Source organism: Papio anubis, chromosome 4 (assembly GCF_008728515.1).
Source record: "Papio anubis isolate 15944 chromosome 4, Panubis1.0, whole genome shotgun sequence".
Classification (NCBI taxonomy): domain Eukaryota; kingdom Metazoa; phylum Chordata; class Mammalia; order Primates; family Cercopithecidae; genus Papio; species Papio anubis.
This window is the reverse complement of record NC_044979.1, coordinates 121,668,208-121,740,296: the sequence shown is the minus strand read 5'-3', so window position 1 is coordinate 121,740,296 and position 72,089 is coordinate 121,668,208. Positions and strand designations below refer to the sequence as shown.

The following is a 72,089-nucleotide window of genomic DNA, read 5'->3' as shown; positions in this document are numbered from 1 at the left end:
TTAAATATAGTATTGATTGTTCTCTACTTTGTAAAATACTTGTACAGTCTGTGCAAACAAATCTCTGAACTGTGGTTAGGGAGTGCTCTGGAGGGGCTTATTAAACAATGTTCACCTCTTTTTTCTGTCTAATATTGTTTCAGATGGTGAAAATGCCTATCATGTTCCTCTTTGCCTTCTCCCACATTCTATGTTTATTTCTCTTTGACCTGCCTTGAAAATCTCTCACTTTACTAGTTGTTCATCTTTAAGCCCACATTTTTGTCAGAATGAAAAATGAAGTTCATATGTTAGTGAAAGATTGGGAGAAATAAGAAAATCAAGTGTTTGAAGTTCTTCGGAAGCTGAAGAAAAGAGCCAGGAATGAGAGTGGGAGAAGAAAAAGGACAGTGGATTGGGTGAAGTGAGTTAAATAAGGGTGGGAAAGAGTTTTGCTCTGGGCCAGTTCCCACCACACATCCAGCTGTGACGTCATCCAGTCCTGGAGAGCTGTTAGACTGCAGTCTGATGAGTTAAGGATTCCGAAATGGGGGATTAAGCAGCTGTGAGTTGAGGTTTCTAGATGCTATCACCTTGGACACCAAAGTAACAAGTGGTGATACAAGATCCAGCGTGGGTAAAAATGGGACTTTAGGTTACAACATTGTCAACATATGGGGGAACCACTTATTAGCACAGTGCTTTGTGGGGATGACATGAACCACACAACACATACATTTCACCCCTTAACTGAAATAATAATTGGTAGGGAAAAGTGGAAGTAGAAGAATGATCATCTCATAAAAGCGTTTTATAGTCATTGGGCCTTAGGAGAACAAGAAGCCTACCATCTTGGGAACTACGGGAATTATTTGGTTGGGTCGGGGGAAGGATTATACTTTCATTAAGAAAAAGAAGTAAAATGAGCCATGTTTGAAGGTTTAAAGAGGTAGAGTGAAATAGCTCTCTGCCATCTTTCTATGCCCACTACAGTCACAGCAGCAACATACAGTGCATAGTGTTAATGTTGGCTTTGCAGGAAAGGTGGGAGGAGAAGAGACACCATGTGGGGTTAATTACACACCACGTGGGGTTAATTGCACCACATATATAATTGCAAATCCAGACCCTCTCTGTTTCCGCAGGCTGAATTGCTCCCTGAAAGGGATGCTTTTAAGAGTCAGCAATGTTGGACAATTTATTTACAGTAATATAGGGATTCCAGATGGTGCAATGCAAAGGAATAGGAAGAAAACGAGCCATCGAAGACAGCCAGGTGCAGTGATGCATGCCTGTAATCCCAGGCTTTTGGGAAGCCAAGGCAAAGAGATCACTTGAGCCCAAGAGTTCAAGACTAGCCTGGGAGTGATAGTGAGGCCCTGTCTCTACAATTTTTTTTTAATTAACCAGCATAGTGGCACATGCTTTTGGTACCAGCTACTTGAGATGCTGAGGTGGGAAGATCGTTTGAGCCCAGGGGGTTGAGGCTGCAATGAGCTGTGATCCTGCCACTGCACCATAGCCTGGGCAACAGAGCAAGACCCTGTCTCAAATTAAATTAAATTAAATTAAATTAAATTAATAAATAAAAACAATGTGGGCAGAAATGGATAATGTCAAGAAATGAAGTGTGGAGAGACTGACAGGTCTCTGTAGGTATAAGTTCAACTTCAATGTGAATTTCATACAAAATCCCAGTTGTTGACACAGCATCAGAGGGCAGTATCCATTTGATGAAAAAAAGTTTGCAGCAGCAATATTTGTGTGAACAGTTTTAACTGTAGACAGCATAAGATACATTATTTATAGTTTAACTTTTAGCACCTTCCAAAATTAAATAGAATTTGTTTAGTCTCATCCAATTAACCCCCATCCCAAGAATCAAGAGCTTAATGTAGGGCTTTTATTTCCCCTGAGTGTAAAACCAAAGTGTCTGAGCTCATCTAAAGTGAGTTCGCTCTTGCTATGGGGACTAGAAATCCAGAACCTTGGAGTCATCCTCTGAAATCACTTACAATTTTGTTCTGTGTTTCTTGTTTCCTGTTGTTTGCTTAGGTTGACTTCTAGTAGCTACCTCCACCAGGACCAAGCTAGTGATAATTTACTAATAATCCAGTGTTGTTAGTTGCTAACAGATTGTGCATTGTAGGCCTCTAAGATATTGAGCTAAAAAACCATCAGAAAAGCAACTGAAACCAATTCTCCACTGACATATTCTTGCCCATAGCTATAAAAACTGGCAATCTTTATGGTTTTAACAGTCACTCTACCCACTCATTTTCACCTTTTCCACATCCATTATTAGTTCTGAAGACAGAATAATCCTAATGTCTAGATCATCTCCATTTAACCTTCTCACATGCTATTGGTGTCATGGTTATACCCCTGGTCTTCCCACTTTCTTCTGGAGCATGTCTGATGTGTCAGGACAAGGGAGACCGCACGATTTCACATCCTTCCTTTCAGCTCTCTGAACTCTGTGCTCTTTTCCTTGATGATAAAGCCAATCAACTTGCAGACTCACTTTCAGCTTCTGCTATTTGTCCCAAGATTACATCTTTCAAAAGTCTTTTTAATTTTAATGCATGTCTATCACTATGCTTTATTTCTCTCTCAGTTCCAGTTTCTTAATGCTTCTTTAAATATTCCAAATTCAACAGACATTTGTGTGATTGATTCGGGGTAATGGAAAAGTACGAAGATACGATTCTGAGAAATGTTTATTTTACAATGTGATCATATGTTATGATGGCCTTGGGCTTGCAAGTGGAAACTACAAGGGCATGGAACTTGACTACAGTACTAATAACAGCCCCAAGACCTCAGGTGTGGGGCAAAGCCTTTCAGGACTTAGTATCTTATCTGCAAAATGGGGGTAATGTTACTCAACTTCTTTTGGGGCTATGTGTGCCACACAGAGCATCTAGCATAAGCCAGTGCTCATGAGCCACATGCACATTAGAAATTATATTATCTTAATTCCTTCCATTGGTTATATATTTTATATTGGCAATTTTCTCAACTTTCTTCTTTGAGGTTAAACACTATAAACCTATACACTTTATCCTCTGCTCATGCTAATTGCATATCTTTGTGGAATGCCTTCTGCTTTTCTCTTACTACCTAAATGAGTCATCCATCAAGGTTGCCCATGGGATTCGTATTGCAAAACCATATGAAGGTTTCTTAGCCTTCATCTCATTCACCCCACCAGTGGCATTTGACAGTGGATCAACCTTTCCTACCTGAAATTTTTGTTTCACTTGACAACTGGGACACCACTCTTTTTATTTTCCTCCACCTACTTAACTGGGATTCTGCAATTAAGATTTTTCTCTAGTAAACTTTTACTTTTGCCTTCTTTTTTCGACAACTAAATTAATACTTTTGTTTATGTTAACCTCTTGAGTTTTTTGGTGTATATGAAATGTCAATAAATTTCATAAATTTAACAAATATATGTATTTATAACCACAATTATGGACAATTACTTCATACAGCTTTAATTAACAATGAGCCTATTGACTTTGTCCCTGGACTTATTTGCTAATAGTAGGATAAATTCAGCATGATTACCAAGACATATAAAAACTTAGCATCAAAGCTATGCCAAAAAAATAAAAAAGAAAGAAAATACTCCAATTATTAAATCATGTTAAACACATGTGATCTTAGTTTATCATGGAACAACTGCTTTGGCCAAAATGAAACCAAAAAATATTTAAAGATTAAAAAATGATAATAATTTCAGGCTAAGATTGTAAGGATGGCATCAGATAAAAAATGTTTTTATTCCCATATTTAAGGATATATTGGTTTAAGAAATGCTGGCTGAGTATAACAAAGAAACACCAAAATTTCAGTGGCCAAACCCCATTACATCATATCAGTTTTTTAATTCATTTATAAGTCCATTATAGGTCCTCTTGGTCAACAGTCAGCTTTCTGTAGAGTAACTACAGAATCCAGTTTGTTTCCATCATGTGGATCTGTCATCTCCCATATGTGACATCTAAGATTTCTGTGCTCAAGAGCATCAAGACAAAAAGAAAGAAAGAAAGAAAGAAAGAAAGAAAGAAAGAAAGAAAGAAAGAAAGAAAGAAAGAAAGAAAGAAAGAAAGAAAGAAAGAAAGAAAGAAAGAAAGAAAGAAAGAAACATGGAAGTGATAGCAGCATCAATTCTTGATAAACCCAGTCCAAATCCATACCTAACTGCAAGAGCGGTCAGGACATGACTGCAGATGACCAAGATAAAACAGTAGGCTGGGTATGGTGGCTCATGCCTGTCATCCCAGCACTTTGGGAGGCCAAGGCAGGTGGATCACCTGAGGTCAGGAGTTTGAGATCATCCTGGCCAATATATTGAAAACCCCAGCCCCAATTAAAAATACAAGAATAAATGCAGTGGCACCAGAATGCCTATAATCTCAGCTACTCAGTGTGTCATTTTGGGGGTCAAACACAGGAGGCTGAGGTAGGAGAATCGCTTGGGTAATAGAGCTAGACTCCGTCTCAAAAAAAAAAAAAAAGATAAAAGAGTATAGCCTTTGCAAACAGCTATGCAATATCCTAATCTACCTCATGCATCCGCAGTTACTTATGTTTACGTTCTTACCAGGTCCTCATGGTGTGATGACCTGTGAAGCAATGTACACCAAAACATTGGTGTAGCAGGGAGAGGAATCTGAATGAAGATTCCATCGTAAAAGGAAAATAAATCAGAGACAGCATTACGGTATTTACAGTTGGCAGAATTATAATTTCCTGTGGGGCAGTTATGAGAAAGGCACTGTCCTGCGAATGGGAAGGGTCCCTGACAAGACTCTGATCCTGCCTTCTGAAGGAACCCTCGTGTCCATTGTCCTCTTGACACCCATCCCTGGAAAGTTCTCCTTCAGCCAGCTATCCTACATGGTCTCATCTGAAGGGGCAGCAAGGAGGGCACCCTCACTTGGGGATGCAAGGTTTTCACAACCCACTTCCTGGTGGTGGAGAGAGGATGCAGAGTTGTTTTGAACCTCAAATAATAAATTATTTTGCTTGCCTTACTTGTGTAGAGGCTCCAGGATCTTATTATTATTATTATTATTTTTGTAAGTTCATGTCCACAGGAATGAGGATTCTTTAGCAACACAATTTTCTCAAACACTTTGTGAGTTTCTGATTCATTTGCTTGTAGTTGGTATTAATTTTATGTACCAGTAAACGTCATTACTATTTTTGCTTTGTTTTTTTCTAAACATAGCCTCAGATCTACTTTTTTCTGCCCTTCTCTCTCTCTCTGTCTGTTCACCTCTATCTCTGTCTCTCTTTATCCTAAATAGTATTCACCTTAAAGGCATCTAAAAAAATACTTGAAAGGAAATAACACACCCGTATTCTAATCTCTGCTATAAGATTCAGTTTTTTAAACTAAGATTTTCTTTTTTGTCACTCAAAGCCTTGTTTAGTCTTTATCTTATGAATAGGATTCCAGAAACAGTTAACCTTTCCAGTGTATAGCCCCTTGATCTTTGGACCCCTCATTTTCTTTGATCTCTGCTTGGCATGCCATCTATTTTTGTCTAAACTTTTTCTTTTTTACAATTCTATGCTAAGGGGACCTAACAATAGTCAAAGTGCATGCACTGGCTCTTTCCCACCCCTTCACTTAAGGCTGCAGGTTTATCAGGCATAGAGTCCACTTGCCAAGTTATTGCAGGCTACAGCTTAACCAAATATGCTTCCACTGCACCACATTGTTCATTGAGGTTCCAACCTATGAAGTCATTTGAGCTCAATGCTAAACATAGATTTGCTAGGACAATGCCAAAGACTTTAGTTCTATGCTAAAGCAGAAACACACTACAAAGTGTCATTTTCTAATTTAGTTAAAGTATTAAAATGACCCCCAAAATGTATTGGTGTATACAGAAATGGAGAGTAGATACAAAGTGTGTGGTTGTGTTAGATTCCTACGGCTGCTGTAGTAAATTATTGCATACTTACTAGCTTATAATGACACAGATTTGTTAGCTTATAGTTGTAGGAGTCAAAAGCCCAAAATAGGTCTCACTGGGCTAAAATCACTGTGTCAGCAGGGCTATATTCCCTCTGAAGTCTTCAGGGAAAATGGTCAATGCCTTTTTTAGCTTCCCAAGGCTGCCTACATTTCTTGACTTGTGGCCTCTGTTCCATCATCAAGGCCATCAGTAGCCAGTTGAGTCTTTCTTACTCACTCTGATTCGGTCACTTCTGTCTCCGTTTTCCGCTACAATAACTCTCATGATTAAATTGGATCTAATTAGATAATCCAGGACAATCTCCACACCACAGTATCAGCAAATTAGCAATCTTGAGTGCCTCTGCAACCTTTACTCTGCTTTCTCATGCAACCTGACATATTCACAGATTCTAAAAATTAGAATGTGAACGTCATTTAGAAGGGAGGGACATTATTCCATCTAGTGGCAAAAAGAAGTCTCTATCAACTTTTGTCCCCCTACCCCATTTTCTGTATGTGATTTTCCGTTTTACCATGAGTGTCACAGTAAGAAGAGAAATGCTGAGATTGAGCGGTTTCCATAAGCCATATCTGGAAGTGAAGCAAGTCATTTCTCGGCAGATTCATTGGCTAGAACTCAGTCACAAAAAGGCAATTAACAAACTCTTATAGAGGCTTGAATAGTTAATCTCACTATTTTCATTAATAGAATAGCACACATATGTAGTGAACAGCCAGTTAGACCGTGTCACATGAGTCAAGGTATTGATGTACAGAAGCTGAAGATAACAGAAGAGCACAATGTAGTATAAAATATTAATGTAATAAAATCAAGGCTTCTAAATATATTGCTATGCTTACCTCACATTGTAATATGATAGGAAAAGGTCATGAAGATATTTTTATTTCAACCATGCAAAGGTTCAAAGGTTTCTTCATTACAAATTACTGGGAAGAAGCATGAGACATAGAGATGAGTTAGTAATCTTCCTTTTACAGGATCCTGTCTTCTCTTTTGAAATTACATCACTTTTTCTGCTATAATATGCGGGCCATCAGTCACATATGTAGCAGACATTTTTAAATTTTAAAAACTTCTTTTAATATGTGTCTGTAAGTTATGTAAAATGTGAGAAATAAATGGCATTTTGTAAACAGTTATTTGGAAATATTTTCATTGTATGTGGCTTTGTTGCCAAATGACATGTGAAAACTACAAAAATACTAATATTTTCACACTAAATAACTTGAAAACAGTATTTTCTAACTTGTTTAAAATTCTCCCAAGTAGAAAAACTTTTATTCGAATTTTAACTTGCTTGTTAACCCCTCCCCCTGGACATATTATTGCCCAGATGCCACCTTATAAGAATCATCCTCCTCTTGTAAACCATCTAAATGCCCCCACTTTAAAGGCATAGAATAGCAAATTGGATTAAAAAAAAGGCCCTACCATATTTTTCTTCAAGCGACCCATTTCACATGTAATTACATGTAAAGGGATGGAGAAAGATTTATGGTAACAGAAAACAAAAAAAGAACAGGGGTCACTAATCTGATGTCAGATAAAACAGACTTTAAATCAACAACCGCAAACAAACAAAATACAAAGAAAGGCACTTTAAACAATGGTAAAATCTTCAACAAGAAGACTTAACTACCCTAAATATATATTTACCCAATATTGACACACCAAGATTCACAAAACAAGTACTTCTAGACCTATGAAAAAACTTGGACAGCCGCACAATAATAGTGGATGACTTTAACACTCCACTGACAGCACTAGACAAATCATCAAGGCAAAAATTTTATAAAGGCCAGGCATGGTGGCTCATACCTGTAATCCCAGCACTTTGAGAGGCCGAGGCAGGGGGACCATGAGGTCAGGAGATCGAGACCATCATAGCCAACATGGTGAAACCCTGTCTCTACTAAAAATACAAAAAATTAGCCAGGTGTGGTGGCAGGCACCTGTAGTCCCAGCTACTCCGGAGGCTGAAGCAGGAGAATGGCATGAACTTGGGAGGCGGAGCTTGAAGTGAGCCAAGATTGTGCCACGGCACTCCAGCCTGGGTGACAGAGCAAGACTCTGTCTCAAAAATAAATAAATAAATAAATAAATAATTCATAAAAATATTCTGGCTTTAAATTTGACGCTTGATCAACTAGACCTAATAGACATCTATAGAATGCTCCACCCAACAACCAGAGAATATTCATTCTTCTCATCTGCACTTGAAGCATACCCTAAGATTGACCATATGCTCGGCTATAAGGTGAAGTGTCAACAAATTCAAAAAAATCAAAACTATTCCAAGCATACTTTCATAATACAGTGAAATACAAATAGAAATCAATACTTAGAAGATATCTCAAAACAACAAAATTACATGGAAATCAAACAACCTATTTCCAAATGACTTTTGGGTAAACAGTAACGTTAAGGTAGAAATTTTTAAATTCCTTGAAATTAATGAAAACCGACACAGAACATTCCAAAACCCATGAAGTGGTGCAAAAGCAGTTGTTTAGAGAAAAGTTTATAGTGTTAAATGACTACATCAAGAAGTGAAAACAATCTCAAATTAACATCCAACATTACACCTAGAAGAACTAGAAAAACAAGAACCAACTAACCCCAAAGGCAGCAGAATAAAAGAAATAACTAAAATCAGAGCAGAACTGAATGAAATTGAGACCCAAAAATCCATACAAAAAATCAACAAAATAAAAAGCTGTTTCCTTGAAAGGATAAACAAGATCGATAGACTGCTAGGTATATTAGCAAAGAAAAAACGAGAAGAGATTCAAATAAGCACAAACAGAAATGACAAAGGCAATATTACAACTGACCCACAGACATACAAAAGATCCTCAGAGACTATTGTGAACACCTGTATGAACATCAGCTAGAAAATCTAGAGAAAGTGGATAAATTCCTGGAAACACACCAACTCTCAAATTGAACCAGGAAGAAATTGAAACCCTGAAAAGACCAATAATGAGTTCTACAGTTGAATCAGTAACATAAAAAACCTACCAACCAAAAAGGTCCTCGACCAGATAGATTCAAAGCTGAATTCCACCAGACATACAAAGATCCATCCTATTGAAACTATTTCAAACAATCAAGGAAGAGGAATTCCTCTCTAATTCATTTTATGAAGCTAATATCGTGCTGATGCCAAAACCTGGCAGACATAATGAAAAAAGAAAACTTCAGGCCGATAACCTTGATGAACATAGATGTGAAAATCCTCAAGAAAGCACTAGTAAACTGAATTCAGAAGCACATCAAAAATTTAATTCACCATTATCAAGTAGGCCTTATTCCTGGAGTGCAGAGATAGTTCAGCATACACAAGTCAATGAATGTGATGCATCACATAAACAGAATTTAAACGAACACCATACAATCATCTAAATAGATGTAAAAAAGCTTTCAATAAAATTCAGCATCCCTTCATGATAAAAACCCTCAACAAACTAGATGTCAAAAGAACATATCAAAATATTAAGAACCATCTATGACAAACCTACAGCCAACATCATACTGAACAGGAAAATGCTGAAGCCATTTCCCTTGAAAATTGGAATGAGACAAAGATACCCAATATTTTCCACTCTTATTCAACATAGTACTGGAAGTCCTAGTCAGAGCAACCGGCAAGAAAAAGTAAAAATCAAGCTAACTCTCTTCACTGATGATATAATTTTATACCAAAAAAAAAAAAAAAAAACCTAAAGACTCTCCAAAAATCTCCTGGAACTGATAAACGACTTCCATATGTTTCTGGATACAAAATCAATGTACAAAAATCAGTAGCATTTCTATACAACAATAACATTCAAGCTGAGAGCCAAATCGAGAATGCACTCTGATTTATAATAGTCACCAAAAAAAATGCTACCTAGGAATCATATAACCAAGAAGTGAAAGAGTTCTAAAAGGAGAATTATACAACAATGTTGAAAGAAATAATAGAGGATACAAACAGAAAAATATTCCATGCTCATGGATTAGAAGAATCAATATTGTTAAAATGTGCATACTATCCAAAGCAATGTACAGATTCAATGCTATTCCTATCAAACTACCAACATCATTTTTCACAGTATTAGAAAAGCTATTCTAAAATTCATATGGAATCAAAAAGAGCCCAAACAGCCAAAGCAAACCTAAGCAAAAAGAGCAAAACTGGAGACATGACATTACCTAACTTCAAAATATACTACAAAGCTACACTAGCCAAATTATCACGGTACTAGTACAAAAACAGACATGTAGACCAATGGAACCGAAGAGAGAACCCAGAAATAAAGCTACACACCTAAAAATATTGGATCTTCAACAAAGTCAACAAAAATAAACAGTGAGAAAAAAATTTTCTATTCAATAAATGTTGCTGGGATCCCTGGCTAGTCATGTGCAGAAGACTGAAACTGGACGCTTATCTATCATAATATACAAAAATTCATTCAAGATGAACTAAATAAAGACTTAAATATAAGACATCAAACTATAAAAATTCTAGAAAACCTAGGAAATACCCTTTTCTATATTGTCCTTGGCAAAGAATTTATGGCTAAGTCCTCAAAAGCAGCTGCATACAACAAAAACAGAACAAAAAAACAAGTGGGACCAAATTAAACTAAAGAACTTCTGCACAGCAACAGAAACTATCAACAGTGTAAACAGACAACCTATAGAATGAGAGAATATATTCGCAAACTATGTATTCAACATATATCTACTATTAAGGAGCTATAAGGAATATAAACAAATGAATAAGCAATAAACAAACCCGTCAAAAAGTGGGCAAGGAACACGAACAGACATTTCTCAAAAGAAGACATACATGTGGCCAACGAGCGTATGAAAAAAAATGCTTAACATCACTAATCATTAGAGAAATGAAATCAAAACCACAATGAGATACCATCTCACACCAATCAGAATTATTATTAGTAAAAAGTAAAAAAATAACAGATGTTGGTGTGGCTATGGAGAAAAGGGAACACTTATACACTCTTGGTGGGAACATAAACTAGTTCAGCTACTGTGGAAAGCGGCTTAGAGGTTTCTCAAAGAACTAAAAGTAGAACTACCACTGGACTCAACAATCCCATTACCATCAACAGTGGATAGGATAAAGAAAATGTGTGCATATATACCATGGAATACTATGCAGCCATGAAAAATAAAATCATGTTCTTTGCAGCAACATGGATGCAGCTGGAAGTCATTATTCTAAGCAAATTAGCATAGAAACAGAAAACCATGTAACCACATATTCTCACTTATAAGTGGGAGCTAAACGTTGGGTACTCATGGACAAAAAGATAATAACAATAGACACTGGGGGATACAAGGGGTCGGGAGGGAGGGAGACAGAGAACAAGGGTTGAAAAACTAGCGGTGGATTACTGTGCTCACTACCTGGGTGGCAGGTTCAATCATATCCCAAACCTCAGCATCGTGCAATATACCCTTGCATAAACCTTCACATGTACCCTCTGAATGTAAAGTAAAAGTTGACAAAACTATTAAAAAGTAAACCATTTTGCCTAGGTTGCAATGAAGTAGTGTCAGAATAGTGTTATAACTATTTACTATCACTAGTAAATTATTTTACTAGCTAAATTGTATCAAAAGTTTGTGTAATTGGTGAAAGAGATGGTATGTCTTTGGAATATCACACTTAATTGAATTAAATAGCAAAGGGAAAGGTATGTACCAATTTTATAGGTGTTAAAATATAGAACCAAATAATGATGTGCATCTTAAAGTATAAATATGGTAATACACAGAGTCAACCACATATGTCTTCCATTTATAGCTGCATATTACTGTGAGGTTTCTTCTTTAGATATGACAGCCACTAATTTTAATCAATGAAATAAAGCAAACTTAGAATAAAACCTTCAATTTGCTACATTACAAAGTGTTACAGCAAGATTTTAAAGTATAATGTGTTCAATCATGCTGTGACAGAATATAATAATAATAATGCTAATAATACTAATGGATTTTGTACAATTAGTAAGCATAATATATTCAAGAGTATATTGAAATATTGTTCACTTTGCCTTTTAAACAAATTCCATTTTGTTTTATTTCTATAAATCACACAATAGATTATTGTATGAATGTATAATTTTATGTAAAAACGGTCACTAAATAAAATGGTTTAAATTTTTAAATGAATAAATAAAAATATGCTGTGGAAAATATGTTTGAAAAGATTTCTATCAAAATGATTTCCTCAATAAAAAGTATTGTGAGTTCATGGGCCTGCTCTCTTGGGCTGGGTTTGCAGGTCTCCATGACTTGCCTGCACCTGTCTGTCCCTCCTCACCGTAGTTTGGGTTTGAGAAATCCACTGTACCGAACTGCTTGTATTCAAGTGTACCATGAGCTTCCTCTGACCTGTCCCTCTGGCATGGAACTTTTCCCTTTTTGTTCACAAGTTAAGTATTTTCTTCTTTAAAAAGAAAATTAGTGCAGATGTCACCACACTGTGTCCTGTTTACCTGTATGGCTTCCATCATCACACTTTTCTGTTGGCATGTCCACTTGTTGCCCTCAGACTCTGGACTCTCCCAGGATAGTGGACGTGGCTGAATTATCTTTAAACTCCTAAAGTGTGTAGCCTGCGGCTCTTAAAAAGTCATTCATGGCCGGGCGCGGTGGCTCAAACCTGTAAACCCAGCACTTTGGGAGGCCGAGACGGGCGGATCACGAGGTCAGGAGATCGAGACCATCCTGGCTAACACGGTGAAACCCCGTCTCTACTAAAAATACGAAAAAATAAGCCGGGCGAGGTGGCGGGCGCCTGTAGTCCCAGCTGCTCGGGAGGCTGAGGCAGGAGAATTGCGTGAACCCGGGAGGCGGAGCTTGCAGTGAGCGGAGATCTGGCCACTGCACTCCAGCCTGGGCGACAGAGCCAGACTCCGTCTCAAAAAAAAAAAAAAAAAAAAAAAGTGATTCATTAAATGAAAAGAAGAAAAATGAAAATAATAAACCAAAAATTCCATTTATTGACTTTCTGATATAATCCAGAAACTGGATTATGCTACTTATATATCCACTCATCAGGTTAATCCTCAATCTATCCTGGTGAGGAGATACACTCTGAGAAGTTGAACAAATGTTGTGTGATTAAAGGATTAGTGAATGTCAGAGACAGAAAAACAAAAGCATGCCAATGTTCTCTGTGTTTTTTGCCAATTCATAAGTGAATAGATATATAAATGGATGATATGTGCCTAATTCTGATATTTGGTCATGTATATTTTATTAAAAGATGAGATCGGGTGTCTAATTTCTGCATTTTTACCAATACTTTGATCTATGATAAAAAATATACAGGGTACTTAAGTTTTGACAGAAATTAATTAAAATTTTATCATCCAGTTTCAAACACACAAAGAAGTTTTTTTTTTGTTTGTTTGTTTGTTTTTGTTTTTTTTCTGAAAAAAGCACATACAACTATCTTTGGAGATATTTCTTTCTGGTCATATCTCCAAACTGCAGTGGAGCTATCTCTGTCCTGTCTGCTGAATGTTGACAATGTCTTGGAAGGGGTTCTCTTCATCTGAAAGTCTCCTGAGTATGGTAGCCCAAGAATTCACATTTATTTCCCAACAAATAATCCCCAAGGAACATGTCTAAAAGCAACATGCCCACCATTCTGTGGATGAAGACATTTTGGACATCCTACTATTATTCAGTTAATTAGACACACTGGGTCAATTAATAGTTTTTCTCCTCCGCATCTCTCCTGAGTTGCAAATGTCAAGCTGGACCCACCTGTCCCTCCCACAGAGCACGGCGGGTTTCCACACGCTGAGGAGGACGCCCACTGAACTGGGCATCCCCACTCCTTCCTTTCTCCCACGCAAGGTGCCTATGAAAGAGGTGACTCTCAGTGTGGCTACAGATCCTATTCCACTCACAAACCTAGCCAGAAACATAATCTTTACTCAAAGCTGCTTAAAGTATAGTAATCTATTCATCAACTTAATTGTCCAGTCCATTATTAAAGCCCCTTGATATATTAAATTCTGTACTAGGAGCTAGGGCTTGATATATGAGTGAGACATCCTCCCTCCTTTCAAAAAGCTTATAGACAAATAGAAAGATGGACACATAAACAAATAACATCTTATCAAGTGTGCTCGCAGTCATGGCAGCGCGATGGGGGTGTGAATGGACAGCCTGCTTTAAGCTGCCCAAGTTAGGGGAGAGTTCACAGAGGGTGAACGATGAGAAGAGCACACAAAACACAAAAGGAATGACCCTTTATCAAAGCACAGAGTGGGAAGGAGCATAGAATGTTTAGAAACAGACTATTTGCTTTAAGACAGAAGCTCCGCGCCATGCATGATGGTGAAGTGGCTACGTTGTCTGGGGTACAAACCTGGGGTTCATCTCCTGGCACCAGGCAGATTTAGGACAGGGACACACACGAGGAGTTTAGGAGTGGAGGTTTAATAGTCGAAAGAAAGAGAAAAAAAAGAGAAAGGAAAACAGCAGAGAGGAAAAAGTCTGGTCGGCTGTGAATGTGCTGGATTTTTTAGTCTGGCTTGGGGAGGCGGTGTCTGATTTACATATGGCTCACAGATTGATTCGATCAGGTATGACGTTTACATGATGCGCAGAAAAGGCTGGGGACCCCACCCTAATCTTATTATGCAAATGAGCTTTCCAGTTGACGGGGCCATCTTGTCTTCTCCTTATTATACACTTGGCTGACGAAGAGAAGGGAAGATGGAGCCGCCATCTTGAACATGATTGGCATAACTGTCAGCATGTACGTTCTGCAGCTCGATTTTACAGGGTGCTCTTTGTTAGAAGGAGAATAATTTGGGGCTGCTTTTCATTAAAAAGAAAACTTTACTGAGGACTTCCTACCCTCACTATCTGCCTGAGTAATTTCTTCTTAACTACAGTATCATTGGGACCTGGCAGTAGGTAAGGTAGGAAAGTAGAGGGCATTGAATGTCATTCTTAAAAATGTTGACTGTGTCTCTGGGAAATAGAGTCACTAAAGAATGCAAAGAATGAAAATAATGCAATCACCTTCTCATTTAGGAAGCTATTTTAGGCCAGGGGTGGTGGCTCATGCCTGTAATCCCAGCACTTTGGGAGGCCGAGGCAGGCAGATCTCCTGAGGTCAGGAGTTCAAGACCAACCTGGCTAACATGGTGAAACCCTGTCTCCACTAAAAATACGAAAAAAATTATCTGGGTGTGGTGGCAGGCACCTGTAATCCCAGCTACTCGGGAGACTGAGGCAGGAGAATGGCTTGAACCCGGGAGGTGGAGGTGGAGGTGAGCTGATATAGCGCTATTGCACTGCAGCCTGGGCAACAAGAGTGAAACTCCATCTCAAAAAAAGAAAAAGAAAGCTATCTTTTGAAGGTGGGAGGTAGAGTTGGAGACAATGTCATGGATCTGAACTGAGGCAACAGAAATGTTGATAGACAATGAGTGGAAAAACTGCAATGGCATTAACAGGGTTTATTTGCTTATGGGTTATAGAAGAATAAGCTTTAAAAAGAAGGGCTAGAAAATGATGCCTAGACCTCTTGCTTGGATGAAAGGTTTGAAAGGATCCGCCAATGGTAGAAAAAGAAGGAAGGTTTGCAGTGGAGTGGGCGAGGTGGGGAGAAAGAGACTGAAGAGCAATTTGGACATGGTAACATGCTTACGGAGCATTCAGGTGGAGATTTGTAATTGAAGATTGATTTATGGGACTGCACCTCAGTAAAGAGATCTGAGCTGGACATAAGTGGATTACTAATTTGTAATCATCCTCACTGAATTTTCTTTCAAGAATGATGATTGATTATGCTTAGTTTTTCATACAATTTAACACAACTTATTATGCGTATCTCATAGCGCCCCATCTGTGCCCTCTGCCACTGCAACAACTGGGCCATTCATTTCAAGGCTCTGTGTCAACTGCTTTGCCCATCTTCCCCAGAGCACTTCTCAGATAGGTCAGTCATGTAAATGTGTTTGCCTGATTATCTTTCAACTGCCTCTTTCCTTCTGCTTTCTTGGCCCATTGAGGTAGCTCCCATTGGTCAGGCATAAATCCATAGCTTATCCTGTTTCCTTTTTTTCATTCTGGAAAAGCCTCTTGGCATGTTTCAAAAATTGTGACTCATAGTGAAAAAGGGTTTTGTTTTGTTAGTTTTGTTTTGTTTTGAAGAGACACTGTCTTTTGAGTTTATCAAACTTGATTCTGTTTTCCATCCCTTAACATGTATGGGGCATGTAAAGAGTAAAAGAGAACAAGGAAACACTCATGAATCTTGACAGTACCTGTGATATGGTCTGTATATTTGGCCCTGACCAGCTCTCATGTTGAATTGTTATCCCCATTGCTGGAGGTGGGCCTGGTGGGAGGTGTTTGGATCATGGGGGTGGATCCCTCACAGAATCCCTTCCACTCTCTTTGTGATAGTGAGTTCTCAAGAGATCTGATCATGTAACAGTGTGTGGGACCTCCCCTCCACACTCACTCTCTTGCTCCTGCTTTCGCCATGTGGCACACCTGCTCCCCTTTTGCATTCTATGATGATTATAAACTTCCTGAGGCCTCCCCAGAAGCTGAGAGGATGCCGGCACCATGTTTCCTGTAAATCTTGTAGAAGTGTGAGCCAATTAAACCTATTTTCTTTATAAATTACCTAGTCTCAAGTATTTCTTTATAAAAATGCAAGAACAGTCTAATACATCCCGCAATAGCTGAAACCTATAAACACAGAGAGTCAAGTTTATGTAACTTGGATCCAGTTACTTTTACAGTGTAGAGCAGCCAATTTGAGAAGTGATTCCAGGAGCAGACAGTTGGATTCAGGCTGTCACTATTGAGCTTTCCTACACAGATACAAATGCCCCTGATGCTTACATCTTTCAGACTAAAAGGCTACTCAGTATGACTCATGAAAGGACATTAACTAGTACCTCTGCTTTACACTTGGTCTTTGGACCACTGCAATTCAAAATAATCATTTATTCTCCTCTTCAGCTCGTCAATAATTAGCACATCCCTTCAAGTTATGTATATAAAAAAGAGAATGATTATATAAAATCAAAGCAGAACTGTGCCCTTTAATGCCATTCTGATTAAACCTTTCTTTCTGGGAGAGCAGAGGAGAGGAATCAAAGAATATAAGTTTACTGTTGTGCTTAAAATGAAGAGGTACAGTTCAAATTCTATCTTAGGAAGCTGAAATTCAAAAGCTGAATTTAAAGAATTGATTTCAAAGCAGATAACTTTCCATTGAAATAATGGTCTTCACACTAGTTAAAAATATTTTCAAAGTCCCATTTATTTGTATTTGAAAATGTAAAAATATCAGAGGGAAAAGAACTTGAAAATTACTGATTGGCCAAACCACCTAGCCTATTATTGCTATCCATCCACTCCCACCAAAGGATTTGAGTACATCCCATGCTGGGAATTTTGTTGCTTATAAGATCAGAACATATTTGAAACTTTTGACTCCTAGAAATGTCTTTCTTCTATTTAACTAAAATCTATACTTGCACACTCCACATGTTTGTCTTATTTCTGTTTCTTTATGAACACAACACCTTTTTGTGAAATTCATATTTGGTATTATGTATCAAAACTGCTTAATAATCTTAGAAATGTGAAGGTGTTTCTTTTCAGTCAATTCTGTCACATTTTATTGTGTTAAGACACAAAATATTTTGACCTTTAAGAGTAACGTCCAGAAGATATCCAATTATTATTGCAATGCCTAGAAAAACACAGAGGTGTATTAGATATACATAAAATACATAGAAAAATGAGAAAATATGAAGCTGAGTCAGAAAAAGTATTGAATGTAAGAGAGAGAAAAATGAGTAGGTGGACCATTGATTGAACGTGCAGTGGAAAATCTGCAGCAAGTCAGTAACTATGTTTTATTGTAATTATGTTTTCATGATAATGTGAAGAAAAAGGAAAGATGCTGAAAGTCTGTCTCAATATGATAAGGCTAAGTAAGAGGATTTAATTTAAGGTAAGATCACTTAAATATTCTGCTTAATAGGCACCAATCTTTTTAAAGTGCTTTACATATGTTAATTCATTTAATCGTCACAGCAATCCCACAAGGCAGGTTCTGTTATTATTCCTTTTTAAAGATCAGGAAAATGAGATATATAATGTTAATAACTTGTCCAAGGTTATACAGCAGGTGAGTGACAAAATGAGGTTCTAAGTCCTGGCATTCCCCTTAAAAGGCCATGGTTTTTAATTACTGTGAGTCAGTGAGATCGACTCTGCCGGTGGCAGCTATTGCAGTTCCCGATAATGAGGAAGTATGGTGTCTTGAAGGTGGAGATAGATTGTTTATGCTCTTGAAGTCTAGAGGCAGCATTTTTGAAGAATCCTGGTCAGAACTTTTATAAGATTAGACCACGATGAGTTCATAGTTAGGGTAATGGTGTAATTAATTGTCCCAAATAGGGCATTTTTGAGGGTGAATAGGACATATTGAAAATTAAATTAGACTAAAGATACCAAGAACTTTTCCTGGCAAATCAGGATAAATAAATATAAAACATTTTCCCAGAATTCATATATTATAGAGCAAGACCCCATCAAATAAATTAAAGTTCCTGACGTTAAGAAGAATTAGGACTAAGAGGCAGATGTTTTTTCCATTGATGTGATTTTTTTTCCTCTGTCATTTATCTTCTGTAAAACAGTAACATTTACCTTACATCAGCTCATGCATTTGAAAAAGGGCATATCAACATTGAAATACAATAGGCTGGCATAAGCTCTGAAATGTGCTTGCCATCAGAGAAACTGGTGGTTTTTCCCCGAGGCAGATTTTGAGTTGTTTTTAAACATTACCATGGCTGTAACCTTGGGTCATTTATCTTCTTACATTCTACCTTGTCATTTGAACATCCATCCACCTATGCATTCACATCCAATTTGAGTTTTGTCTGCCTCTAGAGTCACAGGAATTGTGCTTTGCAAAGCACAGTTTTCATCATTATAAGCAAAGATCATCTCCCCTTTCTCCCCCTCCCCCCAACAATGGTCATCAGATAATAGGAATTTTGTTAAAGTCATCTGGTGGTGCATTTTAAGTCACTAGTTATATTTAACATAACAGAAAAAACAATACTCAGGATAAATTTCTACAGATTCATGAATGATTAACAAAAATAAACAATAAGGGAAATTTAGAATGATCAGGCTACAGGTCAAATGTTGAAAGGAAAACGTACCGCTGTCTCTTATTTCCCTTTTTAAGACTGCTGGAAATTGACTGGTAGGTGCTTCTTCTTTTGTGCCCTTACCAATTTTGCTTCATTTTATTCATGGTAATCCATTCTAAAAATTCCACGTTAGGGATGAATGCACCTCACTAAGCACCATATGCTATTGGAGGAAAAGGAGAGTCCACATAGCAACCTAGAATCCCCAGGGAGGAAAGGCATGCAGGGAGAATCCTTGTTAGATGATGGTGCTGTGTTTTTCTGCTTAGTATATGCAGATGATCAATATTAAAGACAAAATCATTACAGGAACAATGATGAATTTTAATTACACATTCTGGATACAAATACAGTACTTCATCAGATATGTGACTGGCAAATATTTCCTCCAACCCTATAGCTTGTCTTTTTATTCTAAACAGTGTCTTTAACAGAGAAAACATTTGTAATTTGATATAACTTGAGTAAATTTTGGTAATTCGTGGGGTTTTCTGTTTGTTTATTTTTTAGACAAAGTCTCACTCACTGTCACCCAGGCTAGAGTGCAGTGGTGTAATCTCAACTCACTGCAATCTCCAATTCCCGGGTTCAGGTGATTCCCTGGTCTCAGCCTCCTGAGTATCTGGGACTACAGGTGCACACCACCACGTCAGGCTAATTTTTGTATTTTTAGTAGAGATGGGGTTTCATCATATTGACCAGGCTGTTCTCCAACTCCTGGGCTCAAGTGATCCACCCATCTCTGCTCCCCACAGTGCCGGGATTACAGGTGTGAACCACCATGCCCTGCCAAGTTTGTGAAGTTTGTGTTTTTTTGAGAAACTGGTTCATTTTATCAAAGTTGTCAAATTTATATGTGCAGAGGCGCTCACAGTGTTCTTATTACTTGAAGCTGAGTCAGCAAAAGTAAACCATTAAATGTATGAAAGAGGAAAATGAGTAGGTGGCCCATAGATTGAGTGTGATGGGTCTTTCATTGTCTGCTTTGTCTGTAGTGACATTGTCCTTTCATTCCTGATATTAGTAATGTGCCTTCTCTTCTCAGTTAGAACAAAAAGACTTTATTTATTATTTCAAATAACCGTATTAATTTCACTGATTTTCAGCACTCCTTTGAGTGTTGAGTTGCCTCTGCCAATCCTGAGCCAAAACAGGAGGTCTTCTCTGAAACTCTGTGCCACAGTGCTCGCCTCTGAGTTTCAGGCTGTGTTGAGTTCAGGTGGGAGATATTAGAGACAGAAAGAGATAGAAAGAGAGGGGCAGAAAGAAGGAGAAAGAAAATGGTAAGCTCATTTACAGTTTAATGGCTTCAAAGTCTGATGTTCTTCTGCAATTTGCTTGCTGGTATTTACATTACAATCTTCAAAGAGTTTCTCCAGGCTGCATACGATCCAGGTTTTATGACTGCATTCACTGGGAGATCAAGTGTGAAGCACACTCATTCCATCTCACCCAGAATGGGAATATGGCAGTAGTTTTTTAGTACCTATTTTCTACTGTACACACTAAGCTTTGTACCCATTATTGAGCAATAAGAAGAATCTCACAAGAAGCCTTATGTCATTGGTTGTCTGTTGGGATAGGACTGTAATAACAAGAAAATAAAACCTTGTGAGAGGGACTTAGAGCCTTAAATGTCCATTTCTCAGTTTTGGTTGAAATGACCTCCATTGCTCTTGCATGCATGCTTTTCTATCCTCTGTGTATATCTTGTGAGATACTTTTTTAAAGAATTTTGTTTTAATAAAATATCAAACCTAAAGACAAGTTCTGAGAATAAGATAAAAAATTCTCAACTGCCATTTACTTCAACTTAGCAAATGTTAACTTTTTTTTCCTCTTTTTCTCATTGTATTCAATGGATTATACTCGTTACTCATGGCTTATTTCAATGTTCAAGTTTTTCTTAATCCAGAGTGAACCCCATCATCCTGAAACTTTTTTCATTTTTGACATATTATTATTTTTTATTACATTCTCACTTTCTGACGATCAGAATATCACATGTACCCTGTAAATAGGCAGAACTATCCTATATCGTTTTTTTAAAATGTCCCAGTTCCTAGAACTGAAATAAATCCTTTCTCCAGGGGGCTAAGACTTCTCTCAGAAGGAAATGTTATCTGGAAACCAAGATATGAGTGTACATATTGTTACTGGGGGATCCCATTCAATTTTTTTTTTTTTCTACATCAGATTAAACCTGGCTTGAAGCTTCCGTGACTAAATTTGAGAAAAACCAACTTTGGTTTATTTAGTGAACTTTGGTGACTTTCTCTTCTTCAATGGGCTTTTACCCTGGGGCTCATGCAGCCTGGGTCATAAAGGGAGAGCCCTGTGGCTCCTGTCATGATGGCCACTGCTGTTCTTCCTCATTGTGCAGATCCAAGTGGCCCAACACATCGGGCTGCCTTGCTAGCAGCCTCATCCCTCCTGGGCTGAGCTCAGCTCTGGAGACCTATGTTGACGTTTTAATGCTGGGGTCCCCCGGGCCCGGTGCTTACACACCCATGCTGCCGTCCCCACCCTGGGCTGCTGCAGGAAGGCAGGCTCCAAAGCCCTGGGACTTGCTAGACCTGTTCCTAAGGCTTTTTAGCAGGCAGAGCAAGGGGGAAAAATATACACACTCATATACACAAATATATATGTTTCTATGTGCACACATTTACCTATCAAAACCACGACTTCATTCTCAATCTCACCAAGGACAGTCAGTTCCACTCTAACACACTACCATTTATTCTCATCCTTTTCCTGTCCATACCTTTCCAGCTGTGAAAACTCTCAATAATCTACTTGCTCAATCCTAAGAATTACTCACCAGTAAAATTGTGAAAAACAACCTAGACACAGGAGTTCAAATTAAGTTAAAAGCTCTCTCTTCCTTTAATCTAGGAGATACACTTTGTTCAAAAATTATTTGGGTTAATTGTTCTTTCATCACTTGTGTGTGATTGCTACTCAATTGAAATACAATTATGCCCATTTGTTTCTCTTTGTATTACATTTTGGTTCTATTTTTTCCCATTATTCTTGCTTTGTTTTTGTTAATATTTTTGTGGTGCTGTTGTTTTGCTTTGTGTATCTAAAAATATTAATCTAACTCCAAATGTCAAAACTCTACAAAAAGGTGTATTCAGAGAGATATACTCCATCTCTATCACCTAGTCCCTCTAGGAAAAAAAATTTCAATAATTTCTGTATATATTCCCTGTTTTTCTTTTTTATAAAGATAAGCATGTGTGTGTGTACAAATATCTATATTTAATACATATGATATATATTAATTAAATATATTTAATAAATAAATATAATTATAATTCAAATAATAATTTAAATATAATTAAATATGTTTAACAAATACATTCTATAATATACATTACATTTAAATTGTTATTTTAATAGTAATTTCTTTTATGAAATAAATATTTTAAAGATTTATTAAATTATATTTAAATTATTATTGTATTTAATTATTATCAAATATATAAACATATATAGTAAATATATATTTAATGTGCATTTATTATATAATTAATATATGCATATATTTTGTAAATACTTTTTTTAATGTTTGCTTTTACCATTTAACAACCTATTGTGTATATCATTCCACTTGAGTTCATAGAGATATTCCTCAATCTTTATTACATCTGCATATTTCATTGACAGATATACCACAATTTATTCAAATACTTTCCTATGTATATGGACATTTACGTTGGTTCCAGTATTTGCCATACAAAAGTTTGATATTTTACTTTAATGCAACCAAATTTGTTGATTTCATTGCTCCTGGGTTTTGAATCCAAATTAGAGATATATTTTCTCTCAACCACAGTATTGATGGATACACACATATTTTCTTCTTGTACTTTTACTGGATCACTTTATTTCTCTTTCTAGCTATCTGATCCACTTAGAGCAGGGTTTCTTAACCTTGATGCTGCTAATATTTGAGGCAGGATGACCTTTGTTGTAGGGCTTATTCTGTGCATTATATTAATAGAATTTTATCAGTGTCTCCAGCCTTTACCCATAAGATGGTGGTAGCATCCCTCAGTTATAAAAATGTCTGCAGACATCACCATGTCCCTATGGAGGAAGACAGACAAAATGGCCCGTGTGAGAGCCACTGATTCGGAGTCTACATACTGTTTTAGTTGCAGACTGTTGTTCTATGTTTAAATACCTAGAAGGATTAGTAGTCCATTGTGATTTTTCCTTTCCAAAGGTTTTTTTTTTAAACTTTTTCTTTTCTGTTTTTGCTTATTTGTATAGTTCAACGCAAAGCTTTAGTAGTATTTTGTATTGAAGTTGTGTTAAATTTATAATTAACTAACTTAGAGACCACCAACAAGGAAGATTAAAATAGCTTACCTTAAAATGTAACTGCAAATAAACGCAATGAATACCAATAATATTAAGTTTAAATTTAAAAAATAAAACCAAATATATTATAAACCAATAAAACAAGTTATAGTGATTTAATTGAATAACAGAGATGCGTACCTGAGCATAAGTTCTTCAAGTAGAAGAATAAAATGGTTTTTATTGGTTGACAATAAAGTAACCTTAGATTTAAGGAAAAAACTTAACCCCCTCAGTGACATATTTTTGAGAATAAACAGTACTGTAAATTCCATATTTTGGGTACTTGTTCCTATAGAATATATATATTTTATATATAAATAGTGAGAGTCATATTATCTGGTAGAAAAGAAAAAATCCTAACCAAAATTGTGCGATTCTCATTATAGTTCAGTTTCCATAAGCCAGCTGAAGAATTTTCTGGAACCAATGCTACAGGGTCAAGTTATTTGATAAAGTCTATGAAATCATGGGGAAGGGATGAGGTTTTATATTCAGGTTGGCTTTTACTTACAGAGGTAAATGCTTATTATGATATTTATACCAAATCTTTCAATAGTCTCAAGTCCAAAATATATTCAGAAAGTTATATCAAAATATATTCAGTTTGTTCTAACAATAAAGAGGATGAAATTAATCAAAACCAATTGTTTGTTCTCTTAGGTTCAATTTTGCAGTTATCAGAATGATTATTTATTTATTTATTTATTTATTTATTTATTTTTTGAGACAGGGTCTCACTCTGTCACCCAGGCTGGAGTGCAGTGTTGCCATCTTGGCTTACTGCAAACTCCGCCTTCTAGGTTCTGGTGATCCTCCAAGTACCAGGGATCACAGGCATGTACCACCATGCCAGGTTAATTTTTATGTTTTAGTAGAGGCAGGGTTTCACCATGTTGGCAAGGCTGGTCTTGAACTCCTGGCCTCAAGTGATCCACCCTCTTTGGCCTCCCAAATTGTTGGGATTACAAGCATGAGTCATGGGGCCAGCCTCAGAATTATTTTAATTCCTGTAATATAGCCATATAAAAACAAATTTAAATCATTCAAATATTCTAACAAGATGTGCTGGGAATTGCCAATTTGCAAAAACCACCTCCCATAGTCAAGTTTATCTGCAACTTGTATCCCTTGAGAATGTTTCCATTAAGGAAGCAGTAACCCTCTACATAAGCCAGTTGTTTGTAGACAGGGTACTTCTTTTCAGAAAGCAGACACAAGACCTCGGTTAAAAAGTATCTTGTCTTTCTTCTTATTAATAGATGTGCATAGACTAGCAAAGACTTGTATGTGTCTCCACAATTGTCCCCAGAGAATTGTGGTTTTAAGTTCAGTTCATAAACATATTATGTTTATGGTGAGGTCAATACTAAGTTCAGAATTTTCTACATCAAGTATGTGATTTGTTTGCTACTAAATATCTTTATTGACTTTTTAAAATTTTTGATAACTGATTCGAAAAACAAAAGATTAAAGGAGTTCACAGTATCAGTGCATTTATCAATTTTTATTGAGACATACTGACTTTGTTATACTTATAATAAAAAATTGTTATTTTTCATTTGTGATGAGATTTATAACTCCACAACCAGCTGTGTCAAGGGGAGCAAAACCAATCATTTTGCATGCTTTGACCTTTATTATTTTGACCTTTAGGAGTAGGTAAAATAAATATCTCATAAATTATTTCACTAACTTCTTTATTATTCAATAAATGAAATTTCCAGGGCTTTCACGTTTTCATCCTCTGTCCATCTGCTGGTAAGTTTACAAGATCCACTTACTTTGCTTCAAACTTTGTGAGTTTTGAAATGTGTTCTTTCTACATTTCCAGTAACATTTGGGGATGGTCTATTTCCAGAAATTGTATTTCCAGAAATATTTAAACATAACTGGTAGATTTCATACCATTACTCATTTTTAAAATATTTCAAATAAGCCGCATCATATTACCTGAGGTTTTTTTTTTTTTTTTTCATTGTGCTGGAACTTTTACAACAATAGTAGATATTTAAGTAAGCATTCATCTGTGTTTCCACATATTTATATAAAGTTATAGGAATTAATTTGTTAGATTCAAGCAATGATTTTAAAAACCTTCTCTTTTGGTATTTTTAAAATGCAGCATTCAAACACTAATTTACATGGAGTTCAGCAGAAAAGGAAAGGCAGAAAGAGAAGTATGGAGGAAGGAAGAGAGCAAGGGAGGTAAGAGTGCACGACTGAGCCTGATGCACGATTTCTATATACACATACTTTAACCATTGAACAATTGCTGAATTCCACAGGCAAGTTGTTGGTATGTGGTGGAAAGGAATACAGCAAGGAATAAAAAATTATTATTTGTGGGCCGTGCACAGTGGCTCACACCTGTAATCCCAGCACTTTGGGAGGCCAAGGAGGGCAGATCACAATGTCAGGAGTTCGAGACCAGCCTGGCCGATATGGTGAAACCTAGTCTCTACTAAAAATACAAAAATTAGCTGGGCGTGGTGGTGGGCGCCTGTAGTTCCAGCTGCTCAGAGGTTGAGGTTGGAGAATTGTTTGAACCTGGGAGCAGAAGGTTGCGGTGAGCCGAGATCGCGCCACTGCACTTCAGCCTGGGCAACAGAGCGAGACTCCATCTCAAAATATATATATATATATATATTATTTGTGAATGCATACTACTGACCCATAGCATCCTTTCTAACTGTACTTCCTAAGAACTATGGCAGAAACTTTGATGATTGAAGGTGAGTAAGGTAAGATTCACATGTTAAATAATTTTGTTAAAATTCCTTCAGCTGAAGAAAACATGGGTTGTTTTGAATTCAAGCGTGACTTCACAGACATGCTTATGCCCTAATTCTCTTAAGGAACATTCCTTATTTCCAATTACATAAGGTGGTTAAGGAATAGTAATAAGTTTATGCATGTAGCAAAAAACTGTACAAACCCCAAGGTAAAAAGTAATTCTAATTTCTGCTGCTATATTTTTAAAAAGTGTCTTTGTAGGCCATTTAAAAAAAAAACTAATACCACGCCAACTCTTAGGACTAATTTGCGCAAATTGTAGTAATGTAAGCCCTTGTGTTTCAGAAAAACAAAGAAGAATGTGTACTAACTCTTCCTAGCAACAAAAGTATTTTGAAGCTTTTCCCTTGCTGCCCTTTTCTCATTTCCCCCTAAGAAATAGTTCGAACTACAAAATTCCCTTTACTATTACTGTAGGATGTTGAGAAAAGATAAACTTGTGGAGAATGTGCGGAGGGAGTACAATGTCTGCTGGAGGCTGCTGATAAGTCCGGGCTTCAGAGCGCTCACTAATTGGGTCCTTCCCGAGCTTCTTCCAGTCCGAAGACATTACACATTGCTCCTGCAGACAACTGCATCGTAATGAGTGTCCTCGGGGTAGTGGTAGCCTATGTTCCCCCTAATTTCCCATTTTATCTTTTGCTCCATTTCTTTGGCCTCTGACTCCTGTGGTGTTATAGGGACCTACCTCAGATACCTGTTTATTTTCAAGCTTTATATCTTTGTAAAAGAAATGCAATTGGATTATGTAGACCTGAGCAGAGGCCATCACAGTCTTAATGCAAGTGAAAAACCTGGCCCTGCGGTACAGGAATCCCAAAGCCAGACCCTGAAAAAGTTAGTCTGTTCCATCCAGTATCATGGGGAAATGTATTAATTTTATTAGGTGGAGGGCACAGGAGCATTCCGTATAATTTGATTAAAATAGTTATGACAATCTTGACCCATTTCCTCATCCATCAAAATTATTCTGGTCCTTCAAGTGCTGCTTCAAGGCGCAGCATTTCTAGTGTAATTCACATCAGTTTCCCCTTTAATGAATCAGGATGGCATTAGTATGTGCACACGCGTTCGCAGATAGTTGCCAATTCTATCAAGGAAAAAATGAACTGAAAATAACAAAATAAATGAAATAACAAAAACTACATCTAATTGTTAATAGGAGTTCCTTGTTCTTATACATAGCTTGTTATCGTTTGTCAGTTACAACCAGAGCAGCGTCCCTGACCAGGGCCTCTTGTTAATGAGGTGAATTTCACGCGGCCCTCATTTTTCGTGTTGTTATATAAACTGCACAGTCCTCATTTGTGTTTGCTTCATAAGCCTCTCTTTTTATGCTCATCACTTTAACCCCAGCACTGGCATAGTGCCTGGGTGCTCGCCCGTGGAGGGGGGTGGTGCAGAATAAATCCCTGGGGAATGAATCAATGCGTGACCTTCTAATGACTTCATAGTATTCTGTGAAATTTTTACAGCATAACTCATCTAACTATTCTACTGTGTTTAGTGAGTTTTCTCTATTGTAGGGACATTATGGCATGTGTACATTTTGTGGTACGATGTGATCACAGAGTATCTTTTCTGCAGAGGCTCTTGTCTCCACTGGGATATCTCTCCTGATACCACAACTTCCTGCCTCCCTTCCCTGGGTCAGGTTTAACCTGGAAGCTGGGGGAGGCGAAGGGACAGGGGCAAGAGCATCGTTGGCTTTCTCTCTCTTCCTCAACTTTTGGTCTAATCCTCCTTCCCCACCCATTGACCACTCTAGATCCTCCATGATGAAAGAGGGAAAGGATAAGAAGGACCGAGTCCAGATGTGCCTTTACAGGGTGAGCTGTAATTCTCATGAGTTTCTTATGGCCTTCCAGGGTGTTGGAGGCCCTTTAGCACACAAGCCCTTTCCAGGCATCTCTGGAGGTCCCTCATGTGCCCTCCAGCTGCAGTTCAGCCCACGGCCCCATTTTCAGGGCCACCGCTGACCTTCCCCTTCCAGCCTCTGGGATGACAGCATCTCCTGGCCCCTGTAGAAATCCTTCTTGGGCCCTACCACTTGTGAGATTTAGCAAACAAAAATAGGCTGCCCAGTTAAATGGGAATTTCCAATTAAGAGTGAATTGTCTTTAGTGGAAAGATGTGACAAAGGGTTGACTGAGCTTTAGTGAGTGTCTCCTGAATCCTCTCACCAAGGAGGTCTCAGCTTGTGAGGTTTCACATGTGTGTCTGTCTTTGCATTGACCAGTTGTAGCAAAAATCCTGCCAAATTGATTCAGTGAGAATCTCCCACTCTCAAAGTTCCAATCACCCTTGATATTAATTGGGTTCTGCATCCTCCACCATTCCACAGGTGATGTCAGATCACCTAGGCCTACCATCAACATGAATCCTGTGGCCTCAATCTATCTCTCCCTAGAATTTTCTTTCTTTCTTTTTTTTTTTTTTTTTTTTTTGCAGATACCTGCCAGTGTCTGCCAAACACAGAGCAAACCTACCAAGATTCCTAGTCTCCTGGAAGCCCCCAACACTGAGCTTCAGATGAGAGAAAATATATATTCTACATTCCCACTTACCCATTGTAAGGCAGACTGGAACTAACTGCATGCCTGCAATCCTTCTCCTAAGAAATCCTCTCCATTTTCCAAAAATCTTCAAGGTAACTGTTGAGTCCAGGGCCATGTGCTGTCCACATTTTTTCTAAATCATGCATAGCTGGTCCAGCATATCAGTGGGAAATTAGAGCACTTGCCAACTGTGGTCAGCTCTGTTTTCATAACTCCAGCACAGCTTAAAGACACAATGTTCTATTGTCCACATCCTGTTACATGCATAGAGTTGTTTCCCTCATTTTTATCATTTATTTGGGAAAGAATTTCAATGCCATGATTATATGAATATGCATGAACATTTTTGTGACTCATAAACTCCACTGTATCTCATTTGACTACTTCTGTTTTCCTCAACTCCTCACAGCTGGGCTTCTTGCTGCCTCCCACCAACAAACCAATGCTGTCTGAGGCAGCCTGGCACCTGTGAGCATCACGGGTTGGGATATTTGCAAGGACTTACAAGACTCCACTGAGCATGTCACAAGAGGCTCTTGAGTAAGAGCCCTGGATGCTGCCCAGGAGCCCCTGCCTTTAAATACAAGCCCTGTGTCCCTGGGTGAAGCCACCAAGACTTGTAAAAGGAATTTGGGCTCCTGAGGAGGTCAAGGCAGAAGTTCCAGTGAGGTTTAGCGCCCCTCTGTTCAAAGAGTCAAGTGAGGCAGGCTCACTGGTTTAGCAGATGAAAACAACACCCAAAAGCAAACGGGCCTTAAGGGCTTCCAGGGGAATTTTGAACTTCAAATAGTGTATCACGGATCCCACTACCCTTATCATGCCTTTAGTTTAAATAGACACAGAATTCAAGCCTTCATATTGTGCTAGAATAGAAATAGATGTTTGTTTTGTATCCCCCATTTTCAGGTTACAAACCTCTTTAAACCCTTGTAGTTTCCTGTGCAATGAGGGTAGTAGGAGTAGGGTGTCAAACAAGACACCCAACTGTCTCCAGAGATAAAGTTAGACTTTTCTGTCAAGCTATAAATCAACTTTTTTCCTACGCAGCACTTCCCAAATTTCAATTAGTATTGAGTTTGAATCTTCAGACAGGAATAGGAAAAATCAACTCTGTTTTTTCCTTCCTGCCACTCATACCACTCAATATTTCACTTCTGACACCAAACTGTATAGGAGGAAAAAACAAAACTATACTCTTCTACTAGTCTCACACAATACAGAACATTTCTGACGGCCAGAATGTGTATGTTTCCACGCCAACCAAGTCTCCAACATCAGCTGGGTGTCCTGGAATAGATGAAGAGGCACTTAGGGCAAGGTCTGGAAGTGTCCTCTGCAGTCCCCATTGAGTGGGGGTGCGACACCCTCTTGGCAGATGGATGTATTCACCTACCAAGAAACTCTCCATCCCCAAAGTTTGGTAATTTTTGTGGAGGCTTACTCATGTTGGCACAAGTAATTATTATTAACTCCATTTCCAGCCCTCTTCTCTTGCTAGAGGATGGGGGTTAGAGTTGAAAGCTCCAAGCTTCTAATCATGGTCTGGTCTTTCTGAGGACCAGCCTCCACCCACTAAAAGAAAAAGACACTCCTGTCACTCAAGAAATTCCAAGGATTCCAAGGTCCCAAGGAGCCCACCAAGAGTTGTCTTATTAAAAAATTTTTAAAAAGACATTCCATCACTCAGGAAATTACAAGGTTCTGTGTCAGGAACCAGGGTCAAAGACACAATATTAGAACAAAAGATGCTCCTACTACCCTCACTGCTCAGGAAACTACAAGAGTTTCAAGAGGTTTGTAACCTGAAAATGAGGATAAAGAACAAATATCTATTTCCTATTCTAGCACAGTATCAATCTTTGAATTCTGTGTCTGTTTAAAATAAAGTCTGGCTAGGTGCAGTGGCTCACACCTGTAATCTCAGCACTTTGGGAGGCCAAGGAAGGTGGATCATAAGGTCAGGGGTTTGAACCAGCCAGGCCAACATGGTTGAAACCCTGTCTCTACTAAAAATTCAAAAAATTAGCCGGGCGTGGTGGCGGGCGCCTGTAATCCCCAGCTGCTCGGAAGGCTAAGGCAGGAGAATCGCTTGAACCCAGGAGGCAGAGGTTGCAGTGACCTGAGACCACACCACTGCACTCCAGCCTGGGCAACAGAGTGAGACACCATCTCAAAAATAAATAAAATAAAAATAAAGACTTATGTACACCTTCCTAAGTATTCTCCCAGCAGGTATTCCCTGGGTAGGCATTACCCAGGGAGATCTAGAGTTACAACTTCCTCTTCTTATCTCTTCATCCATCCGCCCTCATTTTAATTACACAGCTGGAGCCTGGTGGGCTTCCTGGCCTAATATGTTATTCTTCCTCTTCCTCAGATCCCTGAAAAGGAATCAGATTCCAAAGCTGAGACCTCTCGTGACTCCTCCTTGATTTCCAAGGGTGTCTGCTTCAAGCCTCACAAGGTAATCCATTTTTGCCATGTTCTGTTTCTGGTTAAACGCCTTATAGGTAATAGCTCAACTTGTAAGCATTAGGAGAAACACCTAATGTAAATGATGAGTTAATGGGTGCAGCACACCAACATGGCACATGTAACAAACCTGCACGTTGTGCACGTGTACCCTAGAACTTAAAGTATAATTTAAAAAAGAAGTTTGAAGAAGTTGACCGTAGTTTCTTTTGAAGAATGTATATCATGAAAATTATTATGAACCATGTTTTAAATATTATTTTGAGAAGTTATACAACAATATCTTAAATATTGTTCAAGTAAGTTTAGCCTAAAGCTGCCCCCTACATATTTTAAGGTTGACCTTTAGGTTTCTTCATACATAGTAGACGGTAACCTAACTGGATGGGTAAACATACTGGAACCTACTCTTGTGTCAATCACAGAATTTTGACTAATCATGAACAATCAATTGTTCAAACTATGTTAAAATAAGGAAAACATCGAGCTGTAACCAATCTGGCTGTTTCTGTACCTCCCTTTCATTTTCTTATGTCATTTTCCTTTTCCTGGCCATACATTGTCTCTGACCATGTGGCAGTATCAGAGTCATTTTGAACCTATTCCGACTGAGTGGGGAGGCTGCTCCATCTGCAGACAGTTCTTTGTTCAGTTAAACTCTGTTACATTGAATTTGTATAAAGTTTTTCTTTCAACAATATGAGCATGGATGTAGATTTATGATGGAGGGAAAAAAAGAAAATATTGTGTTTCTGAGGGTTAACAAGATTGTCATAATTTACTACAGATTTGACTTTTACTTTTGTTTCAGCAAAAGAAAAACCTGACAGTTGACATGGTTACATTTCAGCTACAGAGTAACACATTAGTTCATCAGAAGTATAAAAGTCTTTCTGATACTGCTAAAATTGTCTGATATGAAAATTTGCACAGAAGGTACTAATAAAATGTCCTTCATGATATTATTTTGAAATCACATAGAAGCCAGTTTTTCTGGACCACGTTTTGAATGATTCTACGTGAATCTTCAAGGCATATCATTAAAGTGTAAACTCAGTAAGGGTGCTTCAATGGGGACTAAGATTACGTGGTCCGAGGTTATGACTTTCCAATAGTCTAACATAATCAAAGGATAAAATTTAGAAGATAGATTAGAAGATAGTTGGAACATTTATTAGACTATCTTTCCTAAATAGCAGTAATATCTGTTTGGTACATTTTAGATGCATTTTTAATATTCTCAACAGAAAACTACATGGCCTTTTCTGTACAATACAGTGACAGCATTCAAGAAATTTGTATTTACACTTCTGATGGTTACATAGACCTACATGTAAATATATACACACACACATACATACACTTGAATTGGATGACAAACTTTAAATCATTTACCTTTTACTCTTTTTCAAAATGCTATATCTAAAAATATAATAAAACAATGCAAGAGCTATTTTAGCAAATATTTATTATGGTTTAGCACACAAATGGCTCCAGCAAAACACCAGCTAGTGAAGTAGAATGTAAAATGTACCCTGGGAACATAGAGGAAAAAGCAACAAAATAAACGGGGTTAGGCACTATGTATTTATTGGGGAGGTGACGTTTGAATGAGAGCTTGAAGGGTAAGTAAACGTTGATTGAGGCAGAAGACAGTGTTCCATCAGAGAGAAGCACATGGGAGACGGTAGAAAGGCAGAAGACAGCACAACACGGATGGGGAGCAGCTTCCATCCTGGAAGCAGGAAGGCACGTGGCAGAGCACTGAGGAGTGGGCAAGGTGAACAGAGGCGAGCACAGGCTGAAGAGCTGATATTGTGCCCATTAGACTGATGGAAGTAGGTGGATGAGTTTTTGAAAAAGGAGAATAGGAAAGCTGTGATTAATCATGTGACCATGGATTTTAGACAAATAGCAGCAGTGAGGGCTGGGTAAAAGTTGGCAGACCATGGAAGAGGATGAGTTAGGCCAACTATGAGGCATCCCAGAGAGTGGAGACACACACCACTTCCATGACTGCACCCCCGTCCTTCCTGTCCTACTGCGTGCTTCTCTAGTCTTCCCATCATGCGTTGGCAGCTAGCTCTCTCATGGCTCCAGTCTCTGCCAATATTTTCTATCTCCTAGGCTAGCCCATGATTTTCCCTTGTGTGTATTTCTCCACCACTGGGTCATCTTTTTTCTCTGTCTTTTCCAGAACTCCTAAATTATGTGTCCAGCAGGCTTCAACTTTAACCACAATCTACAACCAATACTAAAATTAAATTAACATTGTAAACATAAGTAACCCAATCACATTCAAAATGTCTTAGTTATTTCATCCCAATGAAAACCAGTCATATTTACTTTCATCTTGATTTAACCCTAGTTGAAGCTACAAAATTTAAACACCAAACAGTAAGTGAGAACTCAAATGAACCCTCTCTAAGTTAGAACCCCTTTAGAAAATGAGGCCCAGAGAGTTTAAGCATTAATTTTCAAAGAAACATGAAAACTAAAATCTTTTGAACCTGCTCACCAAGCCCATTTCTATCTTCATCAAGTTTATTGAGTTTCCAGAGAGTTAAGGAGTTGACACATTTACAATTTGGATAACTGACTATGTTCCTGTAATCTGACTATCAAGAAATAGGTGAGCATTTCCTTTTACTTTAACATTTCTGGAAAACACCAACCATGGGTGACTCTGCATGTAAATGTTACTAAAAAGTGCCAGATATATTCTGTTTTTACAGCTATCTCTAAAAGTATGCTTAAATTGGTAAACTCTACATATTCAGCCTGATTTATTAACTTGTTACCCTTTATGTAGCAACTGGTAGATTGATTACTACCCAAATAACTAATTTCTACCCAGTAAACTTTTCTTTGTCTCTTCCAACATTCACAACATTTGGCAGTGGAGTTAATTGGAAGAGAAATCGTTATTTTATGCAATTTTTTTTGGAAACAATAAAAGGCCACTGAATGGTTTTACACAAAGGATCTTTGCGGCTGTAGATCGTGTTGTGAGAGTGATATTTACCCAGTGTTGCAGATGGTTTTAAATGATAGGCTTTTAGGTTTCCACTTGGAATAACGATGACAAGAAGACTACTGAAGTTATTTTTGTATTAAAGCACTTGCACACATCAGTAAGTGAAGAATTTGAACTTTAGAGCTTATTGATTTTAAAATGTATTATACAATGATCCATACATCAATGAATTAGACAATGAGACCAATCTGTTCATAACAAACACATTCACTTGGAAGAATATTAGTTGCACAAAGGATAAGAATCTCTTTAAAATTAAATAGAAATAAAAGTTTCATCTTCTTAAATTTTGGTTCAAAGAATCTCGATTGAAGCCATTTTTAAAGTTAAGCATCTCTGTTGAAGTTAGATTCATCTGGAACAATATTCACTAAAAAACTCTTATCTTTGTGATTCTGCCATTTACTGCATTTGCTGTATCCTCATGCTCCTAGCTTCAACTGTGCCAGTGATAAAATCTTTCTGCAAGACAAAACCCTGCAGAATGTGACCACAGACCTCCCTCACAGCTGACATCGATTTGCTTTTGGTGTTTATCTGACAATTATCAGATCTACTGTCTTAGCTAACAATGGAAATCCTTAAAGCTATAATTTACCCTTAATTTACCCTTTACCATGGATTTAAAACTAGAACAACCTGCATCGAATGCACTGGAAATTATCTTTCATGAGTCCAAAAGAAAAGAAAAGAAAAGAAAAAAAATGCACAGACACAGACACACATTCATACCAACTTAACTCCTTTTTTATAGTGTGGTTGCACTATTCTTAGACAGTCTTGCTACCAAATTCTGAAAAGAAACAGGCATTTTCACATGTAGCAATATGATTTATTCAAGAATGTTGAACTGGTTGACTATTTTCACTTAAAATTATTTTAATGAACTACACTCTGTTCTCAAAGATCAATATAGGAAAACCAAAGCATTCAAAAGAGTACAACTGGATCTTTAAAACAATATGACAATGAAAATAAAATTTTGAATAGAAATATGGAATACCTAGGTTATCTTTTTCTACTGGTCTTAATTTTAACCATTTACTATTCATATGAGCTTTAGAACTAAATTAAAACAAGCAGACAATTCAGTAGAAAGCAATAGTTTTGTGATTGCATAATTACTGACTTTTTATAAGCCATGATTCTCAGAACTGAGTCCATGTGTACATGCATAATGCCAGAAGGAATGTTTCTTATTCCAGACAAAAGCCAAAATAAGTTATCTTAAACAGTAGGCCCATCAGATATCAAAGAAGGAAGGAAAATCCATAAAGTTCACACACTTGAGAAGGGGTTTCCCATAGATTCAGAGAAGAGGCATGTCTTCCTATTGGTGAAACACCCTGACATTTCATGGACAAGGTTAGAGGTTTGCCCTGGCCTACCTGTTACTAAAGAAAGCTTTTTTTTTTATTTATCAGTGTAGCAGCAGCAAGGCCCAGATCGGGGAAAGATATTGTACTTAGGACCTCCAATGACCCCTAGAACCTAGTGAAGAACCTAGAACCTAGTGAAGTCCATGAGAAAGGTTTCCCATAGATTAAGACAAAAACGTCATCACATCACCAATAGGGGAAGCGGGTTAAGAACTCTGATAGTTTCCATAGGTGAACCAAGGGAAACATATTGAAACCAATGGATGGTCTCTTTCTGGAAGGAGTTGAAATCTTGATTTCTTGAGTGGTATAATGAAACTTTGCTGCTTTTTTGTCTGACATGATACCTACCCAAAGTTATCAACTTGCATCTTCAATCAGCAATAGTTCTTAGTTCTTAGGAATCATGAGAATGAAAGTGGCTATGGCTTCCCAAGCAAGAAGGTTAATCTCGGTTTTATAAGACCCTGTGTTTTCAGGATGTCTCCCTCCATTCTTAAAACTCCCCTATACCTACAGCTGGCCTATATATGCACGGGTTCTGCCTGCATGGACTCAACCAACCACAGATCAAAAATAGTTTAAAAAAAAGGGATGGCTGCATCTGTACTGAACATACAGACCTTTTTACTGGTGAAAATGAGAAGGAAACTCAGGGAATGTTGGAACCACAGGATGAAAGTATCCTGCGTTCCTAATGCCCAAGTAGAGGACAGCACCTCTGACCACAGGAACATTCACCTGGAGGATGGTAGGAAAATCATAAAACTTCATGTGACTTCAAATACTAAATTTTAGTGATTAATCTATTATTGCAGCTTTCCCATACTACTCTAACAAATACAGATTCTTTCCTATATCTATACTATTTGATATTTTTGACATCATAAATGTGTTCCATGTAAATTTTCAAATTGATTTTGCTGAGAGTTTAGGTCACATAACTTCTTGATTTATTCTTCAACAAATATCCCCCCATCCAATTGTATTTGAAAGATGTTTCTTTATCTTGTAACCATTTAAACTATATTTTTTCACTGGAACATATCCGTTATCTGCCTTACTGATTTTTTTTTCTCACTGCCTTACTTGCTGGTATATTTTTGTGTTTGTTGTGTTTTGTTTTGCAGATATGATCAACAACAAAGTATTTTTCATTATTCAAAATACCCTTAAAAGACAAAAACTGTGTCTCTAATTTTCTGTAGAGGATACTACCCTAAGTTTCTCACAGATTCACATCCTCTTGCTGATTGCCAAATAGAAACTTAATAAAACTTTGTTATGTGATGACATGATAAAAATTTACCTATAGTATTTATCTGCTAACCCTTCACCAAAAAGGAGAAATCTCACCCTGATATTTGTACTTTTTATAAATGGCATAGGCCAGGGCCACTACTGTCTCAGTGTCTTTACTAGACGTGAACAACTTGGAGGGGGTTGAAGGAGCTCTTTTTATACAGTGGGTCTCTGAGTATCATGGTAGTATGACACAGCACCTGGCACAGAGATAACTAATAAACTAACAGGAAGCCTGTGTATGCAGGCTCACACTGGTTATTACTGATGCCATAAATAAATGTCTGTCTGTGGCAATCACTGAGACCTAAATTGCCAAGCCCTGTGGGATGCAATGCATGCCATATGTTTCCTGTTTATGTCTATAATGTATTATTACGAATCATTGTGCTGGAGAACATTATCCCTCCTAAACTAGAGAAGAACCCATCCTGTATCCACCCAGTCTTTGAGATACAGGAATTGGAGGGCACCAGTGAAACAAGTTAAACTGGAATCAGACACTGACTCTAGAGCTTGAAGTTGATACCTCAATGTATAACTAAAAGTCCAAAATCTTCAATTCAAATTATTGGCTCTGTTTAGTCTCACCTAAAACTTTGAGTACCTCTTGGGTTAACAGACATCACAGATTCAATTCTTTGGTAGGAGTGCCAGATTTAGGACACGTTTCTTCTCTGAAGAATATCTTCCCTTGACCAGACTTTCTTTTGCAGTCTTGGCATCTCATTGTCCCTCTATCTTGATCAATGACATGGCTTTCTAGACAAGCAAGAAATCCTGTCTCAGAAGAATAGGGAGTTGCTCAACAGAGCTGGAAACTATGGCAGGTAGAAGTCAGGGGACACAGAGATTAGAGACCCCCTTCTTCACTCTAATTTCTCCCTGTAAGAGAGGAGTCTAGTTAAACAGGACAGAGGCTGATGAGGAACTCCACTTTGAGGATAGACACCTAGGTAGAGTGATAGGGACAAAAGGACTCACACTTCCATTCATTCTTTTCCACTGGCCTTCTAGTCCTTCCCAGAGAGATCATTCATCTGAAATATACAGCAACCATCACATTTATGTGGGAACACAAAATTTATTCCCACTACCATAGGAAAAGGATGAGATTCCCACTATGGCATTAATTGTTTTTGATCTCAATATTGTAACTAGTAAACCAATAAAAATAATCTATATTTTGGCAATGAAAATACAACATTATCCCTACTTTCTGATTATGATAGCTAATGAGAAACAATTGATAATTAACTGAACAATTTTAAAACAAAGGTCCAGTGGAAATTAGAGAGTAATGGCTAGTGTTGAAGGGAATAATAAATAATTAAATTACTTAAATTTATTTGTATCAGTAATAACCAATTAAAAACGTGGAAGCAGGAGAAATCATAATAGCAATAAGAGATAACATGTACATATTTAACAAGAAAATTGAAGATGTTGTATTAGTAAAATTGCGCAATTTTCCTTTAGGCATAGAGGAAAACTTGAAAGAACAGGAATAACTCAGTGTTATAAAGAAAGATGGAAGTTATTGTAAAATAAATTTCTTTTGGAATTTTATCTAAATTCAAAATAGAATTTGGGATAAGGTTTTAGTAAATGGTTGTGTTGGGAGACAATTTTCTATGGGTCTCTCAATTTCTGTACATTTTGTGAGCAGACATTTACAGGTTTTGCTATAGACTACCTTATCAAGAATGTTTGCAGAGCAAACAGCTTTTAAAGTTTGAGATAATGTCTTCCCCAGAGGGCAAGTAGTATATTGGCCAGTATAATAAAAATAATATCTCCCTCAGAGTAAATGTCAGGTGGGTTTACTGGCACACCATTATAAAAGATTTGGCCTATAGATATTAACAAATATTTTGGTGAACTGTTTAAATATTAAAATGTTAAATAAGCAAAAATCATACAGAGTATGTTATCTAACCATATTGAAATCGAATTAGAAAATTACATAATTACAACAGGAAAGTCTTCAAGCACTTGGAAATCAAGAAGTATACTTTTAAATAATCCATCAGTCAAAGAAAAAATCCCAAAAGAAGTAAAAAGCACATAAAACTGAATAGAATAAAATTAAATATATGAAAAATGTGGGATGTGTCTAAGCAGTGCAGAGGAGGCAATGAACAGCACAAAATGCTTATAATCTAAGTTGTTAGCTCAAGAAACTAGAAAAAGAAGACAAAAATAACTGCCAGTGGGGTTCAGGACATGCTACCCCAGAATATAAATGCAGAAGGCTGGAATATGCCCCTTCTTAAATATGCTTATTGGCATAGGAATTATTTTGAGTAGTTTATTTTGAGAAATTGCAGTCTCGGAAGAATCTATGAAAACAGAGTAGAAGATAACCTTTTGTAAGTGAAATTTACATCTATAAAGGAAACCTCTATTTGTAAGGTTGTCTCCTTCTCTGCAGAAAAAGAAGGATGACTAAATCACTAGAGAAGGCACCAACTGAGTCAGCATAGCAAGCCTTACCCTTGTTAAAGTGCCATCTTCTCAAATCCAGCCCTTCCCCACAGGTTTCTTTCCTAGGCTCATTCAGCACATGAGGGTATTTGAGCCTGAAGTCAAAGCCTCATTTCTTTTAGCATCACTCATGTATACATCAGGCACACATGTTAATAAACTTCTCTTTGTTTTTCTCTGGTTAATCTGTATTTTGTTATAGGAGTCTGTTCCACCTAAGAACTGTAAAGCATCAACTTACTTTACCTCCTCAACAATGCAAAGCAAGTATAAGGAAGAAAATTATAATCATAATAGCAGAAACAAGTAAAATTGGAAACAGAAACACAGTAAAGAAAACAAATGAAACAAAAAGCCTTTTCTTCAAAAAACTTATTAAAATCGAACAAGATTAACAACAAAAGAAAAGAGTGAAGACACAAATCAGCAAAAATACCAGGAATGAAACAAGAGATATCACTATAGATCCCGCAGACATTAAAAGGATAAGGAGATGCTATAAGCTATTGTATTGTCATAAATTTGACAACTGAAGAACTATACCCATTCCTCAGAAACCAAAAACTACCAAAATTCAACCAAGATGAAACAATCTGAATAGTCCTATAACCATTAAAATATTTGAATTGATAATTTAAAAGCCCTCAAAAATGAACTATCTAGAACTAGAACTAGATGTTATCACTAGAGAATCCTACCAGATATTTAAAGAATAACTGACAAATTACCATCCATATTACACAATCTCTTCCCCACCCCCACCCCCACCAAAAATAAGAGAAACAAAAACTTCTTAATATACTTCATGGGGCTGATACTACCCCATTACTAAAACCAGACAAAGACAAAAGAGAAAGACAGGGAATAAAGTGAAAAACTAGTATGCCTCATAGACTTTTGGGGGCAAAGCAAGATGCCAGAATAGAAGCCTACCCTGATCATCCCCCCCTCCAACTAAAACACCAAATTTTAACAACTATCTGCACACAGAAAAGCACCATTACAAGAACCAAATATCAGATGAGCAATTATAGTATCTGGTCTTAACTTCATATCACCGAAAGAAGCATTGAGGACGGCAGGAGAGACAGTCTTGAATCATCGACGCCACTTCTGCTCCAACCTCTGGCAAGAACCTTGCAGCACAGAAATAGAATCTGTGCACTTTGGGGAGGAAGAATGCAGTGACTGGGGGACTTTATCTTGCACTCAGTGGTGCCTTGTCATAGCAGAAAATAAGCTGTGCTGGGCTCAGCCAGTGCCCATGCATCAAGAGAGCATTTGGACCAGTCCCAGCCACAGGGGAATCACCCATCCCAGCAGTTAGAACTTGAGTTTCTCAGCAAACCTCACCACTGCAGGCTAAAGCGCTCTAGGATCCCTAGCAAACTTGAAAGGAAATCTAGGACACAAGGACTGTAATTCCTAGGCATCTCCTAGTGCTGGACTGGGCTTAACGTCAGGAGATTAGGGTGGCATGTAATCTAGGGGGACATCAAATGGAGCAGCTAAGGTAATGCCTGTGCCACCCTTTCCCCAACCCAACGCAGTGCAGCTTACAGCAACAAAAGGGGCTCCTTCCTTCTGATTAAGGAGAGGAGATAGAAGAGTAAAGAGGACTTCGTTATGCATCTTTGAAACCGGCTGATCCACGGTAAGACAAGGCATTAGGCAGTCATGCAGGCCCATTCTAGGCCATAGCTCCTGAACAATGTTTCTAGGCACACCCTGGGCCAAAGGGACCCTACTTCATTGAAGGGAAGGGTCCAGTCCTGGTAACAGAGATATTTGAACCAGAACAACTCTATCTTGAATAGGGACTGCGTAAAATAAGGCTGAGACCTATCGGGCTGTGTTCCCAAGAGGTTAGACATTCTAAGTCACCAGATGAGATAGGAGGTTGGCACAAGATACAGGTCTTTATGACTTTGCTGATAAAAACAGTTTGCAGTAAAGAAGCTGGCTAAAACCCACCAAAACCAAGATAGTGATAAGAGTGACCTCTGATCATCCTCACTCTCATTATACACTAGTTATAATTTATTAGCATGCTAAAAGACACGCCTACCAGTGCCATGACAGTTTACAGATGCCATGGTCATGTCAGGAAGTTACCCTATATGGTCTAAAAAGGGAAGGAACCCTCAGTACTGGGAATTGCCCATCCTTATCCCAGAAAACTCACGAATAATCCTTGGTTAGTATATGATCAAGGAATAACCATAAAAATGGGCAGCCAGCAGCCCTCAGCCGCTCTACCTATGGACTAGTCATTATTTATTCCTTTATTTTCTTAATAAACTTGCTTTCACTTTACTCTATGGACTTTGCCTGAATTCTTTCTTTCCTGAGAGCTGAGAACCCGTTCTTGAGGTGCTTGCCATCACAGGGGTTCTTGCATCACCACACCCCTAGTTCCAGGTGGCTCAGAACAGAGAGAGACTCCGTTTGGGAAAAAGTAAGGGGAAAGAACAGGAGTCTCTGCCTGGTAATCCAGAGAATTCTTCTGAATCTTATCCAAGACCACCAAGGTGGTACCAATATGAGTCTGCAAAAACCACAGTGTTATAAGGCTTGGGGCCCAAATCCCTTCAATATCTGGAAAACCTTCCCAAAAAGGACAGGGACTAACACATCCAGACTGTAAAGAATGCAAAAAATACCTACCTCTTCAGTGCTCAGACATCAAAGAACATCTGCAAGTATCAACGCCATCTAGGAAAACATGACTTCACCAAATAAACTAAATAAGGCACTAGGGAGCAATCCTGAAGAAACAGAGATATGTGATCTTTCAGACAGAGAAATAATTATTTTGAAGAAGCTCAAAGAAATTCAAGATAATACCAAAAAGGAATTCAGAATTATATCAGATAAATAATAAACAGATTGGAATAAAAATAATTGAGCAGAAATTTTGGAGTTGAAAGATGCAATTGACATGCTGAAGAATGCATCAGATTCTCTTAATATCAGAATTGATAAAGCAGAAAGAAGAATTAGTGAGCTTGAAGACAGGCTGATTAAAAATAGTCACAGGAGACAAAAGAAAAAACAATAAAAACAATGATGCACGCCTACAAGATCTAGAAAATACCCTCAAAAGAGTTATTGGCCTTAAAGAGGAGGTAAAGAAAGAGGTAGAAGTATAAGTTTGTTCAAATGGATAATATCAGATAACTTCCCAAACCTAGAGAAAGATACCAACATTCAAGTACAAGAAGGTTATAGAACACCAAGCAAATTTAACCTAAAGGAGTCTACCTCAACGCATTTAATAATCAAATTCCCAAAAAGTCAAGATAAAGAAAGGATCCTAAAAACAGCAAAAGGGAAGAAACAAATAACATACAACGGATCTCCAATATGTCTGGCAGCAGACTTTTCAGTGGAAACCTTACAATCCAGGAGACAGTAGCGTGACGTATTTAAAGTGCTGAAGGAAAAACAAACAAACAAAACCTTTTAACCTAGAATAGTATATCCAGTGAAAATACTCTTTAAGCATGAAGGAGAAATAAAGACCTTCCCAGATAAACAAAAGCTGAGGGATTTTGTTGACACTAGACCTGTCCTACCAGAAATGTTAAAGGGAGTCCTTCAATCTGGAAGTAAAGAATGTTAATGAGCAGGAAGAGATCATCTGAAGGTTCAAATCTCACTGGTAATAGCACACAGGAAAACACGGAATAGTATAACACTGTAATAGTAGTGTGTAGACTCCTCTTGTCTTAAGAAGAAAGATTAAATAATGAACTATTTTCAATGGAGAAGGCACTGACTTAAATCTAAATACCAAACCTTACTACATACCAAACCCTTGTTTACCTTACTGTTTCTGGTTACCATCCCATAACTTGCTTCACCCGCCAAGAAACACAAAACTCCTTTTCTTTTGGTGGTATTTAAGCTCAAGATCTAATTACCTCATGAGTCATTCACCTGTGAGTTCTTCTGTGTGTTACATGCATGATGCTCAGGTTAGTAGTTTTTGCTCTTACTAATCTGTCCATGGCCAGTCTAATTTACAGGGAGTTGGAGAAATTTAAGATGGGTTACTTTGCCCCTATATACTCAAAGTTTATTATGATATTTTAAAAACTTGATTAGAAGAGAAAAATCTTTTTAAGAAATAAAAGTTTAAAGAAAATAACTTACTTATAAAGTAGCCGTTATTCACAGAGTATTTCTCTGTTGGGTCATGATTGCAGTGAGCTTCCATGGGTTTATGAGGAAACGTTTCAAGGACAGGTTGAAATTTCACTGTTTTGTGTAATTAGAAATAATTAAATTAATTTTTTCCAATGTCATGGAATTGAGGAAAACCACATGATTGAATTATTTACAAGTAGAAAATAAACTTTCTGAGAGTGGTCTACACTCTCCTTGTAATAATGTAGTAATTTGATATCTACCTTCTTTATTGGAACTTGAAAATATCCCATATCTTAATATACAAGTGATCACTATAGTAAGTAAAATATGCATTAGCCAAGATTAGTGATGAGTTAATAGCCCCATTTATAGAATACCAAGTAAAATGGTTGTCTTAAACAACGTACTTCTAGTGAGGCAATATTTAGTTATGGAACAGTCTCATGGCCATAAAGTGTTTTTTTTTTTTTACATCTGTGAAAAGGCAAATAAAGAATTACTTTAAAAGAAAATTGGATTATGTCTGATGCATAGAAAGTACAGAAATGTTCAGATGGATTTTTTTTCCAATATGGGGAAATATTTAAAAATCTGATAATAGCAATTCAGTAAAAATGAGCACACAGCATGTAAAGAGTTGTTATTGAGACTTGGAGCAAATAATTGTTAATAATTATTAATTTTTTGATTGACAAAAGGTAACTGCATCCATTTATGAGGTACAATATAATGTTTTGACATATTCATATCATGTGAAATAATTAAATCAAGTTAATTAACATATGCCTCACCTCACTTACCTATGATTTTTTATGATGAGGCATTCGAAATTTACTTTTAGTTATTTTGAAATATACAATACTTTATTATTTAGTATAGTCACCCTGCTCTGCAAGAGATCTCAAACCCTGTTGCTCCTGTCTGTCTGAAACTGGTATCCCCTCCCTGCTCAACAACTCCTTATTCTTTTACTCCCTTCCCCCCAAACTTCTGGTAACTATCATTTTACTATCTGCTTTACGAGTTCAACTTGTTTAGATTCCATATATAAGTAAGACCATGCAGTATGTGCCTTTCTGTGCCTGGTTTATTTCACTTAACAGATTGTCCTCCAGATTCATCCATATTGTGCAAATGACAAGATTTCCCTCTTTTAAAAAGGAAAGTAGTATTCCATTGTGCCTATGTATCACATTTTCTTTATCCATCCATCCCTTGAATGCTTAGGTTGATTCCATATCTTAGCTATTGTGAATAACACTGCAATGAACATGGGAGTGCAGAAATCTCTTCAACATATTTGTTGCATTTCCTTTGGATCTATAACCAAAAGTAAGATTACTAAATCATATGGTAGTTCTATTTTTAATTTTTGGGAAAATCTATATACTGTTTTCCACAATGGCTATACTAATTTACATTCTCATCAACAATGTACACAAGAGTTATTATCTCTACATCCTCACCAACACTTGTTATTCTTCATAATTTTCATGATAGCCATTCTAATAGGTGTGAGGTGATATCTCATTGTGGTTTTATTTTGCATTTACCTAATGATTAGTGATGCTGAGCATTTTAAAAACATACTTGGTCATTTGTATTTCTTCTGAGAAATATCTATCCAGGAGCTTTGCTCAAATTTTAATTGGGTTATTTGTTTTCTTGCTATTGAGGAACAAATGAAATTTGAGTTAGACACTATTTCCAGTGAGATTTCTGATTGGGAACCTGACATTCAGTCTCTCTAATTGTCTTTAGAGTTAAGTAGGTGGATTTACACATGTACTAAGCCCTCTAAGAGAAGAAGGGCTTGACGGTGTGAGGGACAGGAAGAGTTGTCCTGAAACTAGAATTTGAGTCTTTAAGGATGAGAGTTTGCAATCTTGTGTGAGGTGCAGAAGGCACCAGGACCTGAGAAAACAGCATAAGCAAAGCAAAGACCTGAAGTCTCAGAAGTAACTATAGCTCACAACATAGGAAATTTCTGAAGGATAAAAGGTTGTAACTATAAACAGATAATCTACATAAATACTTATGTAATTTTATGCACAAGAGAACAATTTCTACATTTACAGTTTCTGCATGTAAAACAAACAGGTAAAGGAAGAAGTTTTGTTGTTTGTTTACTTTTCTTTTTTGTTTGCTTTGTTTCTTTCTCTATATCTTAAAATATTCAAGGATGATTTTGCAAGCAAAGAAAATGGCCCAAACAGTGCCAATTCTATTTTATCAGAGAATATCTGTATTTTGGGGCTACCAAATCCTTATTAAGAATTATGGTATTCCAGATATGTATTAGAATAAAAAACAGAGTAATATTGGTGAGCCCACAAGATCTGCATATGTTAATTTCTTTGAGAAAAATGAATTCATTTCCCAAAAGCAAATGATGTTTAAAGGCAGGGCCACCAGAAACTCCTCCAGAGTTTGTCACACTTGTATAAGGTACCTTTGAAGGTCACTCATATGTGGTTCTCTCTTTTGAGGCAAATAGAAAACTTCACTTCCCCATACTTCTGTGGATAGGTAGGACCTTGTGACTAATTCTGGCCAATACTCTATGAGCAGAAATGACATATATCACATCTAGGCTGAGGAGTTAATTGCTGGTGTAAGACCTAGTGCTCTATCTCTTTCCTGGGTTCTTAGAAAACCTCATGTTTCGGGAGGTAGAGCTACAAGAAAATCTTATGTTTCAGGAGGTGGAGCTACAAGAAAATCTCATGTGTCGGGAGGTGGAGCTATAAGGTAGACACACTGTGTCCTGTGTGGCTGAGCCTCCCTTCCCAGTCTCTTGCCAAGCTCCAGTAATCACGAATTTTAAAAAAACATTGTGTTTAACAACAGAGATTTTGGGCTTGATACTGAAGCATGATAAAAATTATTTTGACTACTGTGAAAACCTATAACTAATTAACATGGAACTTTTTAGTAATTATTAAATCATATTCACCATTATAAACTTATTTTCCAAAAAACAGAGAATCATCTTTTCTACAGATAAGAAAATTTTTAAATATCAAAGAGCAATTACGGGAGAAAACTGACATATACAATCTCACTTAATTCTCACTGTAGCTTATGATGTGCATCCTATTTCCCTTGTCTTACAGATGAAAAAACTAATGAACAGTAATTTCAAAGGAGATTTACTGGCTTGGTGTGGTGGCTCATACCTGTAATCCCAGCACTTTCCAAGGTCGAGGCCAGCAGATCCCTTGAGCTCAGGAGTTTGAGACCAGCCTGGACAACATGGTGAGAACCTGTCTCTACAAAAAATACAAAAATTAGCTGGGTGTGGTGGTATGTGCCTGTAGTCTCAGCTACTAGGGAGGCTGAGCTGAGAGGATCACTTGAGCCTGGGAGGCAGAGGTTGTAGTGAGTCAAGTTTGTGCCACTGTACTCCAGTCTGGACGACAGAGCAAGAGACCCTGTCTCAAAAAAAAAAAAAAAAAAAAAAAAATCACCAAAGTTCGCATGAGTAATAAACAATGAAGTTATAATTCAAACCCATGCTTTATTTTTTTTTCATATTATGTGCACTGGATTATAGGCCGGGGTTTCTATAGAAGCACAATTGTTTAATTGCAGGTCTCTTATCTGTAAATGTAAGTCTCTGTAAACATAGAAGACATAGATCTCCCTGAATTCTTAAATCTTTAAATAGCTTAGGATTTAAAAATTTAAAATAGCTTAGCATTCTTCTTCAGTAACTTTATTAGTTTATAGAAATATAAATAGATTGATATATACCTACATACATTCACACATTTCATCTTAATCTTTAGATTAAGATAAAATATAATTCTTCTTTGGTTTGTTTGTCATTTTGAATATTTTAAATGATGGTATTTTAAAAACCTCTGTGATTTGCTTTGAATCATATAAAACTCCTGATAATCCAATTCTATGAACTTCCATCTTCTAACTTATTAGACAGAGCATGATTTCTGAATGAGCAAACCCTGAATCTGAACTCAAGCTGCACCATCTCTAGTCATGAGATTTGAGGCAAATGTCTTGGTGTAAGTCTCAGCTTTCTCTTCTGTTTAAAAGAATAGTAGTACCTATTTGAAAAAATTTATTGTTAAAATTAAGAATCACATTTTTAAAGTAAAAGAAATTACACTGTATCTGCCTCATGGTTGCAAAGTAGAAGCTGTTTGAATTAGGTTGCTTTTAAATTTGAAGATGAGAATGAGGAGTATTTTAATGTCCATTACTGGGGAGCTTTCTTGGAATATTAATTTCATGACTCATCATCTCATCTGTATCAGGATAAATCAGACAAAAAGTATCATCTGTCATCTAATAATTGGCACACCATACTTTTTGCATATTATTATTCCGATATGTTAACCATTTTTAAATAGACAATGACTATACTTAATAATCTACGTATAATTAGGCATTTTCCCCAAAGGAATATTTTTAGTCAATTACCTACAAGTGAACATTATAATTGAGGTAGAAGATAGATGAAATGACCGTGTGAAAATGAGAACTATTTTTCAATTAGAATTAATAAAAAATGAAATAATTTTTATAATTCAGCAAAACCCATGTTTATTTGAAAAACTATAGTATTCTGATATGTTATTATTCAAGTGTAAGAGTTGATTTTAAAAAAGCCCACAAAAGCATTTTTAGAGTTTGGAGACATGAGAGAATCCTACCTTATTATTAGAAGACTTTGGGCAAGTCATTTATTTTCTCTGAGTCTCAGGAACTTGAAACGCAAAACAAAGTGATAATATTTTTACCACCACTTTCACAGGGATATGTATAATGCATATATACATGCTTTTCCAATTATAAGTTTCTGTACAAATATACATGTTTTTTATCGAGACACTGAGCAATTATATATTTTTTCATACCAAAAATGTTACTAAAAGCATTCCTTATGTGGAATATTATAAGCGGATTATTCTTATTCTCATTTGATATCCAAATCTAAAACACAAGTTTCATTTTCAGAGGACATGGTTTGGGCTAATTTGGATTGATAATTTAACTTGATCTAAAGTATAACAACCTTTAATGGGTATTTGTTATTGTCTCTAGACTTTCTAAGAATTTGTAGTTTAAAAATTCTCCTTTCATCATTTTATGGGTAAGTGTAAAAAAAAACCACTCAGCTATATAGTGGTATTTTTATAAGAAAGTAAGAAGAAACGATGATTGATTTTTATTTTCTGTAATTTAAAGGATGATTATGACAGGAAAGGGCTTCTGAACAATGAGGATAAAGAGACTGAGGAAAAGAAAGTGCTTATTTATTTTAAGGCTGATGGAAGAATTACTTTCCTGTTAAGTACTTGTTCATAACTCTTATTATTGTTCACATGTTGAACTTTTACTTCTAGTTTAAAATTTAATGGAATTTGCCTTAAAAAATAATTCCCACTCTCCACCTTTTTCTATTATTCTAATCCAAATCCTTTCCGTGAGCCATAGATATGGACTTCTCATGTTCAGTTGGCTGCTTTTTGTGTTTAGGAGATTATATTTGAATACTAAATTTTATCTAAGCTCTGAGCTAACAATACATATAAAAATAGCACATCGGACTAGTTCTGAATTTAGAAAAAGCGTATAATTGTGCTTTCATTTTCTTCTGGTATTGTTCAAATTGCTGTATTAAACAGGCAAAACAATAAAATTTTAGTTGAGCTTTTACATTTCAGCACATCTAAAGAAGTAAATTTAGAGAATGATGATGGCACATTGAAAACTGGACTTGAAAAATCCAAATTCGTCTTCTGAGAATTCTTCAGACAGACTCCTTGGCAAGCATGAGCATAGCTTTCTATGGCTTTCTAACACTTCAGAGCATAGGTTTACGTGGCTCAGACCAAACCAGAGCCAGGGATCTCCATTGCAGAAAGGATACAAGCATGAATAAGCAGGAATCTCATCATCTGATATTTTCTGCTATCTTGGGCCATTCTCGGGTGCGATGTGGCCAGAAGGCATTTTAGTACAAATCAAAAACAGTAAACCCTATTTTCCACTAAATTACCCTTTTGCAAAATACTGATTTATTTGATTATTGCAACTGCATTCAAAATCACTCTCTACCTCCTTTACTGCAAAAATTCACAATTACACCATGCATACCCTTTATTAAACAGCAAGACAAACATGCAAATAAATAAAAATCAAAGCTAACTGAGAATGTGTTCTACTGACAGAAACAAGCTCCGAAATGCAAACAGAGAATTCTAAATAAACCACCAAGAAGTTTTGCTAAAGGCCATTAATAAATGGCATAAAAGTAAATCTGGCAGATTTCCTCAAGAACTTTATATTGCTAATTTTGAGGGCGAAGGAGTCTGTATCTTCTACAAATTTATCATGGTCTTAATATTTCAAATGTTAATATTTCCTTTAAAAAATGCTTTCCAAGCATGCTCTACACACAGCAGGCACTCTGAAAATGCTAGTTGATTGCTGGTTAGATTTCATTTAGGGGAGATCAGCTGAAGCAAATAGATTTTCAATGAAACAGTAATTGCTTGCCAGGAAAGAGATGACTGAAAGTAGAGGCATGCAGGACCCCCTGTGGCCATACCACCCTCCTCTCCTTCCATCACAATGGGCACAAAGGCTTGGAGTCGACCGTGCACATGAATCACAGGAACTCCCTGCTCGCCACTCCGAAAGCTGCTGCAAGGCCCTTGTTTAGATGATCTTAGGGTTAGATGGTAACATTTGAGAATCCATGATAGTGTAGAAGTTCAAAAATAAATCACAAAAATATACATGATTTTAGACTGATGCAAGAAGCACTTTGTAGAACTCACTCAAAACAAAACACAATGCATGCATCTGACTTTAACACAAAAAGTCCATGCTTGTGTTTGGAGGGTTCTTCAGGAAAGTGTTTATTTGTTAATCCGGACATTCTCCTCCCGAGGCAATGCAGCCTAGTTGCAAAGGTCATAGTTTCCAGACCCAGAGTGCTTGATTTCACCTCCTGTCTCTGCCATGGAATGCTCTTCAGCTGTGCACAAATGAGCCAACCACTCTGTGCTTACTTTCTCAACTGTAAAATTAGTTGTTACAGACAACATTAACCTCACAGGATAGTTGTGAGACTAAAGGGGTTAATCATTTATAGAAAGTGCTTACCACAGTGCCTGGTGTATAGCAAAAATACAAGAAATGCCCTTTATCATTTTTCTTGAGTTAATGTCATTAAATATATCCATAAAATTATTCTTCCTCATGAATTTGGAAGCTATTAGAATGGATACAATTATTACATTGTTCTATGTAATATCAAGTTTACTTTAAAATAGTTTTAAAACCTCCCTTATAAAAATAATGTTAATTTTTTTAATTTTTTAAAGAGACAGAATCTCATTATGTTGCCCAGGCTGGTCTCGAACTCCTGACCTCAAGTGACCCTTTTGCCTCAGCCTCACAAAGCGCTGGAATTACAGGCATGAGTTACCACACCTGAGATTTAAAATGTTTTAAATGTAATAGGATTAAACGATTAGAATACATATTCCTGTTCTGTGCCATAGAGTCATATTTTCTTTTTTCTTTTTTTTTTTTTTTGAGACGGAGTCTTGCTCTGTCACCCAAGCTGGAGTGCAGTGGCGCCTCCCGGGTTCATGCCATTCTCCTGCCGTGTGTTTTGGAATTCACTGTGGTTCAATACTCTATAAGCTTTCATTTTATTTTTGAAACCAGCTTTTGAACATTCAATGGAAAAGTAAAACACTAAGACATGATTGTTTAGTCCAGTTTTAAAAGAATGTATTTTGTCAGAGAACCTATTTAATTTCTTAGGTTTCTTAATAGATTATAGAAAATTAGGTTGTGATTGGAATTTTGTTAGTCTTTTTGTATCTTTGAAACATTTTGTCTTTATAGTACGATGCTAACATTTAAAGCTTTAAAAAACTGTTAATGACTTTTTTTCAAACTTTTTTTAAGTGTTGAATAATTCTCTGTATCTCGCATGATGTTCCTTTTATTTAATTCTTTCTATCTGGTATTGATTGGTGTCTTTTTCTTCTTTTAGTGTATATTTTAGCCGACATCATTTATTTTTAGTAACTTTTGTGAGTTTTTTTGTACTTTTGTAATGTGATTATCATACGTTGATTCTTTTTTTCTTAATAAATCCAAGAAATAGGTAAGTTTTTTAATAGATAAGTTTAACATGTTGATGATATTTTTTAAAACTGTTATATCTTCTGTTATACTGTCTTATGCTGGTGTTAATTCATTTGTTTTCTTTACTTGCAATATAATTTATGTTTTAGTTAATTTATGCTCCATGATTACTGTGTTATATGTTCTGATTATAATCTTATCAATGTGTAGGCTAAAATCTATAACAAACATGTGAAATCCTATGGTTGACATGATACTAAATGATCAAACAGAGCCCTATTAAGGGATCTTGCTGCACTGATTAGTTGTGTTTTTTCCTGGTCACCTCACTCTGTCTGTGAAATCCTAGTCATAAGTTCTGCAGTATTCCACTTAAAAAAAAAAAGAGAGAGAGAGAGAGAGAAGGAAAGGAAAGAAGAAAAAGCAGTGTGCCTTCCCTCATCCCCACCTTCCCCTTGAGCTTTCAGTGTGCTTCCTTAGACAGCCATGCTGCTTGAGCAGCATCGTTTCCTCACGTCCCATCTCCTAGAATCAGGCTTCTGGACTCTTCTACACCTAAATGGCTCTTGCTAAGGTCGTTGACGACCTTGAGGTTTATCAATTCAATAGGCACTCTTTATTCCTTTCCTTAATCAACTCCTTTCAACATTTGAAACCCTCATTCCTACAGAGCAGGTCTTGGGCCTCTCACTCTTTGGTGTCAGCTCAACCTCATCTCAGGAAACTGGATTCCTCTGAAGCTCATTCCACAATGCTCTGTTCTTTTCACTCTATATTTTCCCTAAAATACTATCATCCAGTTGCATGGTTTTAAAAGTCACCTAATGCTAATGACTATCAAAATTGTATTTGCATCTGGACTTACCCTTTGTACTTCAAATCCAAGTACCTAAAAAATCTCAGATACTGTCACAGGTTCCTCAAACTGAATATTCAAAACTCCCGACCTTCCCCTGCTAGCCATCATTTCCTCTAGTTTTCTATCCATCAGTAAATGTCGCACAATAAGACTTAGTAGCCTACACACACACACACACACACACACACCCCTAAAAGTTTTTCTCGGCAATTCCTTACCCCTATTAGTTTTTAAATTTATCACCAATTTGACTGATGCTTCTAAGATATATCTTAAATTCTTCCCATATCCAATGCCCCATCACCTGCTGCCAGGGCCACCTGGCCTCCCTTAGATGTACAATCCTTCAGTTCTCTGTTTCCACAATCCTTCAGTTCTCAGGTGAAGCATCCCCTTTTCCGTAGGCTTGCCTTGACCACTCTAACTCAGCAGGACACTTCCTGGCTCTCTGTTGGAGTGCCCTGCTTGTTTTCTTTCTTGCACTAATCACTATCTACAATCAATTTCTTACTTAGTTACTTTTTAAAATATATATCCTTCCTAAATTGCAAAGTCTATAAATGCAAAGATCTTGCCCATCCTTTTGTTTATCTGACATAGACCCTGGTGCATAGTTTATACACAGTGTTTTTAGAAATAACGGGCCGGGCATGGTGTCTCAGGCCGGTAATCCCAGCACTTTGGGAGGCCGAGGTGGGTGGATCACCTGAGGTCAGGAGTTCAAGCCCAGCCTGGCCAACATGGTGAAACCCATCTCTACTAAAAATACAAAATTAGCTGGGTGTGGTGGCCGGCACCTGTAGTCCCAGCTACTCGGGAGGCTGAGGCAGGAGAATTGCTTGAACCCTGGGGGCAGAGGTTTCGGTGAGCCGAGATTATGCCCCTGCATTCCAGCCTGGGTGACAGAGCAGGACTTTGTCTCAAAAACAAAACAAAACAAAAAACAAACAAAAAAGAAGGTATGATTACAAACACACAAATGAATGTATGTTATTTACAACATTTGTCCTGTTAGCTTCCATCTTTGGTATTTTGCACAGCCACACAGTCAGCATTATCCTCTGTAGTTGAATTGCAGGGAGGCTGTTGGAGACTGAAGATGGTTTCTACCATAGCGATCTGGTGTCCAACAGGGATCTCTGCCCTGAGTCTACATGGAGAGGTAGGAATCCTGAAAACTCCTTCCCCTTCCACAAACCTCTCAGAACGATTTATTCTGAAGATAAAAGATTCCAAGAGGGCATGACACATTGACCACAAATTTATCAATTTGATACGTTGAAAGTCTGTCCTGCTGAGAAGCAGAATTAAAAGCCAGGTGATAATTACTTGCTTGCCGTCGTAAGCCCGAGGCCACATTTGTGGGGAGAATAAGGAAGATCTAAGTTCCTGTGAAGGTCAGGAGACAGTAGCTGCATGAAATAGTTTTAACTCATTTCTCTGCAAAGTTAGTTGAGATTCACAGTTAAACACAATGTGTTCAATTATGCAAAAATTACATGAGCGGTCACTGTAGAATATATAGTAAATTCATATTCAATTTAGTGTTTTTTTAAAATTACTAGAAGGTGAAAGTGATGAGGCATATTATATGATAATCTCATTTAACTCGGTATCCCTAAGAGGTTCAGTGAAGCAACATCAGTTCTTTTGTCCAAACGAAAGAACAACTCTAGCTGATTAATGCAGTGTGATCTCCAGGGAGTAGACCTCTGGGTTCAGGGGCCACATGCTCTTCTCCATATTCTAAGTGCATCTGCCATTCTATAGCTGTACACCAGCCTGTAAAAACCCTCCTTTTAAAGAGTAACATATGGTGTTATATGTCTGGAATATAACATATTCCATGTGTTATATGTCATGACTGGATATAGTGTTTAAAATAGCAAAATGAAAAATGCTTCCTTGAGTAGAGTCATGGTTCTGTTTTCACATAAGTGAACCAAGGTTTATATCTGTAACAACAGCTAACTAGTTGCAGGGTTATGGTTAAGTCACTTAGGTTTCCTGGGTCTCACTTTCTTCAGCTGTTAAATGGGATACTTAGAACAGTTAATCTTTAAGTTCTTTTTCTTTTTTTTTCTTTTTTTATTATACTTTAAGTTCTAGGGTACATGTACACAACATGCAGGTTTGTTACATATGTATACATGTTCCATGTTGGTGTGCTGCACCCATTAACTCGTCATTTACATTAGGTATATCTCCTAATGCTATCCCTCCCTGCTCCCCGCTCCCCCCTCCCCACAATAGGCCCTGGTGTGTGATGTTCCCCTTCCTGTGTCCAAGTGATCTCATTGCTCAATTCCCACCTATGAGTGAGAACATGCGGTGTTTGGTTTTCTGTTCTTGCTATAGTTTGCTGAGAATGATGGTTTCCAGCTGCATCCATGTCCCTGCAAAGGACACAAACTCATCCTTTTTTATGACTGCATAGTATTCCATGGTGTATGTGTGCCACATTTTCTTAATCCAGTCTGTCACTGATAGACATTTGGGTTGATTCCAAGTCTTTGCTATTGTGAATAGTGCTGCAATAAACATGCATGTGCATGTGTCTTTATAGCAGCATGATTTATAATCCTTTGGGTATATACCCAGTAATAGGATGACTGGGTCAAATGGTATTTCTAGTTCTAGATCCTTGAGGAATTGCCACACTGTTTTCCACAATGGTTGAACTAGTTTACAGTCCCACCAACAGTATAAAAGTGTTCCTATTTCTCCACATCCTCTCCAGCACCTGTTGTTTCCTGACTTTTTAATGATTGCCATTCTAACTGGTGTGAGATGGTATCTCATTGTGGTTTTGATTTGCATTTCTCTGATGGTGAGTGTTGATGAGCATTTTGTCATGTGTTGGTTGGCTATATAAATGTCTTCTTTTGAGAAGTGTCTGTTCATATCCTTTGCCCACTTTTTGATGGGATTGTTTGGTTTTTTCTTGTAAATTTTTTGAGTTCTTTGTAGGTTCTGGATATTAGCCGTTCGTCAGATAAGTAGATTGCAAAAATGTTCTCCCATTCTGTAGGTTGCCTGTTCACTCTGATGGTGGTTTCTTTTTCTGTGCAGAAGCTCTTTAGTTTAATTAGATCCCATTTGTCAATTTTGGCTTTCGTTGCCATTGCTTTTGGTGTTTTAGACGTGAAGTCCTTGCCCATATCTATGTCCTGAATGGTATTACCTAGGTTTTCTTCTAGGGTTTTTATGGTTTTAATCCTAACATTTAAGTCTCTAATCCTTCTTGAATTAATTTTCATATAAGGAGTAAGGAAAGGATCCAGTTTCAGCTTTCTACTTATGGCTAGTCAATTTTCCCAGCACCATTTATTAAATAGGGAATCCTTTCCCCATTTCTTCTTTTTGTCAGATTTCTCTAAGATCAGATGGCTGTAGATATGTGGTATTATTTCTGAGGACTCTGTTCTGTTGTATTGGTCTATATCTCTGTTTTGGGACGACTACCATGCTGTTTTTGGTTACTGTAGCCTTGCAGTATAGTTTGAAGTCAGGTAGGGTGATGCCTACAGCTTTGTTCTTTTGACTTAGGATCGTCTTGGCAATGCGGAGTCTTTTTGGGTTCCATATGAACTTGAAAGCAGTTTTTTCCAATTCTGTGAAGAAAGTCCTTGGTAGCTTAATGGGGATGGCATTGAATCTATAAATTACCTTGGGCAGTATGGCCATTTTCACGATATTGATTCTTCCTATTCATGAGCATGGAATGTTCTTCCATTTATTTGTGTCCTCTTTTATTTCATTGAGCAGTGGTTTGTAGTTCTCCTTGAAGAGGTCCTTTACATCCCTTTTGTATTCCTACGTATTTTATTCTCTTTGAAGCTATGGTGAATGGGAGTTCATTCATGATTCGGCTCTCTGTCTGTTACTGGTGTATAAGAATGCCTGTGACTTTTGCACATTGATTTTGTATCCTGAGACTTTGCTGAAGTTGCTTATCAATATAAGGAGATTTTGGGCTGAGATGATGGGGTTTTCTAAATATACAATCATGTCATCTGCAAACAGGGACAATTTGACTTCTTCTTTTCGTAATTGAATACCCTTTATTTCTTTCTCTTGCCTGATTGCCCTAGCCAGAACTTCCAACACTATGTTTAATAGAAGTGGTGAGAGAAGGCATCCCTGTCTTGTGCCAGTTTTCAAAGGGAATGCTTCCAGTTTTTGCCCATTCAGTATGATATTGGCTGTGGGTTTGTCATAAATAGCTTTTATTATTTTGAGATATATTCCATCAATACCGAATTTATTGAGAGTTTTTAGCATGAAGGGCTGTTGAATTTTATCAAAGGCTTTTTCTGCATCTATTCAGATAATCATGTGATTTTTGTCTTTGGTTCTGTTTATATGCTGGATTATGTTTATTGATTTGCGTAAGTTGAACCAGCCTTGCATCCCAGGGATGAAGCCGACTTGATCATGGTGGATAAGCTTTTGGATGTGCTGCTGGATTCAGTTTGCCATTATTTTATTGAGGATTTTTGCATCGATGTTCATCAGGGATATTGGTCTAAAATTCTCTTTTTTTTGTTATGTCTCTGCCAGGCTTTGGTATCAGGATGACGTTGTCCTCATAAAATGAGTTAGGGAGGATTCCCTCTTTTTCTATTGATTGGAATAGTTTCAAAGGAATGTTACCAGCTCCTCCTTGTACCTCTGGTAGAATTCAGCTGTGAATGCATCTGGTCCTGGACTTTTTTTGGTCGGTAGGCTATTAATTATTGCCTCAATTTCAGAGCCTGCTCTTGGTCTATTCAGGGATTAAACTTCTTCTTGGTTTAGTCTTGGGAGAGTGTATGTGTTCAGGAATTTATCCATTTGTTCTAGGTTTTCTAGTTTGTTTGTGTAGAGGTGTTTATAGTATTCTCTGATGGTAGTTTGTATTTCTGTGGGGTCGGTGGTGATATCCCCTTTATCATTTTTTATTGCATCTATTTTATTCTTCTCTCTTTTCTTCTTTATTAGTCTTGCTAACAGTCTATCAATTTTGTTGATCTTTTCAAAAAACCAGTGCCTGGATTCATTGATTATTTGAAGGATTCTTTGTGTCTCTATCTCCTTCAGTTCTGCTCTGATCTTATAGTTATTTCTTGCCTACTGCTAGCTTTTGAATGTGTTTGCTCTTGCTTCTCTAGTTCTTTTAATTGTGATGTTAGGATGTCAATTTTAGATCTTTCCTGCTTTCTCTTGTGGGCATTTAGTGCTATAAATTTCCCTCTACACACTGCTTTAAATGTGTCCCAGAGACTTTGGTATGTTGTATCTTTGTTTTCATTGGTTTCAAAGAACATCTTTTTTTCTGCCTTCATTTCGTTATGTACCCAGTAGTCCTTCAGGGGCAGGTTGTTCATTTTCCATGTAATTGAGCGGTTTTGCTTGAGTTTCTTAGTCCTGAGTTCTAGTTTGATTGCATTGTGGTCTGAGAGACAGTTTGTTATAATTTCTGTTCTTGTACATTTGCTGAGGACATTTACTTCCAACTATGTGGTCAATTTTGGAATAAGTGCGATGTGGTGCTGAGAAGAATGTGTATTCTCTTGATTTGGAGTGGAGAGTTCTATAGATGTCTATTAGGTCCTCTTGTTGCAGTGTTGAGTTCAATTCTTAGATATCCTTGTTAACTTTGTGTCTCATTGATCTGTCTAATGTTGACAGTGGAGTGTTAAAGTCTCCCATTATTATTGTATGGGAGTCTACGTCTCTTTGTAAGTCTCTGAAGACTTGCTTTATGAATCTGGGTGCTCCTGTATTGGGTGCATATATATTTAGGATAGTTAGCTTTTCTTGTTGAACTGATCCCTTTACCATTATGTAATGATCTTCTTTGTCTCTTTTGATCTTTGATAGTTTAAAGTCTGTTTTTTCAGAGACTAGGATTACAACCCCTGCCTTTTTTTGTTTTCCATTTGCTTGGTAGATCTTCCTCCATCCCTTTATTTTGAGCCTGTGTGTGTCTCTGCATGTGATATGGGTCTCCTGAATACAGCAAACTGATGGGTCTTGAATCTTTATCCAATTTGCCAGTCTCCACCTTTTAATTGGACCATTTAGTCCATTTACATTTAAGGTTAATATTGTTATGTGTGAACTTGATCCTGTCATTATGATATTAGCTGGTTATTTTGCTCGTTAGTTGATGCAGTTTCTTCCTAGCATCGATGGTCTTTACATTTTGGCATGTTTTTGCAATGGCTGGTACGGGTTGTTCCTTTCCATGTTTAGTGCTTCCTTCAGGATCTCTTGTTGGGCAGGCCTGGTGGTGACAAAATCTCTAAGCATTTGCTTGTCTGTAAAGAATTTTATTTCTCCTTCACTTATGAAGCTTAGTTTGCCTTGATGTGAAATTCTCGGTTGAAAATTCTTTTCTTTAAGAATGTTGAATATTGGCCCCCAACTCTCTTCTGGCTTGTAGAGTTTCTGCTGAGAGATCTGCTATCAGTCTGATGGGCTTCCCTTTGTGGGTAACCTGACCTTTCTCTCTGGCTGCACTTAACATTTTTTCCTTCATTTCAACTTTGGTGAATCTGACAATTATGTGTCTTGGAGTTGCTCTTCTCGAGGAGTATCTTTGTGGCATTCTCTGTATTTCCTAAATTTGAATGTTGGCCTGCCTTGCTAGGTTGGGGAAGTTCTCCTGGATAATATCCTGCAGAGTGTTTTCCAAATTGTTTCCATTCTCCCTGTCTCTTTCAGGCACACTAATCAGATGTAGATTTGGTCTTTTCACAGAATCCCATATTTCTTGGAGGCTTTGTTCATTTCTTTTTACTTTTTTCCTCTAAACTTCTCTTCTCACTTCATTTCATTCATTTGATCTTCAATCACCGATGCTCTTTCTTCCAGTTGATCGAGTCTGTTACTGAAGGTTGTGCATTTGTCATGTAGTTCTCGTGTCATGGTTTTTATCTCTATCAGTCGTTTATGGACTTCTCTGCATTGGTTATTCTAGTTATCCATTCTTCCATTCTTTTTTCAAGGTTTTTACTTTCTTTGCACTGGGTACATAGTTCCTCCTTTAGCTCTGAGAAGTTTGATTGACTGAAGTCTTCTTCTCTCAGCTGGTCAAATTCATTCTCTGTCCAGCTTTGTTCCACTGCTGGCGATGGCGCCATCATTGCCCATGATGAGTTCCTTTGGAGGGGCAGATGCACTCTGATTTTTTGAATTTCCAGCTTTTCTGCACTGCTTTTTCCCCATCTTTGTGGTTTTATCTGCCTTTGGTCTTTGATGGTGGTAGTGTACTGATGGGGTTTTGGTGTGGGTGTCCTTTCTGTTTGTTAGTTTTCCTTCTAACAGTCAGGACCCTCAGCTGCAGGTCTGTTGGAGTTTGCTTGAGGTCCACTCCAGACCCTGTTTGCCTGGGTATCAGCAACAGAGGCTGCAGAAGATAAATTATTGCTGCACAGCAAGTGTTGCTGTCTGATTCTTGCTCTGAAAGCTTCGTCTCAGAGGTGTACCCAGCCATGTCAGGTGTGAGGTATCAGTCTGCACCTAGTGGGGGATGTCTCCCAGTTAGGCTACTCAGGGGTCAAGGACCCACTTGAGCAGGCAGTCTGTCCATTCTCAGATCTCAACTTCTGTGCTGGGAGAACCACTGCTCTCTTCAAAGCTGTCAGACAGGGACATTTACATCTGCCGAGGTTTCTGCTGCTTTTTGTTTAGCTATGCCCTGTCCCCAGAGGTGGAGTCTACAGAGGCAGGCAGGACTCCTTGAGCTGCAGTGAGCTCCACCCAATTCTAGCTTCCCGGCGACTTTGTTTACCTACTTAAGCCTCAGCAATGGCAGGCACCCCTCCCCCAGCCTCACTGCCGCCTTGCAGTTAGATCTCAGACTGCTGTGCTAGCAATGAGGGAGGCTCCATGGGCGTAGGACGCTCCAGGCCTGGCGTGGGATATAATCTCCTGGTGTGCCATTTGCTGAGACCCTTGGTAAAGTGCAGTATTAGCGTAGGAGTTACCCGATTTTCCAGGTGTTGTGTGTCTCAATTTCCCTTGGCTAGGAAAAGGAATTCCCTTCCCCCTTGTGCTTCCCAGGTGAGGTGATGCCTCGCCCTGCTTCAGCTCTCGCTGGTTGGGCTGCACCCATTGACCAGCACCAACTGTCTGACATGCCCCAGTGAGATGAACCTGGTACCTCAGTTGAAAATACAGAAATCACCCATTTTCTGTGCCGCTCATGCTGGGAGCTGGAGGCTGGAGCTGTTCCTATTCAGCCATCTTGCGCAACCCCCCAAGTTCTTTTTCACCTAGATCTATGAAGCCAATTTTCTCCACCTTCTAAAACAATCCAATTTTTTTATCATAGATTATAAGCACTTAAATGTCTCTGACTGCCTTTCCAGAGGCAGGAATTTCCTAGAAATTCACTTTCACAAGCACAAAGCCTTTTCTCATTTCAGAGCCTTTCTCTTTGATTCCCTTTGCCTAAAATATTTGTCAGCCCATGCATTTGCTCTTGCCTAAAATGCCTCCTTCTCTGAGAGGACTTCTCTAGCTACCCCATTAAAATATCATCTTTCTATACTCTTGTGTTAAATGTTTCTTTTACTCATATTCTTGATTAATATAGAACATTTTATTTTGGGATTTATTGTGTCCTCTCACAAGAATGTATATGGTATGATAGACTGGATAAAGGAAATGTGGCACATATACATCATGGAATACTATGCAGCCAAAAAAAAGAATGAGTTCATGTCCTTTGCAGGGACATGGATGAAGCTGGAAACCATCATTCTCAGCAAACACAAGAACAGAAAACTAAACACCACATGTTCTCACTCATACGTGGGAGTTGAATAATGAGAACATATGGGCCCAGGGAGGGGAACATCATTCACTAGGGGCTATTGGAGGTCAGGGGCAAGAGGAGGGATAGCATTAGTAGAAATACCTAATGTAGATGACAGGTTGATAGGTGCAGCAGACCACCATGGCATGTGTATGTCTATGTAACAAACCTGCACATTATGCACATGTATCCCAGAACTTAAAGTATATATTAAAAAAAAAAAAAAAAAGAATGTAAGCTCCATCATGACAGTAACTTGGACACTTGTGTTCATTTTGGTTGCAATTTTTTATTTATTTTATTTTATTTTTTGAGACAGAGGCTCGCTCTTGTTGCCCAGGCTGCAGGGCAATGGCGGGATCTCAGCTCACTGCAGCCTCTGCCTACCAGGTTCAAGCAATTCTCCAGCCTCAGCCTGCCGACTAGCTGGGATTATAGGCACCCACCACCAAACCCAGCTAATTTTTGTATTTTTAATAGAGCTAGGGTTTCACCATGGTTGGCCAAGCTAGTTTCGAACCCTTAACCTCAGGTGATCCACCCACATCAGCCTCCCAAAGTGTTTGGATTACAGGCATGAGCCACCGTGCCTGGCTTATTTTATTTTATTTTTTTTCTGAGACAGTCTTGCTCTGTTGCCAGGAGTGCAGTGGTACAATCTCTGCTCACTGCAACCTCTGCCTCCCAGGTTCAAATGATTCTCCTGCCTCAGCCTCCTGAGTAGCTGGGACTGCAGGTGCATGTCACCACACCTGGCTAATTTTTGTATTTTTAGTAGAGACAGGGTTTCACCATATTGGTCAGGTTGGTCTTGAACTCTTGACCTCAGGTGACCCACCTGTCTCAGCCTCCCAAAGTGCTGGATTATAGACATGAGCCACCACATTCAGCCTCAATTCTTAATTTTGGTAACTATCACATTTTCTTTTCTAATCAAAAATTCTTAATACAAACTTTTACTTATGATAAATACCTTATAATATTCATGAGGTTTATCATATGAGTATTCAATAAATTAGATCATGTTGTTTAAGTATTATGTTTTAAGCACAACTTTCACACTTATATTGACTGTATAACTTTGACAAATTATTCAAATCTCTAAACTCCAGGATCCTTGGTTGTCACTGTTTTCAATAATAGGATTTACCTACATAAATGATGGTGTATATTAAATGAAATACAATGAAACCAAATCACTGAGCAGAGTTTTGACACATAATAGAAAAAAATTTATTAATAGTAAATTTGTGCATACAGGGTGTATGATAGACCAGAAATACTATGCTCAATTTCTGACAATTCTACAAATTCACACTATTTTGATGAGTGTGTAAAATCAGTTTCTAAAACATCAATATTTCAGATGTCAGGTATACAGAAAGCTTTTAGTGTTCTTTATAACATTAAAAGAAATCACTCAATTCCATATTGCATTAACTTTGCTTCCTTCTTGGTGGTTCCAGCTCCATGAGTTTATGATGGAATTAATATTGGTCTTGGCATATATTTTATTTGTTATGTAGCTCAATAAGTTATGGAGCATCAAAAGTATGCAAAATAAGATATGGGATTGTTTAAAATACTGTGCCATTTAAATAAAAAACACGTTTTATTACTCTGTAACCTGAAAAACAATAATCATTTACTATAAATCTTGTCAATCCAAAATGTTCCAAGTTACTCTTATACAACAGAACATGACATTAGAACAGTGCATGTATAGTCCTGGAGGTTTCAAAATCAATAGCCAGTTTTTTGTATAATTTTGTCTTTAAACATAGTCTCAAATTTTGTCAGACATTTTGGGCAATACCAAAGGACATTTTCCTAAAAATATCAGTAGATCATGAAAAAAGTGATAGCTCAATGTTATTATTTATCGAAACATTTCATTTTTATCGATAGGTTTATTATACTGGTTTGATTATATGCTTTCTGAGATGCATTTAAGATATGATTAAAAATTGTGAAAAGATAATAATAGTTGTTTTCTCGGCTGTACTAGATTATGTCTCTAGTACATATACTCATGTAGTTTTCTGAAAATCCTACTATCAACTCACACTCACAATCCTGCTTAATTTGTGAAATTAATGATTTGCTTGAATTAATCATCTGTACCCAACATATCCTCCTCAGTCAATGAGACCACTACTCCCTGAGAAACTCTGTCATGAAAACCCTGAAATCTGGCACTCCCATTTATATCACACCATTCCCCCATTACCAATATTCAGTAAACCTTTAAATTCATTAATTTTTGCTTAGAAATCTCTTTCATACTGTTGATTCCTTTTTCTTTCTAGAAGATCAGATTTTTGAAGAGCCCTTTAGCTGTTCTTTCAGACTCCATTTTTTTTTTCTACTTCCAATACTTCACATGTATTGCCAGGCCCTGTTGGCTGGCTTATCTTCTGTTCAAGGTAACCCCTAGCACGTGCTACATCCAACGTATGCTCCCTTCTCAGCTTACGGAGATCTAAGTGCAGTGACCCACAGGGTCCCCTTTTCTTTCAGAAGCTTGAGCTCAAGAAGACAGGACTTCTTGACTCTCTTGACTTTTTTACTTATAGCACTACATAGGATCTCCATAGCATCTGAGCCATCAGGCCCGCTCCCACCAGCATGCTGTTTTTTCAGACCCTACTACCTGCCCAATCAGTTTCCTTTCCATCTAGATCCAGAGAACACCCAACTCTCCATAAGAAGTTTTTGTGGATTACTTTTAGCTCATTCTATTACCTTACCTGTCTCTAGAACTTTTTACTAAGTGAATTATGAAAAAGCCTTCTTTTACATAGCTCTAAAATACTTAAGATGGCTTGAACGTCCATAGACTTAAAATATTAATAGTTCAGTGGTTTACTTCTGGCCTTTTTGCTTATGTATACATCTCTATTTTCTTCATAACCAAAATTGTTATGACTGAACAGAGGTGCATTGTGTACTGATTTTTTAAAAATATAAAGCACTGATGCTTTCCACTACAGTCTTAAGAATGAGTGAGCTAATGTCTGTTTAATGGCTACTATGAGACAAACTATATACTATCTATTTTACAAAGAAAGAGATTTCAAAAGATGGTGAAATAGGACTCTCCAGCAGTCATCCTTCAACACACACATTAATTTGAATAACTATCCATGCATGAAAATACCTTCATAAGAGCTAAAGGAAACAGGAGAGAGATCAAAGCACCACATGGGAATAGCATAGAAATAAGGAAAGATGCATTGAAAAGGGAAGGACAGTTTCACTTTACTTACTTCACATCTTGCCCAACCAAAGGCAGAACAGCACAGAGATACCATCTGCTAGAGAGAAAGATAGGAAAGTATCGCTGAACTTTGCCTTGAGCACTGGGCCCACCTCCATAAAACTCAGAACCGGGCAGGCCCCACAGCCCCAAACTCAAGGCTGGTGCCTGCAGAATGAGCCTCTAGATCTGCCCCAGAGACAAGCTGGGCTGCCCTGCAGCTTTCAGCTCCAGATCTTCATGGTGGACTTCATCTCCTGTCTGTGTCTGCCCCATTTGTGTTCCAAACTCAGCAGCTCCAAGTTCCCAACCACCCTCAGTACCAGGCTCGCCCCAGGAGCACCAAGCTATGGGCTTACACTAGTGGCAGCCTATTTTCAGTGAGCCCTAGGCTTCAGGTCCACCTCAGCTCCAGGCCAGCTCCTATAGCCATAGTAATTAGGCCAGGCCAGTAACTGTGGACCCAGGCTACAGGTTGGCCCCTACAGCCCCAAGCTCCACATCTTCCAGAGCAACCCAGAGTCAAGTTGGCCTACACAGCCCCAGACTTCAGAAACCCACACAAGCACTAGATCAGCATGCCTGACCTGTGGGTACCCACTCAGCCCCTGCAGACCCAGGCTCCTGATCTATACGGTGTCAAAATAATCCCTACATCTTCAGCTTCCAGGTAGAGCCCCTGAAGTCCCAGGTCATAGGTCAGTCCTTACACACCTAACTTCTAGGATAGCACCCACACATTTTGTTTTCAAGCTGGCCTCCATGAGCCCAGAGTCCAGGCCAGTCTCCAGGACTCCAGGATTTAGGCTGGCCCCTGTGGACTCATTCTTTGGAAGACCCAGGGTCCAGGTCCATTCCAGTAGACCCAGAGATCAACCCCAACCCAGTAGACATATATGCTAGGCAGTCCCCTAAATACTCATGTTTCAGGGTCATTCCTAGGGGTACAAGCTCCAGGCTGGTACCCATGGCCTGAGGACATAGGCCAATTCCCACAAATTGAGCCTTCAGGCCAGTCCCAGCACCAGTCTAACACCCATGGCCCCAGGTTCCAAACCAGCACCTACAGACTAAAGATCCAGGCTAGTCATGGTGGCCCCAGGATTCATTGCCTCATAGTCCAGGCCTGCAGCAGTAGACCCAGGGTTCAGGTCTGCCCTAATGGACACTAGTACCAGGCTAGTCCTCACAGATTAAAGCTATAGGAACACCCCTGCAGATCCAGTCTCCAGTCCCTGGACCCAGGATCGAGGCTCATCTCAGAGGACACAGGTTCAAGGCCAACACCAATGCCAAGCTAGCCCCTGTGAACCCAGGGGCCATGCTCACCCCAACAGACCCAGTCAACAAATCCAACATAATGCATCTAGGCTCCAGGATTACCCACCTGCTGACCCAGACACCTGGCTAGCAAGTCCTCTCATGGACCATACTAGATGGCCTGCCTTGAATCTCTGGATGGGTTAACTGGTGACGAGCTTTCCCAGACAAAACTAGTCTGCATATTGAAATATGTACCTACTTCTTTAAATGCATAGACACCAACACACAGGGATTAAGAATAATCAGGGAAACATGACATCGCCAAAGAGACAAATTGAAGCACCAATGATTAACCTAAATAAATTACCTTCCTGACAGAGAATTCAAAATAGCTGCTCTGGGGAAGGTCAGGAAATTTCAACAAAATACAAAAAAAGCAATTCAATGAAATAAGGAAAACAATAAATGATTGAAGGAAAAATTTTACAGAGATATTAAAATTATTAATAAAACAAAGCTGAAAATATAATAAATGAAATAAAAACTGCAATAGTAAGCTAATAGCAGAATTTATTAAGGAGAAGAAATAATCTATTACCTCAAGATTATTTGAAAATATACAATCAGAGGAGAAAAAAGAAAACAAGAATGAAAAAGAATAAAAAAGCATACAGAATTTAAAACACAGTATAAAAAGAGCAAATATTCAAGTCAAAGTTTAGGAAAGAGATGAGACAGTCAAAGAAGCAGTACTTACTTAAAGAAACAATAACACAAACCTTTCCTAACCTGGGAAAAGATATAAATATCCAGATACAACTCCCCAGTAAGATTCAATCCAAGCAAGATATCTACCCCTAAGATATACTGTAACCAAACTGTCAAAACTCAAAGTCAAAGAGAGGATCCTAAAAGCAGCAAGAGAAAAGAAACAGATAACATGTAAGGGAATTATATTAAAGCTAGTAGCAGATTTATCAGCACAAATCTTATAGGTCAAAGAGAGGGTACAAAGTGCTAAGGGAAAAAAATGCCAACCAAGAATATTGTATCTGGAAAAGTTGTCCTTCAGAAATGAAGGAAAGATTTTTCCAAACAAACAAAAGAAAGCTGAGGGAGCTAATCACCACCAGATCTTTCTTACAAGAAATACTAAAGGGAGTTCTTCCAGCTGAAAGAAAAAGATACTAATTGTAATGCAAAAACACAAAAGTATAAAACACAAAATCATTAAAATATAAAAGTAAGAATGCAGCAAAATTCAGCACACTCTAATGAGGTGAGTAAATGACTTGTATCTTTGGCATGAAGGTTAAACAACAAAACCATTAAAAATACTAATAGCTATAATAATTTGTTAAGAGATATACAATATACAAAGTTGTAAATTGTGACATTAGAAATTCAGGATGTGGAAATGGAGTCAAAATGTAGAATTTTTTTTTGCTTGGTTTTTGTTTTTGTTTTTGTAATCAAAGTTAGTTTTTTATAAGTTTAAAGTAACTTGTTTTAACTATAAGATGATTTTATAAGTGTCATGGTAATCCCAAAGCAAAAAAATATAGTATATATACAAAAAATAAGAAGTAAGAAATTAAAGCATACCAATAATGAAAATTATCTAATCACAAGGAAGAGAGGAAAAAAGGAATAATAGATCTACAAAACATGCAGAAAACTACTAGCAAAATGACAGTAGTAAATCCTTACTTATCAATATTAACCTTCAATGTAAGTGGATTAAATTCTCCAATCAAAAGACATAAAATGGCTAAATGAGTTTTTAAAAATATGCAACTATGTGCTGCTTATGAGAGACTCCCTTCACCTGTAAGAACACACATAGACTGAAAGTTAAGGGATGAAAAAAGATATTCCATGAAAACAAAATGCAAAAGAGAACAGAATTTGCTATACTTACATCAGATAAAATGGATTTCTTAAGTCAAAAACTGTAAAATAATACAAAGTTGTTATATGATGATAAAAGGGTTAATTCAGCAAAAGGATATAATGACTATAAATAAATATGCACCCAACGTCAGAGCACATAAACATATAAAGCAAATATTAACTGGTATTAGGAGAGAGATAAACTGTAATACACTAATGATAGAGGAATTCAACAAACCCACTTTCATCAGTGGCAAGATCCATAAACAGAACACTAAAAAAGAAATATTGGGCATAAATTACACTTTAGACCAAATGGACCTAACAAACATACACAGAACACTCCATCCAAGAGTAGCAGTATGCAGATTCTTCTTCTCAAGCACACGCACAGGGAACATTCTCCAGGATAGATCATACGTTAGGCCAAAATACAAGTCTTAGCAAGTTGAAAAAGTTTAAAATCATATCAATTAGCTTTTCCGACCACAATGTTATGAAACCAGAAATCAAAAAAAAAGAGAAAGATTGTAAAATTCACAAAGCATAGATATTAAACAATGTAATCCTAAACAATCAATGTGTCAATGAAGAAATTAAAAGAGAGAATATACAAACAAAAAATGGTTAGACAAATGAAAATAGAAATACCACATACCAAAACATATGAGATAGCAAAAGCAGTTATTATAAGAGGGAAATTTATAGCAACAAACATCTGCATTAAAAAAGAAAAGTCTCACATCAGCAACTTAATGTTGCACCTTTCTAGAAAAAGAAAAACTAAGCCCAGAGTTAAAGGAAGTAAATAATAAAATCAGAGCAGAAATAAATAAAGTCTAGAAAATCAATAGAAAATATCAATAAAATGAAGACTTGGTTTTTGAAAAGAGAAACAAAACTGACAAATCTTTAGCTAAACTAAGAATAAAAGAAAAAAAGCCTCAAATGAACAAAATCAGAAATGGAAAATAAGACACTACAAATGACACAACAGAAAAACAAACAAAGGGTCATATGAAGTTATTATGACCAATTATTTGACAATAAGCTGAATAACTTAGATGGATGAAATAGATAAATTTCTAGACATATCAACTTACCAAGAATGAATCATGAAGAAATAGAAAATCCAAAGAGACCGTTAAAGAGTAAGGAGATCAAATCATTACTAAAATGTCTTCCATCAAAGATGGGATGACTGGATGACTTCACTGATAAATTCTACCAAACATTTAAAAATACCAATATTTCTCAGACTATCCCCAAAAAATTAAAGAGGGGAACATGCTTTCAATCAAAGCCAGACAAGGACATTACCCTAAGAGAAATAGAAAAAAACAAATAAATAAATAAAAATACTGGCCAATATCCCTGCTGAACATAGATGCAGAAATCCTCAACAAAACACTAGCAAACAAAAGTCAACACACATTGAAAAAATTGTTCATCATGCTCAAGTGGGATTTATCCTAGAGATTCAAGTATGGTTCAACATATGCAGACTTACAAATGTGATACACCACGTTAACAGAATGAAAGACAAAAGACATAATCATCTCAATGAATGTGGAGAAAGCATTTGACAAGATTCAACATCTTTTCATAATAAAGTCTCAACAGATTATATATAGAAGGAATGTACCTCTACACAGTAAAGTTCATACATGACAAATTCATAGGTAACATCATACTCAATGGGTAAAAGCTGACAGTTTTTTATCTAAGATCAGGAACAAAATAAAGATGCCCACTCTTGCCAGTTCTATTCAGCATAGTACTGGATATCCTAGCCAGTGCAATTAGGCAAGAAGAAGAAATGAAAGGCATCCCAATTGGAAAGGAAGAAGTGAAATTGTCCTTTTTTGCAGATGACATGATCTTATATATATTTTAAACCCTAAACAATCCACCCCAAAACTATTAGAACTAATAAACAAATTTAGTAAAGTTGCAGGATACAAAATCAACATACAAAAATTAGTAGCATTTCTACACACTAACACCACACTATCTGAATAAGAAATCAAGAAAATGATACCATTTACAATAGCTATCAAAATACTGAGAACAAAATTCGCCAAGGAAATGAATATTCTATACACTGAAAACCATAAAACATTAATTAAAGAAATTGAAGAAGATGCAAATAAATGAAAAATTCCATGTGCATTGACTGGAAGAATTACTATTGTTAAAATGTCCATAGTACCGAAACTGACCTACAGATTTAATGTATTTCTCATCAAAATTCCAATAACATGCTCTCAGAAATAGAAAAAAGTTTCTAAAGTTTTTATGGACTGCCTAAGACCCCAAATTGCCAAAGCAATCCTGAGCAAGAAAACAAAGCTGGATGCATCACACTAACAACCTTCAAAATTTACTGCAATGTTGTAGTGATCAAAACAGCATGGCACTTGTCTAAAAACAGATATTTATGAAGAGCCCAGAAATCCATAGAGATAGATAGGTGATAGATAGATAGATAGATAGATAGATAGATAGATAGATAGATAAAATAAAAGTAAAAATCAGCTTTCAAGTGATTTTTCACAAAGGTGCCAAGAACAGACAAGGAGGAAAAGACAGTTTCTTCAATAACTGGTGCAGGGAAAACTCAATCTCCAAATACAGAATAATGAAATTAGACCTTTGTCTGATACCACACACTAAAACAGTTCAAAACCAATTAAAAACTTAAATGTAAGACCCAAAACTGTAAAACTACTAGAAGAAAATGTAGAGGAAAAACCCCACAACATTGGTCTGGACAAAAGCAAATCTAAAAAAATGGAATTGCATCAAATTGAAAGGTTCTCCACAGCCAAGGAAACAATGAACATAGTGAAGACAACTTATGGAATGGGAGATAATATTTGCAAACTATGCATCTGATAAGGGGCTACTATCCAAAATATATAAGGAACTCAATTCAACTACAAGGAGAAAAATATTTTAAATGGGCAAAGGAACTGAATAGACCTTACTCAAAACAAGACATACAAATGACCAAGAACTGTATGAAATAATGTTTATCACTAATCATTAGAAAAATTAAAATTAAAGTTACAATGAGATATCATCCTATGTCTCTTAAATGGTTATTATCAAAACAACAAAAGGTAACAAGTGTTGATGGGGATATAGAGAAAATGGAACCCTTGTGCTCTGTTGGTGAGAATGTAAGTTAGTATAGCTATTAAAGAAAACAGTATGGAGGTTCCTCAATAAATTAGAAACAGAATTACCATATTATCCAACAATCACACTACTAAGTATACAACCAAAGGAAGTGAAATAAGTATGTTGAATAGATAGCTGCATTCCCATGTTTATTGCAGCATTATGTACAATAGCCAATATCAGGGGAACCAGCCCCCAATATTTCAACATAGGTTCTTTCTATTTTCCATAAGTTTTGGCTGGCTGAGAATTAAAGAGAAAGTGTACAAAGAGAGGAATTGTACAGCTGGGCCTCTGGGGGTGATATCACATATCGATAGGACTGTGATGCCTACCTGAGCCACAAAACCAGCAGGGTTTTATTGAGGATTTCAAAAAAGGGAGGGGGGTGCAAGAACAGGGAATAGGTCACAAAGATCACATGCTTCAAAGGGCAAAAAGGAAATAAAGATCACATGCTTCTGAGGCCAATAAAGATCACAAGGCAAAGGGCAAAGCAAAGATCACAAGGCAAAGGGCAAAATCAAAAACTCCTGATAAGGGTCTATGTTCAGCTGTGCAAGTATTGTCTTGATAAACATCTTAAACAACCGAAAACAGGTTTCAAGAGCAGAGAATGGGTCTGACCTCAAATTTGCCAAGGTGGTGTTTCTTCCTCACCCTAATAAGCCTGAGGGTACTGCAGGAGACCAGGGCATATTTCAGTCCTTATCTCAACTGCATAAAACAGACACTCCCAGACCGGTCATTTATAGACCTCCCCCCAGGAAAGCATTCCTTCCCCAGGGTATTAATTATTAATATTCCTTGCTGGGAAAAGAATGTAGCAATATCTTCCCTACTTGCACATCCATTTACAGGCTCTCTGCAAGAAGAAAACTATGGCTCTATTCTGC

At 37.3% G+C, this 72,089-nt stretch overlaps 1 long non-coding RNA gene across 2 annotated transcripts; it reads left to right on the top strand.

The window, feature by feature from the left end:
- Positions 1 to 14,692: 14,692 nt before the first annotated feature.
- LOC116274535 lies at positions 14,693 to 47,038 on the top strand. Of its 2 annotated transcripts, XR_004183281.1 has the most exons (4): positions 14,693 to 14,781; positions 25,725 to 25,807; positions 31,331 to 31,417; positions 46,902 to 47,038. It is a non-coding gene; the product is annotated as an uncharacterized LOC116274535 (long non-coding RNA). The 2 variants fall into 2 exon arrangements; XR_004183280.1 differs by lacking the exon at positions 14,693 to 14,781 and having other exon boundaries at positions 25,397 to 25,807.
- The last annotated feature ends 25,051 nt before the right edge of the window (positions 47,039 to 72,089 follow it).